At 35.0% G+C, this 65280-nt stretch overlaps 6 protein-coding genes and 1 non-coding gene across 16 annotated transcripts; 4 read left to right on the top strand and 3 right to left on the bottom strand.

Moving 5' to 3' along the window:
* The first annotated feature begins 18831 nt into the window (after window positions 1-18831).
* Window positions 18832-22019, top strand: LOC140863164 (cyclic nucleotide-gated ion channel 2). Its single transcript, XM_073266374.1, has 8 exons — window positions 18832-18986; window positions 19082-19706; window positions 19802-20017; window positions 20106-20422; window positions 20499-20610; window positions 20690-20926; window positions 21023-21109; window positions 21217-22019. The coding sequence occupies exons 1-8, from the start codon at window positions 18946-18948 to the stop codon at window positions 21697-21699; spliced, it is 2118 nt and encodes a 705-aa protein (XP_073122475.1). The 5' UTR covers window positions 18832-18945; the 3' UTR covers window positions 21700-22019.
* Window positions 22020-24170: 2151 nt separating this feature from the next.
* LOC140894735 (phosphatidylinositol 3,4,5-trisphosphate 3-phosphatase and protein-tyrosine-phosphatase PTEN1) lies at window positions 24171-26501 on the top strand. 3 transcript variants are annotated; one of them, XM_073303333.1, is made up of 8 exons: window positions 24171-24331; window positions 24456-24771; window positions 24857-25033; window positions 25284-25397; window positions 25590-25778; window positions 25873-26100; window positions 26186-26287; window positions 26366-26501. In XM_073303333.1, the coding sequence occupies exons 2-8, from the start codon at window positions 24484-24486 to the stop codon at window positions 26492-26494; spliced, it is 1227 nt and encodes a 408-aa protein (XP_073159434.1). In that variant the 5' UTR covers window positions 24171-24331; window positions 24456-24483; the 3' UTR covers window positions 26495-26501. The 3 variants fall into 3 exon arrangements, with proteins under 3 accessions (XP_073159434.1, XP_073159433.1, XP_073159435.1); XM_073303332.1 differs by having other exon boundaries at window positions 24171-24771; XM_073303334.1 differs by lacking the exon at window positions 26186-26287 and having other exon boundaries at window positions 24171-24771; window positions 26288-26496.
* On the bottom strand, window positions 25171-28984 carry LOC140894736 (uncharacterized). Of its 4 annotated transcripts, none has more exons than XR_012153920.1 (8): window positions 28707-28984; window positions 28160-28579; window positions 27768-27906; window positions 27579-27640; window positions 27299-27437; window positions 26939-27152; window positions 25860-25916; window positions 25171-25782 (listed from the first exon to the last, which is right to left on the bottom strand). XR_012153920.1 is itself a non-coding variant. In XM_073303335.1 (6 exons), exons 1-6 carry the CDS (start codon window positions 28807-28809, stop codon window positions 27015-27017), a joined length of 1041 nt encoding a protein of 346 aa, XP_073159436.1. In that variant the 5' UTR covers window positions 28810-28923; the 3' UTR covers window positions 26715-27014. The 4 variants fall into 4 exon arrangements, 1 of the variants encoding a protein (XP_073159436.1); XR_012153918.1 differs by having other exon boundaries at window positions 28160-28619; window positions 28707-28923; XR_012153919.1 differs by having other exon boundaries at window positions 25781-25916; window positions 28160-28619; window positions 28707-28923.
* A 350-nt stretch (window positions 28985-29334) lies between these two features.
* On the bottom strand, window positions 29335-32010 carry LOC140894734 (probable mitochondrial saccharopine dehydrogenase-like oxidoreductase At5g39410). The gene is made up of 2 exons (XM_073303331.1): window positions 31222-32010; window positions 29335-30167 (listed from the first exon to the last, which is right to left on the bottom strand). Exons 1-2 carry the CDS (start codon window positions 31882-31884, stop codon window positions 29475-29477), a joined length of 1356 nt encoding a protein of 451 aa, XP_073159432.1. The 5' UTR covers window positions 31885-32010; the 3' UTR covers window positions 29335-29474.
* Window positions 32011-33460: 1450 nt separating this feature from the next.
* TRNAQ-UUG (transfer RNA glutamine (anticodon UUG)) lies at window positions 33461-33532 on the top strand. The gene has a single exon. It is a non-coding gene; the product is annotated as a tRNA-Gln (tRNA).
* A 522-nt stretch (window positions 33533-34054) lies between these two features.
* LOC140863056 (uncharacterized) lies at window positions 34055-38063 on the bottom strand. 5 transcript variants are annotated; one of them, XM_073266178.1, is made up of 5 exons: window positions 37926-38052; window positions 37571-37641; window positions 36948-37177; window positions 36389-36842; window positions 34055-35912 (listed from the first exon to the last, which is right to left on the bottom strand). In XM_073266178.1, the coding sequence occupies exons 3-5, from the start codon at window positions 37173-37175 to the stop codon at window positions 34462-34464; spliced, it is 2133 nt and encodes a 710-aa protein (XP_073122279.1). In that variant the 5' UTR covers window positions 37176-37177; window positions 37571-37641; window positions 37926-38052; the 3' UTR covers window positions 34055-34461. The 5 variants fall into 5 exon arrangements, with proteins under 5 accessions (XP_073122279.1, XP_073122281.1, XP_073122283.1 ...); XM_073266180.1 differs by lacking the exon at window positions 37926-38052 and adding an exon at window positions 37702-37911 and having other exon boundaries at window positions 37571-37601; XM_073266182.1 differs by lacking the exons at window positions 37571-37641; window positions 37926-38052 and adding exons at window positions 37453-37509; window positions 37702-37911.
* A 24712-nt stretch (window positions 38064-62775) lies between these two features.
* Window positions 62776-64966, top strand: LOC140864929 (chorismate mutase 1, chloroplastic-like). The gene is made up of 6 exons (XM_073269348.1): window positions 62776-63107; window positions 63509-63728; window positions 63799-63885; window positions 63994-64137; window positions 64339-64431; window positions 64513-64966. Exons 1-6 carry the CDS (start codon window positions 62947-62949, stop codon window positions 64747-64749), a joined length of 942 nt encoding a protein of 313 aa, XP_073125449.1. The 5' UTR covers window positions 62776-62946; the 3' UTR covers window positions 64750-64966.
* Window positions 64967-65280: the final 314 nt, after the last annotated feature.

The raw sequence follows: 65280 nt of genomic DNA, 5'->3' as shown, positions 1-65280 counted from the left end.
AAATTCACCGGGCACTTTCCGGTCATCCAAATCAGATCTCCAACAGTGAAAATCAAGATCAGGATGTTCTCAAGTTTCTCTCCAAATTTCATAGCAATCCAACGGATGGATATGGAGATATGATTTATTTAACAAAGCTGCACAGTACTTACTTCTGCAAGGAATGAACTATGAAGACTCAACTTCAGAAAATAACTGGGAATGCTTCGGTTATTAAAATCCGATCTCCACCGATCACATGGATTTCCATGATGTTTTAAAGTCTCTATCCAAATTTCAAATCAATCCAATGGTTGGATATGGAGTTATGATTTTTTCAAATATGTTAAACAGTAGCTATTTCTGCAAGGAGCTAACTGCTGAAGTATCGTATTCAGAAGACTACTGGAATCGATGGAGGCATCCAAATCCAATCTCCACCAATCACGATCAATATCAGGATGTTACAAAGATAGTGTGTTAATTTCAGGCCAATCCAACGGATGGATTGTGAGATTCGAATTTTTGAAAAGTAATGCTCAGAACAAAAGCGAGAACGTGATTTTGCGACTTCCGAGATTTACTGGAAATTTTTGACTCGTTAGAATCAAATCTCCACCGTTCAGATTGAAGATCCAGATGTTTTAAAGCTTCAGTTTAAATTTCAGATCAATCCAACGGTTATATTGGAAGATATGATTTTTCCACAAAAGCTGCTCAGTGCTGGAAAAAGAAGGCAGCGGCGCCTACACTTTGTCTCTACTCCTTGGCTTCCCAATAAACGCTCCAAGCACACAAATTCAAATTCAAATCTTTGCCAACTATAAATAGAGGCTTGCCAAGACCATTTAGAATCATCCCAACTCATTTCTTCTCTCATTTGCAAGCAATAATTCTCTCTACCAAAGTGCTCAATCAATATTTGAGAGTTATTTGTGAAAATAGTTTGTGAGTTGGTTGTGCTATTGTTGTAAACACTTAGTGTGAAGCCAAGTGTATTGTGAGATTGTTGTAAACACTTGAGTGTGAAGCCAAGTGTTTTTGTTGAGGCTATCCTTGGAGCCCTTAAGGCCAAGAGTGTTGAGTTGTATCGGCGCGGTGATCGTGTCAAGTTGTAAGGCTATCCTTGGAGCCATCAAGGCCAAGACGTTCGAAGTGCTAGTGGATCCTTGGTTAATCGACTTAACCAAGAAGGGGAGACGTAGACGATTTATCGTCGAACTTCCATAAACATCTATTATCCCTTTTACTGCTTTATTTACATTACGTATTTATTTACCGCACTTATTTATTTGATTGCTTAAGTCTTCCACTTGCGTACTTGCATAATCACTTTAAATTGCTAAAGTTGCCAATAGAACCTAAATCCCCCCCCATTAGGTTCTAACAAGTGGTATCAAAGCCATTTGAAAATACTTTTCAAATCCTTTTTATGGCAAACCTAGCGAGTGATTATGCTCAAGGGCAATCTACTAATCGTCCTCCTCTTTTTAATGGCATAAACTACGGGTATTGGAAAAATCGTATGTCCCTATATATCCAATCCGTAGACTATGACCTATGGAAAGTGACGGTGAAAGGTCCCTATACACCTATGAAAATAGTTGATGGGGTTGAAATTCCTAAGGGAATGGATGACTTTTCAAAAGAGGACATGAAATTAATTTCGCAAAATGCTAAAGCTATGAATATCTTGCATTGTTCCTTAGATATGAACGAGTACAACCGGATATCGATGTGCTCATCTGCTAAAGAGATATGGGACAAGCTAGAGATATGTCACAAAGGCACCAACCAAGTGAAAGAAACAAAGATCGACTTACTCCAACTCAAATACGAAACATTTGAGATGGAATCCAACGAAGATGTTGACACCATGTTCCGAAGGCTTACTCAAATCATCAATGAGTTAGCACAATTGGGAGAACAATATCCTACCAAGCAAGTTTGGAGGAGAGCTCTTCGTGCCCTACCAAAAGAATGGGATGCAAAGAGAACCGCCATCATCGAATCCAACAAAGGGGACACTGCCGCCTATGATCTTTATCAACTACATGGGACCCTAAAAACCCATGAGTTAGAAGTGTCCACAAGAAAAGAATCAAAGAAAGAAGATGTCAAGCACAAAGGGATAGCCTTGACTACACAAGTCGAAAAAGATGACGATGATGACATGGCTCTCTTCGCAAGAAAATTCAAGAAATTCATGCGAGGAAACAAATTCAAAAAGGACAAGAAACCTGAGAAAGAAGTGACCTGCTACAACTGTCAACAACAAGGTCACTACTCCAATGAATGCCCACTCAAGAAGAAAGTGGACAAAAGAAAGAAGAAAGCCCTACTAGCTACCTGGAGTGATAGCGACGACGACGACGAGGAAGCAAACTTCTGCTTAATGGCTAAAAGTGATGACATCGTCTCTGACGACGATGACGAGGTACCTACTTACGATGAACTCTTACATGCTTATAAAGATATGTTTGATATGGTTAAGGTTCTTAGAAAAGAGAATAGAAATCTTAAAAAGGAATTAGAAACTAAGGAGCATGATAACCTTAGACTTAAGGATGACTTAGATCACTTAGAAAAATCTTTCGATAAATTCAATGTGAGTAGCAATAAATTGAACAACCTACTTAGCATGCAGAAATATAGCTTTGATAAGGGAGGAATAGGCTATGGTAAAAAGTCTATAGACTTTGCTAGTCTAATAGCTAAAGCTAAAATGAGATCAACCCCTACTTGTTCTTATTGTTGCAAATCTGGTCATGTTAGACATAAATGCAGATCATTGAAATATCAATATGTTCAAAAGAGCTATATGAAATGGAGGCCTAAGAGTACTTAACAACTCATTAGTCGGCATTATGAGATCAAAATCTAAGGGAGTTCAATATAGACCGGCTTAAAAATGCCTTGACTTGCGGCTGGTCTCCCTGTTGAACGTTGCTCTGTCCAAGGAAATAGGTTTTTAAAGTGGCCATATGCCCTACCTACTACTGGGAGCACTCTTGGAAAGTGGCGATGATGTTGCTATGAGAGACTGAACTCTTAGAAGTCTATTTTGTATCTCTCTTTTCTAACATTGTGGACCCAAAAGAACTAAAGGGTACCAAAATCAATTATTTTCAGGGAAACAAGAAAAATGCTCTCCCTAGCATATGGTATCTAGACAGTGGATGTTCTAGACATATGACGGGGAACAAGGATCTTCTTCAATCAATCAAACCAAAGGAGAAGGGGACTGTCACCTTTGGAGACAACAGCAAAGGAGTAATTGAAGGCATCGGCTCAATAGGTATATCTAATTCTTGTCTAATTGATGATGTACTCCTAGTGAAAGGACTTAAGCATAATCTACTAAGCATAAGTCAATTGTGCGATAGAGGTTATGAAGTCAAATTCACTCCCCAACACTGCACTGTATCATTTATTAGTAACAAATCCATAAATTTCAAAGGATATAGAAGTGAGAACGTTTACAAGGTCTCTTTAAATAATTTATCTTTATCAAATATAAAAAGCCTTGTATCCGTGAATGTTGATGACAACATTCTATGGCATAGACGATTGGGTCATGTTGGTCCTAGTACCATCGAAAAACTTTTAAAACTTGACTTAGTCGTTGGTATGCCAAAACTTGATTTGAAACTTGATTCTGTTTGTGATGCGTGTCAATTTGGCAAACATACAAGGGAATCTTTTAAAAGCAAAAATTTTGTATCCACTTCTATGCCCCTTGAACTTCTCCACCTAGATCTATGTGGTCCCTCGAGGAACGCTAGTTTAGGAGGAAAGCTTTATGCGTTTGTCATTGTAGATGATTTTTCACGTTACACGTGGACATTGTTTTTAGCTCACAAAAATGATGCCTTTGAGTATTTTAAAACTTTTGCTAAACGAGTTGAGAATGAGAAAAATCTTTCAATAAAACAGATCCGTAGTGACCACGGAACTGAATTTCAAAATGAGAATTTTTCAAACTTTTGTATAGAAAAAGGCATCGGTCACAATTTTTCTTGTCCTAGGACTCCTCAACAAAACGGGGTCGTTGAGAGGAAAAATAGGACACTAGTAGAGATTGCAAGGACCATGTTATGTGAGCATTCTCTACCAAAATATTTTTGGGCTGAAGCAATGAACACTGCCTGTTACATCATCAATCGCGTATCAATAAGGCCAATTCTCAAGAAAACTCCATACGAGTTATGGAGGGAGAGAAAGCCTAACATTTCATTCTTTCGGGCTTTTGGTTCTAAGTGCTTCATTCACAACAATGGTAAGGACAACCTTGGCAAATTTGATGCCAAATCCGATAAAGGTATTTTTCTTGGGTATTCTACTACAAGTAAGGCTTATAGAGTATTCAATAAGCGCACCTTACTTGTTGAAGAATCAATGCATGTTATATTTGATGAATCTTTGTTAAATATTTCTCGCACTAACAATGATGATATAGAAATACTTGAAGAAGAGATGGTTTCCTCAAGCTTAAATGATATAGATGCTACAGTTGAGGAAACACCACTTCCTAAGGAATGGACACATCACAAAGATCATCCTAAAGATCTGATAATTGGAAGTCCATCAAAGGGAGTATCTACTCGCTCTTCTCTCAATAATATTTGTAATCATCTTGCTTTTGTTTCTCATGTTGAGCCAAAATGTGTTGATGATGCTTTACTTGATGATTCCTGGATTATTGCTATGCAAGATGAGTTAAATGAATTTAAACGCAATAATGTTTGGGATCTTGTTTCTAGGCCGCATGATAGACCTGTGATAGGTACTAAATGGGTGTTTAGAAATAAACTTGATGAGCATGGCACCATCACTAGAAACAAGGCTAGGCTCGTAGCTAAAGGATATAGTCAAGAAGAAGGCATTGATTATGATGAGACTTATGCTCCTGTTGCCCGTCTTGAATCCATTCGTATGTTACTTGCTTTTGCATGCTCTAGAAATTTTAAATTATTTCAGATGGATGTTAAAAGTGCTTTCTTGAATGGTGATTTGAAAGAAGAGGTCTATATTGAACAACCTGATGGCTTTGTTGATAATTTGTTATCTGATCACGTATATAGACTCAACAAAGCTTTGTATGGATTGAAACAAGCTCCTCGAGCTTGGTATGAAAAACTCTCTTCTTTCCTTATTACCAATGGCTTTACTAGAGGAATTGTTGATATTACTTTGTTTACCAAACATGACAAAGATGATTTATTAATTGTGCAAATTTATGTTGATGACATAATTTTTGGTTCTACTAATGAAACTCTTTGTCAAGAATTCTCTAAGTTGATGCAGGAACACTTCGAGATGAGTATGATGGGGGAACTTAACTATTTCCTCGGATTACAAATCAAACAGTGCAAGGATGGGTTCTTTGTGAACCAAAGCAAATACATCAAGGAGATTTTAAAGAAGTTTGGAATGGAGAACACAAAATCATCATCCACACCGATGAGCACAGCAATCAGACTCGACAAGGATGAAAATGGTAAAACTGTAGATCAATCTTCCTTTCGTAGTATGATTGGCTCCTTATTATATGCTACTGCTAGTAGACCGGACATTATGTTTAGTGTTTGCTTGTGTGCACGATTTCAATCATGTCCAAAGGAATCACATTTGTTCGCCTTAAAACGCATTTTCAAATATCTTTCAAATACTCCAAATCTCGGCTTGTGGTATTCGAAAAATTCTTTCTTTGATTTAAAAGCTTATTGCGATGCCGACTTTGGTGGATATAAGGTGGACCGGAAAAGCACTAGTGGAACCTGTTTCTTTTTAGGAAACTGTTTGGTTTCTTGGTTTTCCAAAAAGCAAAACTGTGTTGCGTTATCAACGACCGAAGCCGAATATATGGCTGCCGGTAGTTGTTGTGCGCAAATTCTTTGGATGAAGCATCAATTGCTCGACTATGGCGTCTCTTTTTCAAAAATCCCTATTTTCTGTGACAACACTAGCGCCATATGTCTTACAAAGAATCCGATTCAACATTCGCGCACCAAACATATTGACATTCGTCATCATTTTATTCGTGACCACATCGAACGAAATGAAGTTGAACTTCAATATGTTGACACTAAAAATCAAATTGCCGATATTTTTACAAAACCACTAGATGAAAATACTTTTATTCGTTTGCGTGGTGAACTTGGCATGATTGAGTTGTAATCACTTGTGGACATAAATAAATTTAATGTCATATTAAGGGGGAGCTTAATATAAAATTTGAGCAACTTAATTTTGGATAATACAAATTAATTGTATTTATTCAAAGTTATAAAGCTCACATTTTATGAGAAATTTATGTGTTGCTTTTTAGAAATCATATTTAATTATCATGTTTTGTATTTATTTTTCCAGTCTTTTTGATTATCACAAAAAGGGGGAGAATTAGTTTGGTTAAATACTTTAACTAAGGGGGAGAGTTAGTTTGCTTAAATGCATAGAGAATAAAAAATTTGGTTATTTGATAAACAAACTCTTCTTAACTAATTGTTTAATTTAGGAGGAGTTTTATTCATGCAATTATATTGTGCAAATTTAAATTATTTATTTAATATTGTACATTTATTTCTCCTATTTAACCAAGTTTTGTGATCATCAAAAAGGGGGAGATTGTTACGCCTTAAACGCATACAAATCTCGTGTTATGAGATTAATGTTTTTAATGCATTAACAAATCTCATATTATTATGTTTTGATGATTACAAAACTCGGTTAATTGTTACTAACCATTTAAAGTGAGACTTTGCAGATTAGATCATATTAACAATCAAATTCTTGGAAGTTACTTTGAAGTTGTAAAAGAAATGGACAAGGACAAGCCAATATTATAAAGCAGAAACTTGCAAAATTCACCGGGCACTTTCCGGTCATCCAAATCAGATCTCCAACAGTGAAAATCAAGATCAGGATGTTCTCAAGTTTCTCTCCAAATTTCATAGCAATCCAACGGATGGATATGGAGATATGATTTATTTAACAAAGCTGCACAGTACTTACTTCTGCAAGGAATGAACTATGAAGACTCAACTTCAGAAAATAACTGGGAATGCTTCGGTTATTAAAATCCGATCTCCACCGATCACATGGATTTCCATGATGTTTTAAAGTCTCTATCCAAATTTCAAATCAATCCAATGGTTGGATATGGAGTTATGATTTTTTCAAATATGTTAAACAGTAGCTATTTCTGCAAGGAGCTAACTGCTGAAGTATCGTATTCAGAAGACTACTGGAATCGATGGAGGCATCCAAATCCAATCTCCACCAATCACGATCAATATCAGGATGTTACAAAGATAGTGTGTTAATTTCAGGCCAATCCAACGGATGGATTGTGAGATTCGAATTTTTGAAAAGTAATGCTCAGAACAAAAGCGAGAACGTGATTTTGCGACTTCCGAGATTTACTGGAAATTTTTGACTCGTTAGAATCAAATCTCCACCGTTCAGATTGAAGATCCAGATGTTTTAAAGCTTCAGTTTAAATTTCAGATCAATCCAACGGTTATATTGGAAGATATGATTTTTCCACAAAAGCTGCTCAGTGCTGGAAAAAGAAGGCAGCGGCGCCTACACTTTGTCTCTACTCCTTGGCTTCCCAATAAACGCTCCAAGCACACAAATTCAAATTCAAATCTTTGCCAACTATAAATAGAGGCTTGCCAAGACCATTTAGAATCATCCCAACTCATTTCTTCTCTCATTTGCAAGCAATATTCTCTCTACCAAAGTGCTCAATCAATATTTGAGAGTTATTTGTGAAAATAGTTTGTGAGTTGGTTGTGCTATTGTTGTAAACACTTAGTGTGAAGCCAAGTGTATTGTGAGATTGTTGTAAACACTTGAGTGTGAAGCCAAGTGTTTTTGTTGAGGCTATCCTTGGAGCCCTTAAGGCCAAGAGTGTTGAGTTGTATCGGCGCGGTGATCGTGTCAAGTTGTAAGGCTATCCTTGGAGCCATCAAGGCCAAGACGTTCGAAGTGCTAGTGGATCCTTGGTTAATCGACTTAACCAAGAAGGGGAGACGTAGACGATTTATCGTCGAACTTCCATAAACATCTATTATCCCTTTTACTGCTTTATTTACATTACGTATTTATTTACCGCACTTATTTATTTGATTGCTTAAGTCTTCCACTTGCGTACTTGCATAATCACTTTAAATTGCTAAAGTTGCCAATAGAACCTAAATCCCCCCCCATTAGGTTCTAACAGGTACAAATGGGTTTTTATTCGAAAGAGAAATGAGAAAAAAGAAATAGTGAGATATAAAGCTCGACTTGTTGCACAAGGTTTTTCTCAAAGACCTGGAATTGATTATGAAGAAACATATTCTCCTGTTATGGATGCAATTACGTTTCGATATTTGATTAGTTTGGCAGTGTCTGAAAATTTGGAAATGTGTCTTATGGATGTTGTTACAGCTTACTTATACGGATCACTTGATAGTGATATATACATGAAAATCCCTGAAGGATTTAAGATGCCTGAAGCACAAAGTTCAAAACCCAGAGAATTTTATTCTGTAAAATTGCAAAGATCATTATATGGGTTAAAGCAATCTGGCCGAATGTGGTATAATCGGCTAAGTGAGCACTTGATGAAAAAGGGATATGTAAATGATCCAATATGCCCTTGTGTTTTCATCAAGAAAACAACATCCGGATGTGTAATTATTGCTGTATATGTTGATGATTTAAACATCATTGGAACGAATAAAGAAATTCAAGAAGTTATGATGTACTTGAAGGAAGAATTTGAAACGAAAGACCTTGAAAAAACCAAGTATTGTCTTGGTTTACAAATTGAACAAAAAGAATGTGGAATTTTTGTTCACCAGTCTAATTATACAGAGAAGGTCCTTAAACGTTTCAATATGGATCAATCAAATCCTTTAAGTACTCTAATGGTTGTCAGATCATTGAATATAGAAAAGGATCCATTTCGTCCATGTGAAGATGATGAAGTTGTTCTTGGTCCTGAAGTACCATATCTAAGTGTCATTGGTGCCCTTATGTATCTTGCAAATTGCACTAGACCAGACATATCTTTTGCAGTAAATTTATTGGCAAGATTCAGTTCATGTCCAACGAAGAGGCACTGGAACGGAATTAAACATATATTCCGTTATTTACGAGGAACGACGGATTTGGGACTTTTGTATCCAAAAGATACAAATCAGAGAATAATTGGTTATGCTGATGCTGGATACTTATCTGATCCACATAAGGCACGTTCCCAAACCGGATATGTATTTACTCGTGGAGGCACTGCAATCTCTTGGCGATCACAGAAACAAACACTTGTTACAACTTCATCAAATCATGACGAGATTATTGCACTACATGAAGCAAGTCGTGAATGTGTCTGGCTTAAATCAATGACTCGGCATATCCAAACTTCTTGCGGATTATCAGTGGACAAGAATCCAATCACACTGTATGAAGATAATGCCGCATGTGTTGCCCAAATGAAAGAAGGATACATCAAAAGTGACAGAACTAAACATATTCCTCCTAAATTCTTTGCATACACTCAAGAGCTGGAGAAGAATAAAGATATTGATATCTGTTACATTCAATCAAGTGAGAACTCATCCGATCTCTTCACAAAGGCACTTCCCACGGCGATATTCAGAAAACACATTTATAATATTGGGATGTGCAATCTACGAAATATGTGAAGAATCATTCATGTTGACATCAGGGGGAGTTTACGTGGCTGCACTCTTTTTTCCTTACTATGGTTTTTGTCCCAATGGGTTTTTCCTAGTAAGGTTTTTAACGAGGCAGTATACAACACGTAATGGAGATAGTCATTCTATCATGATCATCATCACAAGGGGGAGTGTTGAAAATATATATAAATATATTATTATTTATTGTTGAATGTTGAAGGTTGAAAGTTGAAAATTGAGTTGTAAAATATTGAAAATTAGTGTGTGATGATGTAATTAATGATGTATTAATTTTTGACTAATCTCCAATTGAGATCTATAAATAGGTCTCTCCATTTGTGTAGAAAAACACAATTGTGAAGAGAGAAAAATTTTATAAAGTGTAGAATTTTGAGTTATTGAGTTTTTACTTTTTACCGTAAATTTTTACTTTTTCACAACACTATTTAGCGATTTTTTTTTTTGGTTACTTCACAATTTTTGCCCAAACAATAATGAAATCCGACAAAAACCGTCATTGCCTCGTGAAATTATACGTGACGTGTATGTTTGTTATTCCTCACAGTAAGCACTAATGGACAAACAAAAAAAAAAGACTCGTACGTAATTCATATCAATGCAGACGGGATTATGACCGCTACAATTTTAATGTTTATATATGCACACACGTTCATTTTTGCATAAGTGATGTAAACGAATCGAATATTGAAATGATCTAACACATTTGTGATTAGTTGAACTGTTGCTTGAACCTCAAACGAATATTGAAATGCTTTAACATATATATTTAAATACTAGTATAAACGCACACGCATTTCGTGTGTGATATAATACAGAAATATTATATATATTTTATAGAGTATACTTTTTAATTAATATGATTTGTTTTTCACTACTGTACGTAATGAATGGTTAAAAAAAGAACACGATGAAATAGTGGAGAAAGTTGGGTAGTGATTTTCAAATTTTGTCATTTATGTATTTCTAATTTTAGTGATTTAGTGAAAATAGTAAGGCTATTTTTCTGCAACTATTAAAATGACCAAAACGGTTATTATGTTATCATCTTGTATTATAATATTTTATAGATATAATTATATTATATCAAATAAGTAGTAAACTCGCGAGCAGCTTGTCCAACAACATAATTTTTGGTTTGGGCGTGTCTCGAAAAAAGTTCAAACGTGTTCGAGTTCGATAACTTCGAATACATATCAAATATTTATCCAGCGGCCAAATCAAAAAATCTCACGAGCCTGCTCAATTCGATCACAACCTTGTTCTCAATTATATAGATTAAATATGTAGTTAAGTTTGTATACTTTTTTTATTATATTTTCTTCTTTTTTATTAATACACGACTATGAACTAAATATTGAAAGGGGTTTAAATAATTTTTTAATGAATTAATTATGATGAAATATAATATTTGTATATAAATTTTGTTTTTCTAATGATTTTTTAAATGCGTGTAAAAAATCAAACAATTATATATATATATAACTAAAGAAGGTTTTTTTTTTTGGTTATTTATTTTATGTAGGGCAAGATCTTATATAACACTTATTTATTGGGGGGCAAAAAGGGTTAGTTTTTCATTGAAATGTGGGATAAGAGTCAACAGAGGGGTGATTTTATGTTACACCGGGTGAGATACACTTTTTTTGTGTTTTTTATTAAGATGTTCGCGTGAACATATTGATGAAAAAAAATTATGTGGACCCCGCCTGTACTTTTTGTCATTTAGCATAATATTTTTTGTTATTTAGGGAGATGTTCGTGCAAACATCTCAAAAAAATTAAAAAATGTTTCACCCAGTGTAGCGTAGAATCACCCTAACAAAAGTGACACTAATGTTGCCGCAAATAGTAAGTGATATATTATTATAGCAAAAGAAGACAAAAAAGGGTGTACGGAACCGAAAGAAGGATCACATTTTTTAGACCCCACGAAACCCACTTGGTTCCGTCGTTTTCTCCCAATTTGATTAACTAATCAATGTCGCTTACGTGGTTTTCTTTTTCTCCCAAAAATCTATCCAAATGCGTCGTTTCGAAACCAATATATGGTAGTGCTCCAACTTTTTAGTCCCAAGGATATAAATGGTATGTGGCCCGTCTTTTTAGACCAGATCACGCGCATCTTACATGTTTGATATTATTAGATTTTTTTATTTTTGAAATTATTAAAGAAAAAATATAATTATATGAAAATAATGTTTCGAGTTATACATATATGAAAATAGTTTTAAAATAAATATATATTAAAAATTAAAATTTTTATAATATTTTATTTTAGAAAATTTATGTGATTTGGATTTTTTTTAAAAAAATATTTAATATTTAATAGGTGGAGGATATGATGAAGATTTATTAAAATATTTAAGGATATTTTAGAGAGATGAAATGTTAAAAGAATTAGCCAAACAAAAATTAAGAGCTTAAAAGCTCTTTCAAACAACTTATAGGGTGCGTGTGGGTTGCAATGATGATAACTGAGAGATTGATAATTTGGTTGATATGGAATAAATAATTTAAATAATATTTGAATAGTTATGTGTTTGGTTGGAATAATTATTAACATATGTTAGTGTATATGTTATTTGGTTGATACGATAATTTGAAGGAATATGTGTATAATATATTTTAATGCCCAAAATGACCTTTAACCAAATGCACCTTTCCTTTAAAAAAATCCCCACATTATTAAATCTCATTTGGAAGAGGCAGTCGGTGGGAATCCAATAATTCATTTGTCCAAGCACTTCTCCCTCACCTCTCGTTTCTTCGACGTCCAGCCTCCATCCATTTGTAACATAGAAAAAATCACGAAGGTTGTGTTGTAACACAGAAAAAAATCACGACGCTCAATACTCAACAAAAAATTCAAAACCGATGCCGTGAACAAAGATTATCGATGCATGATGCATGTACCTACACAGCAAGGGTTCTTCTTCTTTCTGGAAATTTCAAAAAAAAAGAGAATAAAATGTCAGAAAATTAAATTTCTTCTACACATATGCTTGGATTTTAACTTCGCAACCCTAGTGAGCATTGAATTTACCTGTGAGTTAGAGTTAATCATGGAGAGAACCAAAACCCTAAACACAAATCTGAGTCAAAGTTGGGCACCTGAAGCTAGATATGTTGGGGGTATTGTTGGAATAAAGAGGATGATAGAAAGATGGATTACTAATACATGGGAGAGAGGTGAGTTTATTTAATTCACGTTAATACACCTCAATCTCATGTACGATAGATTAAGTCAGTTTATTTGACATACAACCAAACGAATGATAAAACAAATATTGCAGCCACTATCTAGCCTAAACTTGTGTACCAAACGGACCGATATAGTATAGTAACATTATTCGTTTGATGATATGCACCGATAGTGTGTGATTTGGCGTTGAGCACTAAAATAGTGTCGTGTTTTCGTTTCTAGTTCAATGTTGTTTCTTATATTATATTGGAGATGAACCGAATACGTCGAGAGTAAAATTTTTAATGCAATCAGGGTCGGTGAGAAGGGCTAACATGCGTATGTGCCATCACTTGATGGTTTTATAAATATTAAGTTATTGAAAAAGAAATTGATGATTAATGAATTACATAGGTTGGAGAACGATTTTGTACTTGGGGCATGAGTCGCTTTATTTTGGTTCAAAGATAACCTAAAAAATGAAAATAGTGCAAAGTGTAACTTATGGTTGGTGGAGATCACATTCACTATCATACCATAATTGGTAAACTTGAAGAAGATTGATATATATTTTTATACAAATCAAACCATTTCTTTAACATATTTTAGCATATATTCAAAATATTTTTTGACGAGGAAGATTTTTTTTATAATATAAAAAATTCTTGTTTCATCAAGAGTTTTGAGTTACATAATTGTTTTTTTGTGATTACCAACCGAGAATCTTCAAATATCACAAGGAATTAATGCGTATAGACAAGCCACATGTATGTATCACTATCAGTAGGGTTCCATTCCAATGTCCTAATCACTCGTCGCAACAATATTCTTGATTGAGGATAAAATTTTGAGGGGCAATCACACAATTTATCCCATCATATATGATCAATTGGCAACATATTGGGCGGCTCTTCCATTTCTCATAAAATTAACAAGAGATATACGGTTATTATTATTAATAATAATAAATAAAATAAAATAAAATAAGTATCCATATAAATAATAAAATTATAATTTTATGGAGGATATTTTTACAAGGATGGGTTACGAATGAGAAAATCACATTTTTAGCCCAGTATTTATGATCTTTTTGCAATTTTAGTCTTTTACATAGTCAGTTTGTAATCTTAATTACTCTTGTGTGTTTATTGTTTGATAATTTATGTCCGATTTTTGCGGAAAAACACAAACTCACTGCAATTCGATGATTTGAGGACCGAGATTGGTTTTATGGCCAAAAAAATTGGGGATATTTCTATATAGGTAAATTTATTTCCAACTATTTATTTTTATAAAATATTAAATGTTTAATTATTGTTCGTTCATAAATGCCACGAAAATGAGATTGGGGAGACAACAATAATTCAAATCAATCCTTTCACAACCTTGCAGAATGTATGAGTCGGGTTTTTGATGAACTAAAGATTTAGGCACAAAAACAATGTCCTTTTTTTGTAAAAGTTCTTTGATTTTTGATATTTGTGTTTTATGACAGTAATTATTCAAAATTTTGATATTTCATATAATAAATAGGTGAAAATATAATTTGGACCTATAAAGAAGATCCAGAATATATATATATATATATACTAGTATTTCGCTGCACGCGTTGTCTGCTCGTACATTTTGTTTTTTTAAAAAAAACAATAAATAATAAATTGTAAAATTAAAAAATAATAAAACAATAAATAATAAATTGTAAAATTAAAAAATAATAATAATATAACATTTTTCTAAACAAATATTCACAAAAAAAAAATATCTTATAAAGTGAATCTCATATCTGTAAATAAAATAATATCAAAGGGCATAAAGTGAGCTTTTAATGGCTAGAAAAGAGGAAACTTTATAAAATAACTATTTTGCCCAATAATTTTTGGTTTTATTGAAAATTAAGTTAGGAGATAATGGTAATTTCAAATCAAGCTTCACCAATTAATTGAAAGTTTGTTAATTAGAAGGTCTCTACTTTATATATACTAGCAATATTGGCACACGCGTTGCGTGTGTAACGATGGTAAACGTATTCGTACTTAATTTAAATGTAAAGTGTGAACATCATATTAAAAACGTAATGTGCGAACAAACTGAAAAATGAAGCAGTTATTTCGATATCGGCATTGTGATTAAATCTGTGAAAACTTCGAAATTCAACAATAAATTTCACGTTCAAAGTAAATAGCCGAAAAAGTGGGATAAAAAGTATGAATTTCATGACGAAGAAGTAAAGGAAAAGGGGAAAAAGCATGTACCTTGATAGATTTGATAAAGTTGGACAAAATATGATAGTATATCAAATCTCCTTGCTGCTATGAAATCTGAGTGGCCGTGAGTTGCGAGGGTTGAACGAGTGGAATGTGGGAGAAAGTAGTTTTAGATAGGAGAGTATAAGATGGCCGGTTGTTGTGTTAGTGGGTAGTTTTAGTGTTAGTGCTTTTTTCCCATGTTTTAATTTTGGGTTTTTTAATTATTTTTTTGTTGTAAATTTTTTTATTTTGTCCATACCAAGAGACCATGATATGGTGTTGTTACATAATAAATAGTAATGGATTTGCAACAAAAAAAATCCAATTTTTAATTCATCGAATCCCGATGATTATTTTGATGTTCAGTAAAAATATGATCGAAATTGCCAAAAAACTAAACATACACAACTAATATTGCTAACTGATTATATAACAAACTAAAATTACAAAATAAAAAACATAACGAACAAAAAATGCAATTGTTTTAGGGATGAAATTTAGGGCAATTCAAAGTTCAGGGCTGGTACTGGACTAGGTTGCCGCACTGGTCCCGCCCAGATGTGCATTAAATTTTAACCAACAAAATAAAGGCTAACGGATTCAGACTCTATTGATTTGAATTGAGACAACGTTGAGTGAACTGTTGGGACAAGGACACTGCTCTAACAGAACAAGGGATATTCGCACGATTTAACGCTTTTCGTGTCAGTAGCTAACAATGCAGTACATATATCACTACGTGAAATCTCGAATTTGCTAATAATTTTTTGTGAATTTTTTTTAAGCTAATAATCAGTGATTCAAAATTTATAGCATACACATCCTTTCCAGTTAAAAATTGACAAAAATACTCTTACTTAAATAAATAATTAAATTAATTTTGTTTTATAATTCTATATTTAATTGAGTAAAATAATCAAATTTTATTTAAATAACCATGAAAATTATATAGAATTATTTTATCATAATATTTGTCATACACGAAATATATTTTAATATTAAATTGTATTATAACATTAAGGACATTTTAGTTATTTTTTAGCAGAAGGGGGTGTACGCTACATATTTAGAATTATAAGAGACTTCTAGCTCAAAAAATTTCATAAAGGGTTATCAGCAAACACGCAATTTCACATGAGTGATATATGCAATTTCCTCATTTAAATATTCTAAAATCATAAGGAAATCTAACCGCGATGCTTTGATTTCGCTTTCAACAATATAAGGTCGTTTACTGTTTTTTCGACCAATGCATCTCTAATATTTTACATCATAATTAATTACTTGTAATCACCATAATCTTATAACACGTAATATTGATTGATTCGGATATCCAATTAGACCAAACTTCTACGAAAACTGTTGATTATGTTAGTGATTAAGAGCATTATTTTTTTCTTCTTCATTATTATTAGTTGGAAAATAAGCAATGCTTTTGATTTTTCTTTATTGTACATTTATTAGTAATCTATTGTAAAAAGGAATAAGCTGTAATTTCAAAGTTTCATTACTTATAGCTAATCGTCCATCAAGATATCATACTTGAATATTTGATTACTTATACTATGAATTAGATACATGTAGGGAAGCAAACGACCATATCGAGCCGAATAATGGTAAAATTTTAAGGCTCGAATTCGACTCGATAAGAGTATATTCGAGTTCGAGCTCGATAATTTTAAATATTTTGGCTCGAGCTCGGCTCGAAATGAAGTTTGAGTTTGAATTCGGCTCGAAACATTCGAACCTATTCGTGAACTATTGCTCGGATATTATGGTTCGAAAAGCTCGAAATGTTCGAAAATCTTCGAAATGTATATATATTTATTATATAATTATATTATATTAATTAAACATTAAGGCTCGTGACTATTCGCGAACTATCGAACAGAATAATTTTTGCTCGAGCTCGACTCAAAAAAAAGTTCGAACATGTTCGAATTCGACTCGAGTTCGATAAGCTCGAATACGAATCAAATATTTATCGAACAGACTCGTAAAGGTCACGAACCGGCTCGGTTCGTTTGCATTCCTAAATACAGTGAGATATCAGTTGATGACATAAGATGGTCAAGCTATGAACTACGAAATACATGCATGTTTACGACCTCAAATAAGTTTTAAAATCAGATCTCGACTGCTACTAAGTAAAATAGATACTCGATATCAAATTATATGATTGTCACAAATAGGAGTGCAATCGAGTCGAGTATCATACTACTTGAGCTCGAGCTCGACTCATATTTGACTACTCGAACTCGAGTTCGAGCTCGATCGAGTAATTAATTTCGTACTCGAGCTCGACTATAGTTCGAGTTACTCGAGCTCGAGCTCGAGCTCGAAAAATAAATCAATAAATATATATAAATAAATAATATATGAATAAATAAATAAATAAAATATTATATTTATATATTTATATTATATATATAGAGTTCTTTTATGTTGCCCAACACTATATGCCACTTCATGCCCACCATGTACAAGTCAACTCATCTATTGTATCGGTCAACTCATCTATTGTACATGGTGGGCATGAAGTGGACATATAGTGTTGAACATCATAAAAGAACTCATATATGTATATATATATATATTTATATTATATATAGCTCGATGTATGTTCGAACTACTCGAGCTCGAGTCGAGTTTTGACCGAACTATTCGCGAGCTACTCACGAGTAGCTCGGCTTGTTTGCACCCCTAGTAACAAGAATCTATCTTTGATAAGTTCAAGAGACATTATGATAAGGATTTATGATATAGAAAACTCACATAAGCTCAAGAGCCATGTTTTTTAAGGCACATATACCGTTCTATATATATATATATACATATATATATATGAGTTTCGATCACATAAGCAACTACCATGACAACTACGTGAGCAACAGCTGGCGTGACAATCACTCATTGGATGTACAAGATGTCACGCCAGCTGTTGCTCACGTAGTTGCCCATGTGATCGAAACTCTATATATATATATATATATAAAATATAATAATGGAATACAATGAAATATAAAACTCTCTACTCTCTAGCTTATCTTCACCTAATGGACTCAAATACAATCCCAAAACCTCGTATTTTTTAGCTCATTTAATTTAATATTAATTAGAAAATTATAGGACAAACTACAATTTTGATATTGTATATTTATCATTTTGCGATTTCAATTCTCTATGTTTTCATATTTCAGATTTAGTCATGTATGTTATGATTTTTGACAATTTTAGTTTTTTTTTCTTCGAAAATGCTTACGTGATACTATACACGTAAGCTCCACATCAGCACTTCATTGGTGTCACATCAGCGCAACGTCGGAAAAATGATTAAAATTGCAAAAAAAAAAAAACAAAGATATCGAATTAAAACTGAAATATGAAAATATAGAGAACTGAAATCACAAAATGACAAATATGCGTTATCCAAAAAAATAATTTTCCAAAAATTATATAATAAAATAAAATAAAGCGATATAACCAGATGAAATAAAAAAAAAATTACAAAAGCATTGAAAAATACACTGGACTTAAAAAACAATTGCTAAAGAATGATTTGAGAACGACAGTTGATGAAGATTCACATACATATGTTGTAATGAATTATTTTATTATTACTGCCATATTGCATGTGATTCTTTATTATTTTGTGAGTTCACGGAGGTGAAAAGGGCCAAAAAAAAAGGGACGGAGGGGTCAGCCGTACGATAAAGCTGTATATATTCCACGTCAGTCCTCGGACTATCCTAACATTCTCATTTCTCCATCTTTCTGCAACACCCAAGAATCTTCTTAGATCTCCCATGGTGTCGGTCCCCGGAACATGGCTTCTCACACTCCAGACCCCCGTTTCTTCCTCTCAAGGTTTGATCTTTTCTTCTTCTTTTTCTTCTTTTTTTTTTTTTAATTAGAGATCTAGTTATCCATTTTTGGTTTGTTTTGATTCATTGTATATGCAGGTGGTTTGGAATATTCCGGCGAGATTCGGTCCAACCTGGCAGCAGCGACGAAGGTGATGACAATCAAGTCTCTGGTGGCGCAGGTGAATGTTACGCATGCAGTACCCAACTGGGAGCCCCGGTTTTCCACTCCACCAGCTGCGACAGGGCGGACAAGCCGGAGTGGGAGGCGTCGGCCGGCTCTTCCTTAATCCCGATCAGAAACCGGCCGAGCAAAGCCAGAAACACCCGGCCCGACTCCGGCCGACTCAGAGCATTCGGAAGAGTGTTGGACCCCAGGGGCAAAGGCGTGCAGCGATGGAACCGAGCGATTCTGTTGGCTCGTGGGGTGTCGCTGGCGGTGGAACCTCTGTTCTTCTACGCTCTGTCCATCGGACGCGGCGATTCTCCGTGTCTGTACATGGACGGCGGTATGGCCGTTATCGTGACGTTGCTGCGTACCTGCGTCGATGGGGTCCACCTTTTCCACTTGTGGCTGCAGTTCCGGCTGGCTTACATCTCCAGGGAGTCGCTGGTCGTCGGCTGCGGGAAGCTCGTTTGGGACGCACGCGCCATCGCCGCTCACTACGTGCAGTCCTTCCGGGGTTTCTGGTTTGATGTTTTTGTGATTCTTCCCATTCCTCAGGTGACACATTCACTTCAATTACCAAACCAAATTATTAATTTATCTATTTACGTCACAAAATTTTATGTTGATGATGTTCATGGTGCTTATCGCAGGCTGTATTTTGGTTGGTGGTGCCAAGATTAATCAGAGAGGAGAAAATAAAGCTTATAATGACAATTCTCTTGCTGATCTTCTTGTTCCAGTTCCTCCCCAAGGTATATCACAGCATATATCTGATGAGAAGAATGCAAAAGGTGACAGGCTACATCTTCGGCACGATTTGGTGGGGTTTCGGCCTTAATCTTTTAGCATATTTCATCGCATCTCATGTGAGTACTGCTATACATATACTCATAAATGCTCAATTTCTTGAAACATATGCATCTCTTGTTGTGGTTTAATTCAATCTATTTACAGGTCGCGGGTGGATGTTGGTATGTTCTTGCAATACAGCGTGTAGCATCTTGCCTGCAACGTCACTGCCCCCGACCCAATTCGTGCAATCTACGTCTGTCGTGCTCTGAGGAGATTTGTTACCAGTTTCTACTGCCTTCGGGTGCTGTGGCGAATCCGTGCGGGAATAACACCACCGTGGCGGTCAGAAAGCCCTTGTGCTTGGATGTAAATGGACCTTATCGTTACGGGATATATGGATGGGCTCTTCCTGTAGTATCCAGCAACTCTGTTACAGTCAAGATTCTTTATCCCATTTTCTGGGGGTTGATGACTCTTAGGTATATAAAAATAGCTCGAAAATTAGTTCGTTCTGCTGTCCGTTGCACTCGTGACATGTTGGTATTTGTTTTGCAGCACTTTTGGGAACGACTTGGAACCAACGAGCAACTGGTTGGAAGTAATGTTTAGTATATGCACTGTGCTGAGTGGATTGATGTTATTCACTCTGTTGATAGGAAATATTCAGGTGATTGTTTTATCAATCATGAATTTGGCAATGATGGATATTTAACTAAATCATCGTACCGTGTTGGGATTGTATTTAGGTGTTTCTGCACGCGGTTATGGCGAAGAAGAGAAAGATGCAACTGAGATGCCGAGACATGGAATGGTGGATGAGAAGAAGACAATTGCCCGCGCTACTCAGGCAAAGAGTTCGACGCTATGAACGACGGAGATGGACGGCTTTAGACGGTGACGATGAGATGGATTTGATTTCCTACTTGCCAGATGGGCTTAGGAGGGACATTAAACGATTTCTCTGCCTTGATCTGGTTAAAAAGGTACTGTAAAGGGTTCTACTTTTTTTTTTTTATGTATTTGGTAATATAAGATGTTAAGTTCATAGATAAAGAAGCTCGAGTTTTGGCCATCTTTAGGTGCCTTTGTTTGAGAGCTTGGACGATCTCATTTTGGACAACATATGCGACCGTGTTAAGCCACTTGTTTTCTCCAAAGGCGAAAAGGTATGAAGAGACTACTTTATGTACCATGTCGATTGAGGGGGATTTTTTCGATACTATTTATGTGGTGCAAAGTCTCATTTCACGATATTATGAACAATTATTAATAGATAAAAAGAGAGGGTGACCCTGTGCAAAGGATGGTGTTCATCGTGCGTGGCCGTGTAAAAAGCAGCCAAAATCTCAGCAGAGGGATGGTGGCTACAAGCCTGCTAGAGCCCGGTGGATTCTTTGGGGACGAGCTTTTGCATTGGTGCCTTCGCCGCCCTTTTATAGACAGACTTCCTGCTTCTTCTTCAACATTCACCTGCATTGAATCGGCCGAAGCATTTGCTCTGGACTCCAAAGATCTTCGCTACATCACGGACCATTTTCGTTACAAATTCGCCAATGAGAGGCTCAGGCGAACCGCGAGGTACTATTCCTCTAATTGGAGGACATGGGCTGCTGTTAATATCCAGTTGGCCTGGAAGCGTCACATGCAGAGGACCAACCATTTCGCGCTTAGTCCAGCCAGCGGCGATGGTGACAGGCGGCTTCGGCGGTACGCTGCCTTCTTTATGTCGATTCGACCGCATGATCATCTGGAATGAGAGCAACTTGTTCAAGGCTCAGGGGCTAGCTTTCTGTATTATTTCATCTTGTCTGCATTGATTAATTGATTCAGAAGTTTATTCTAAGGGGATGTGTTGTAATTATATGTTGTGAAATGTGATGGCATCAATCCTCCCCATTAATTTGTGTGTGTAAGGATGTGCTGCTTATGGAAGCAGTTGTGTGCACTTCATTTTTGGATGGAGTTTTCAATTATCAAATCTCATATAATTTGGTTTGTGCCTTTGTCACAAAACATAGATCACTTTTTTAAGATCACATTTGGATAGAAGGATTTGAAATTCATGAATTTCGATTATATTTTATGGTTAAAAAATGAAACAATAGATCATCAAATCTTATATACATCATAGTAGGGTGATCACATTTTTTCAAAAACCGCCCGAACCGACCATCCCACACCGCCCCGCACCGTCGTATTTCATTTTTTGAAATAACCGCGGTTTTAAAAAAAAATAAAACCGCCCCGCCGCTATGGTTCGGTTATAATTTTTGGCCCAAACCGCCTCGCACCGCACCGCCGTGGATAGTGGTATTTAACTAGGGTTATATTTATAGAACATTGTATATACATTATACACAATAGATTCGGTTTTATGCCGCCTCCATTATCTTCTCTCCCAACTCTTCTTCAAAAAAATTTCCCCTCTTTCTCTCTTCATAATCTATATTTACTACTTCTCTATACAAATATTAATCATCAACTTGCCTAAACATATTATAGTTGATTAACTTTATTTTGTCGCTTGATTGTTATTTTATTTAGATTTATTTTGTTTATTATAGTTTTCATTCATTATTCTAATAATTTGAATAACTTTATTTTTTTTTCATTTTACCTATCATTAAAAAACCGCGAACCGACCGCAACCGCCTAAAACCGCCGAAAACCGCGAAAACGATTTTACATATAAAACCGCAACAAAAAAATTATATTAAAACCGAACCGCAATTGGCAATTCGGTTTGAATTTCTTATGAAAAAACGCCAAACCGCACCGTGATCACCCTTATTTACACATATAAATTAGAATGTAATTCAAAATTTCAAATGATTTTCATTATTAGTTAGACTTGAAATTCACCCTAATTAACATGAAATACTATATAGTCATGAAAAAAATGGATTTGAAACTCATGGTGTATTTTTCTAAATAACAAAAACACATTTAAAATCCATATATCTGAAATATTTCAATTCACGCACAACCAAATGAATTTGCTATCACGATTTATTATTACTTAACAAATAGATCACTTCTAGATCACTTCTATTTTTAAAAAAAATAAAGAAAAAAAAAATAGATCACTTCTGCCGTCAATTTGACAAGCAAATCTTTCGAGAAAACCGTAATAATTAGAACCGTAAAACAGGTCAATCTAAAAAACCCAACACATCAATTTGTCATAGTTGAATGGGCTGATCCGATGGAACTGACCCATTTTAACAGCTCTGTAATCCGAGTCTTAAATTGTCTCCAGCGTCCCAGACTCGTATTTTGGATGCTTAATATTTTTTGTCTATGTTGATATTTGTTTATTCATTAGTTTAGAAATATTAAATTATATTTAAATTTTTTAAACATATTTCACTTGAAAAAAAAAAATCGATAATCCAAATCAAACTGAATCGACAGAATTTAGATTTGAACAGAGACACATAAAAAAATGAATGAATTAAACTTATTTTTTAAACTGATTCGGTTTGAGTCGAACCAAACAAAAATTTAGGTTTAGTTAAAAACCAACCAAGACCTAAATGTTCGTTTGATTTGGATTATTGATTTAATTTTGATTTTTCCCCCGAATGAAAGGTATTGTTTATTTTTAAATATAATTTAAGAGTCCAATCTATTCATAGTAACTTGTTAGAGTCCTGGTTAGACCATGAAATCTAATAAAAGTGTTTTAACTTGACTAGAAAACGTTCATCTAACCAATATATAATAAATAAACTAGAAGGGACCTTGTGTTGCACAACGATTTATTAGCCTCTAGCTTCAATAACTTGACAAGATTATTTTTCATCTCAAGATAGTGCAATATATTTGAGGTAATTTTCTAAAACTCTCGATGCATGTTTTAGTTTATTTTTTCAATATATGCAATCATCCAAAACATATTTGAATGTGAAATAAAAAAATTAAAATTCCACTCCGCCCATGGATTTGATAGAAACGATTCCCAGCACTATTTCCAATCATCGATCAGTATGTAATGACTTGACCAAATAATTATATGTTTAATATAATCTCGAGATAAAGAAAAGGTTAAAAGGGTTCCCATGATTAATAAATAAACGTGCACGCACACACACACATACCCGTTGATGCGGCAACATTTTCTCCCAAGTTTAAGGTAGCCTGGATTGTGGATTAAAAATTTTAAAAAAAAAAAAAAAAACCTGAAACACCAAATATAGCACAAAATCTTTGCTCCTCTTACCTCATCTGGTCATGAGCCCATTCATCTCCTTATTGTGGCCCCCTTGAGAAACAGCCTCTGATTTTCAAGAGGGCCCTCCATTTATGCATTTTCTTGATTCTTGGACCAAATTTTGGTGGCGTTTGATTCACTGTGGTCGATTCAAGAATCCATCTTGAATCAAACCGTAAGACATCTTTTTTGTGCTGCTTCGATTTGTTTGGCATTGTTGGAGCGTTTGTTTGTGTTTTCGGGATTTTCTTCTTGATCGTCTATGTTGCGACCTCAGACTAGTCCCGCGATCTGTGTAGGCCTCTCGCTCGATCAAGGAGCGGACAGATGGGGCTGAAGTTTTCAAGACAAGAGGAGCAGCAAAGGGTTGAAATTGTGAATCAGAAACATGTCCAGAATCGACTGGTGGATTGTCTGTGGAGAAATTACATACGAAATTTGGTGTCGAAGAAAAGGAGGAGAATGCTAGTTGCCGGCTATGATCTTGATATGACCTACATAACTGACAGATTATTAGCGATGTCGTTCCCCGCAGAACGTATGCGAGCCGTGTATCGTAATCCTCTGTGGCAAGTAAAGTCTGCGCTGGAAATGAGACATTCTGGTCATTATAAGGTATGCATTATATATATTCAGAATCAGTTCTAAAAAAATGTCGGAACGATATCATTTACGTTAGTCTGATGTTTGATATATTAAGGTGTATAACTTGTGCATAGAAGAAAATTACGACGCATCCCATTTTGAAGGCCGTGTGGAGAGATACCCGTTTGATGATAACCATGTTCCTCCGATTTCAATGATCAAGGCCTTCTGTGAAGATGTACATTCTTGGCTGTCTAGGGATCCAAAGAACATTGCAGTTGTGCACTGCATGGTAAGCAGAAATCTCTACTTCTTTTCAGTCATATTAACACGACATGATTCCATATATCAACTACATAGGACGGTGTGAAATACCTACTAAATCTGTAATATTTCCTCATCTAAAACACTAGTTTTTCGGATGTAGTGTTGGGTTGGGAATTCAACAGTTCAGTCATTTCGAAATGAAACAGAAACGAAACAATTATAGACGAAACTTGGTGAGAGTTTTCTTTATGGGTTTTCGATTAATTTATGTGCAGGCAGGAAAGGGACGAACTGGGCTAATGGTATCTTGTTATCTGGTTTACACTGGCATGTCAGCAGAGAAAGCTATGGAAGTATATGCAGAGAGACGTACCACAAATAATGAAGGAGTAAGTTTTCTTGGTATATTGAAGTGGTCGAGTTCTTTATGAAATCTTAGAAGGAACCAAAAGAAAGCGAGCTTGGCAATTATATTATGGAATAATTCATATTGTTCGAAAAAAGATATGGTTACAATTAAGCACTAGTGACACAGTAAATCCTACTTCATTGGATATTTTTTGATTCTTTACGCATTGCAGGTCTCAATACCAAGCCAACGTAGGTATGTTGGATACTGGGAAAAGTTACTTTCTCTTCCCAGAGGAGTTGACTTTGGTCAACTTCATGTCAATTTACCTAAACCGGGTGGAAGAGAGTTACAGCGTATTCGATTATATGACACAAAGAACATTGATCAGATCTTTGTGGTGGTCTCTGAGTTGCAAGAGGTACCTGCACTCCAAAGAACATTACCATTTTGGCTGGATCTAAGCTCTTATCATGTTTTCTTGTGTTTTCATTTATTCAACCTTTGACATGCAGACTCCTGGGCAGCGGTATTGCCCTCCAGCGGAAATCTCCAAGAGCTGTTGCAGAAAAATTAGAAAAAGTTACGAAAGACCAAATATCTCTCGATATTATTACTCATTTGTCGAGAATGAAGGACAGAAAGAAGCAATAAAGCCTCGACTGGTAGCTCAAATGGACACCGAAAGGTCCATAATTTACCAAAAGAATTGTCTTGGTTATGATTATGAGAAACAAGTACAAGTAAGATTTCCTGATATTTTTTTAAATGGTCAACTGTTTTGGCACTTGAATGCCACAAAACTGATTCATTTTGAGATTCGAGCAGATTAGAGGAGATATTCGAATAATTTTCTATGAAAAACTAATTGGAGGGCGTCTCTTCTACGCTTGCTTCAACACAGCTTTCATTACTAGCAGTTTGTTGCAGGTACCTTCTTCACCGGCACTTCTTAGATTCCCAACAGACTCTAATATTGACTGAAGGTTTGTGATGTTTCTGTATCAGTTCACTCTTAGAGATTTAGACAAAGTTGGAAAAAAAGGCAAATCAATCTGTGGTTCTTCATTCTGCTTGGAGCTCTTTTTCGGTCCATCAAACGCCAACAGCTTGCTTGTGCCTTCATCAAGTGCCTGACTTAGATTATATTCAATATACCAGATAATTGGATTGCAACAGATTTTTTTCCCAGTGCCCTCCCTGTTTAGAGGTTTCTAATAATCAGAATAGTCATCAGAATTTATTGGAATTATCACAGTCCATTCCTGTAAATTACCAGTCTTTTTGTCAATTTTTTTTAGACAGAATGACTTTTGGAATGGCTAGAAATGTTGGAAAGATATACCTGGGAACCATATCCAAGAATTCAAGACACAATTTTATTATCCACAATTTACACACTGAAACTTTAATTAAAATTCAATACAGTTTCTTAGTACTCTTTCACACTTTTTTTATTAAAGTTAAACAACTCTGACAACTAAATAAGTGTAATGCGTTGCATTAATGGAATGATTACAAAACAACCACCACAGTGTAAGTATTAGCTATGGGGATCAATAGTAGAAATTTATGAGGTACCTGTTTGAAGCCTGTAGTCATAATTATTTGACACTTCTACAATACGACATCAGTGCAAGGAGCCGATAAAAGGCCATTAGAGTTTTGACATTGTCGTGGTTAACTTCCTTGCGGCAAATTCATTAGCAATACTCAAAGCACTATTACTGTGGCGCAGATAAAACTCGGCTAGTAGGATCTGTCGCTCTTCTTCTGTTAGATCCCCATGGCAACCCTACACCATAAGTTTAAAAACAAAATGAAAGATAAATAAAAGACGTTCGAGATATTACAGGATAAAAATGTTCATCAGACAGCTCAATATTTTTTATGGTAATAATTTTAGCCAAGCAAATGGATTGCAGGAGAAAGTGACATTACCATCCGTAAAGTCCTGTCGCGTACAGCCTGGTGCATAACAAGTCCAGCAGCTACAGAAACATTGAATGAATCTACCATGCCTCTCATTGGAATACTGCAGTGCACATCTGATAGCTCCAGAGCATCGGCGCTTATACCCCTGAAATTAAACCAGAAAAATGGTGTGACGTTCAATTAAAAAAACAAGAGTTTATGAGGTGAAGCACTTTATTCTCATTATAAATAAAAAAACTAATTACACATATAAATGCCACAAAGCTGGAGGGTAGAAAAGAAATACTTGAGTTCATTTCCAACGACTATTGCGGTGGGACATGACCAGTCAATGTCGTAGACAGATACCTGGAGAAAGTTCCAACTGTTATACTATGTTACTGAAAATTTAAATAATTTCTTTCCATCAAAAGCAAGATCAAAATTGTGACAGAAGACAAATTGACATTTATCACTTAAATGTACTCATTTATACCGTATCGATCCCCAAGTAAGTTGTGGCGATTCTATAACCGCGTGATTTTAGAACTCCAAAACACTCTTTGACAGAACCCCAAAGTTCAATGTCCAACCATTTTTCAGCTCCCATGCTAACATGTCGGTTGTCTCTATATCTACATCATAGACAAGATAGTTTTATAAGGGGAAGCAGCGACCGCGAATCAAGGACAACTTTTTATTACACAAATCTGAAGTTAATGGTAAATTATTGAATGAAAGTTCTCATGTTACGGGGTGGATTCACATGACTTAAGTTCATTAACTCCGAAAAAAATATATGCAAAATCCAAGCATCCGAAGGACGACTAAGCAAACCACTGGCTTTTAATAATTAAAGAGAATTTTTTGCTTCAAGCAGTGGTGCACCTTCTTGAGTTGCCACAGGACACAACATGGACAGACTGAAAACCAAGGGCATCCGCAGATCGAAAGGCAGCCGATACATTGCCAAAATCAGTTAATCCTTCAACCACCAAACACACAGAATAGGTGCGGTTATTCACCGCATTCCTAAACTTCTCCTTTCTGACGTCCATTATATAAGGATCCATAGCTTCCAACACTTCAGTACTGCTTAAAAATCCATCCCCTGCTTTGAATCTATTCAAATACGGAAACCAGCGACTCTCATGCTCACGATCATTTTCAAACCGCCGTTCCAGCTTCATCAATCTTAAAACATCGTCCTTGTTTTTCGAAAGCAACTCCTCCACATTATCCTTATTCGAAAATTGAGGCAGTTCCGGGGTCTCTAATGAACAAGCGCCACTCACACAACCAAAGCTTCTGGAAAGTGAAGAGGACTTGTGAGTTTTGAACCTAAGCCCTACATTAACGGGAAAAAAAAATCAAAACTTGGTTCAAATAGCACAAATTCAAAACCTTAAAAACACACACATTCATAGGATGTTACCGGTATGAAGTCGAAGATGGTGAAGGGTGATTGAATTGGGTATAAATGTTCTGAATTCCACGAATGAAGCCGTAGAACGGATTAGGGTTTTGCAGCTGCTCATTTGTCTCGAGAAACATACACAGGCCGGAGTCAAAGTGGGAGTGAAGAAGAGGCGTTTTTTTTTAACAAAAATAATAAATAATAATTATTATTATTAATTTATTTTTTTTTTTTTACAAGCAAGCTGTAAATCAAGCGAAAAAAAATCCATTCCCCCGACAAAAGGATAAAAGATCAAGAAAAACAATAGCAACTAAAGAATGGGCGACTCGATTAGCTGATCGTCAAATTAAATTATATTATAATTTATACATTATACAAGATATAAATAAATAAACGAATAAATTCATCAAATATCAAACAATTTTTCCTCAAAAAAAAATCAAATAATTCTTCTAAGTAAAGAAAAATCTAAATGAGAATTATAGAGGCCATGGTTACTCAGATCCTTTTTAGAAACAAAAATTATTTCTCTTCCCTTCAAATTTCTAGATTATCCAAAATCTTCCTTGTAATTCAGAATTTAGGTGGTTATGAAACTTATGATGCACCTCATGTTTTTTACTTGCCATAAAAAATAAATACAAATAGCGTTAAGCCATGGCCAAGATATTTCATTCAAAGAAATGCAAATACAAAACATTTTGATTTATATCTCAAAACAAAAAAAACATTTTGATTTATTAGGAAGAAAGTGTTCGAGATTATCACATGTTGAATGGCAACTCAGGCAGAGAGGGCTTTCTTGGAAATGAAATCGAAAGATATTCCATTCTCTTGGAGCCGTTCTTGGAGACCCGTGGGACCAAATACGATGCCCGGAGTGAAGACTCCTCCCTTGGGCAGATTTTCTCGGTCATTGAGTAGAATAAGCGCGCACTGAATCAGTATTATTGGAGTTGTTAGATACCCGATTTCAGGTCCCGACACTCTAGTTATCACCTCAGTATCTACTTTCTTGCTCCCTTGTGACACCAGACTACTGTCACTGTATCCGTGCCCGACAAACCACATCTTAAAGGTAGCACACGCCACTTGATCCTCAGAAGGCCCCTTTTTTTTGAACCATCCACAGCTGAAAAACGAGGGGAATTTCAATAGAAGCCATCTCCCTGGTGAGGTTTTGCTCAACAGCCCCATGAATATCCCGAGCATGATCACGGGAAACAAACCAAGGAGTGATTTTGTTCCTAGTTTTACACCAAAATGGGCTGGCTTCACTGATGACCAGAAGGCCTCTCTCTTTTTTTGGTGCTCTGGAGTCTCATTCACACCAGATAAACCATGGGGATTTTCGGTCAGGGTGCTCAGGGTTCTTCGAACTACGATGGAATCTGCTGATGGTAGCTTCAAGGCCCAGAGGCCAACGTGCGTTTGATGCTCGATGATAGAACCTTTTGCAGGCCCAGGTCCTGGAATCTGAACCATACATACAAATTTGAACATGTTTTCTGAAATCTAACAGATTGAAAGAAGACATGAGGCTTATTCCATGCTCAAATGCTAATAAAGTTTGTTAATCAGACATCAATGTCACCAAAACAATGTTTTCTAATGCCAAAACTCCCCTAGTTTTCTCCTTTTTTCTGTAAGATGTGATTCGTTTAAAGAATTATGATTTCGAAAATTCATGGAAGATGATGGCATCGTGCTTTCTGGAAATGCACCACAGCATCACTTTAGAATTTAGATTGGTACAAGAGACCAAATGCAGATGCACTTTGAGAATGATATTTTTGTTTTCTGTTTCAGCCCAGTGTGAATAACCGCAACAAATAGTTTAGGTCGCTGAAACTTCAGATGTTCTTGAACAATCCACAATTTCTGGGCGTGTGTTTATGGCACAGTTCACAAACACACAAAAACACAAAAACAAAATAAAAGAAAGAAAATGACGGGGTTTAATAACTAACAGTAGCATTGACATCATAAGCCATCAGTTTTTACCAAATGTCTAAAATAGCATAGATTTGTTGGCAAGGAAGAAGAATAATCCCACCTATGCCCATTGGAGTAGAAGCTCGAAAGAAAGAGAACCAAGTTTTGAACGACAGCCACAACCAAACTTTACAATCATCAAACATAGCTGTACCGGTTTAAGCTAATGGCATTGGATGACAAATGCAATCAGAAAGAGTCACTAAGAAGACTAGGACTCATAAAGATGCTCTACGTCTGGCAACAGTTCATCTTCTCGAAAAATTATAGATATTGCAGCCAGAAAGTTTAACCAAGCAAGAGCTATGGCCAGCCAAATGAAAAAAGATTTCAACTTTCTTGATTAATATTTAGATAAATGATAGTTTCGATTCATAAAATGAAAAAGATTCCAACTTTCTTGATCAATATTTATACAAACACTACTTTCAATTATTAACTTCAGTACTCTGGCCAAATGCAAGTAAGCTAATGAGAGTAAATCGAAAGCAGCAAAAAAAATACTGGATTCTATAACAAGAAAGAAAGATCATACCGCGGGCCGGGCTCTTTTAGGCCTGGACCTTCTCAACTCCATAAGCTTATCAGCATAAGCCACTCCAAGAACCGCAGATTCGTATGTCCCGAAATTCCCGACAATCTTCTTGTCCGACTCCAAGCTCAAATACGCATCAACGGAGTTCGGGCACGATGGATCGGCCCACTGTTTCGAATGAAACATCAGCCCGATCTCCGCCGGAATGGAATCAAACCCACAAGCAGAGATAATCAAAGACCCCTTCTCCACCGCCTTCTCGTGGTACAAAGCCTCCATTCTCTCCATAAAATCGGGCTCCCCAGAGATGTCCAAGTAATCGCAGCCCGATTCCACACAGGCCTTGACTACGGGATGCCCGTACAACCGAAACGGGCCAACGCAATTCAAAATGACCTTCGCCTGGGCCGCGACCCTTGCGAGGGAATTCGGGTCGGAAGTATCGGCGGTGAGAAGAGGGATTTTCGGCGGGAGATGCGGCGAGGCTGCCCAAGTGAGGGCTTCGGATAGCCTTGATGGGCTGCGCCCGGCCAAAGCGAGGGACTTGAGGGGTGAGTTGGGAACATCAAGGAATTTGAGAGCTTCTCGGATTACGTATTTTCCGGTGAAGCCGGAGGCGCCGAGGATCACGACATCAAAGATTTTGGAATTACTTTCCGCCATTTTTAAAAATAAATTTTGCAGAGATTTCAGTGGAAAGAACGAGGCGGATTCATCTAGAAGTCATTCAGTGTTAGAAATGCGTGAAGAAACTGAAATGGGCTCAGATAAAGATTCGATTTTGCATGTTCATCGGCTTTGTCGATTAAAGGGAAAATTTTAAGAATTTAGAAAAATTCTCGTCACTCGGTTTGTTTTTAGTAAATTAAATTTCCGATCGACCCAATTCAAAATCGACTCATTTAGGCTCCGTTTGATACCGTTATGAATAATCTATGTATAAAATTATTCTATTTAATCGCACGTTCTTCTCATCGTATAATTTATCTATCTATTAATTATAATTTTACATCAATCAAATCATTAATTATTTATCTTATATCAATCAAATCATTGAATTGAAATTACTATATTACCCCTTATAAATAATATTATTTATATATTTTTTTATTATTAAAAGGATATTATGGTAATTTACCATTTTTATATAAAATTTAATCAATCAAATCAAATAAACTATAATACAGTTTTGTTATGGTGCCCACTTTCCGTACCCATCACCATGCCCACCTATGAGGTGACACTCATCCATTGGATGAACCATTTGAATATGATTCATCTCATCCATTGGATGATTGTCACCTCATAGGTGAGCATGGAGGTGAGCATAGGAGATGGGCAGCATAACATAACTCAACTATAATATATCAATCAAATCAAATATTCACTATCATTTCTTATTTATTTTTTATTACATTACATTTGATGTTATGGGATATATCCCGAGATATCGTCTAATATCTCGGGATATATTTATTTTTCGCATGAACTTTAGATCGGGATATGTGATAACAAGCATATTATTGGTGGTAAGTGATGTCCTGCAATTATTATTGGATATGGGCCTCGCATATATTCACTATCTACAATCGGGCTTGGACTTGTCAGTATTATGTGATCATGGGCCGCATCCAATCAAATCATGGGCCTTGCCCTTTGAGTTATGGGCTTACACTAGGGACTACACGTCTGACATGAACACACGTTCTCAACCACTTGAATGACAGGGAAGTTTTATATATATCGTTTTGCTTCTAGTTTTATAGGACAACGTGGGAAGGGAATTTCTGCACTTTCTTCCCCATGATTTTCCCATGTTTTCCTCTATCTTTTCTCCCATGTTTCTTTGTCTGACTTAGGCATCGAAGGGGTCATGCCGGGAGAAATCCTGGCGCCCTCTAACCAGTTTATTCATGATTTTCAGGCAAGGATAATCGGAGGATTCACAAAGATGACGAAGGAATTTTTGGGATGTCATCAACATTACTTATTCATATATTATTTATCTCGTCACCCGTACCAAACTGAGCTTTAGTATATAGATTTGTAGCATGTCTAATGTAAATTTCTGCGGACTGGTTCAGTGTAGGCCGGCCGTAGCAATAAAAATTCATCGTCTAAAAATCATAGCGTTTGTTGCTCAATAATAGCTATGAAAATAGCTTGGACACGATTACACACAAAGCTGAATAGATATCAAATGTATTTTAAAATAAACCGAAATTTTCTTCTAAATAATGGTCACGTGGTGTAGTGGTTAGCACTCTGGACTTTGAATCCAGCGACCTGGGTTCGACTCCCGGCGAGACCTCTTTTTTCACTTTTTAAGAAAAATTTTTATTTTGTGCGTTTTTAATTTCTCTAATAATTATAAGGTAAAATTGGGTTACAAGAAAGTTTAATTTAATTTTCTTTGTTTTCTCAATGAAACAAACAAGATCAAATTTTTTGAGTATTTTACTAATCACACATAAAATTAATGCTAAATTTTATGATTTTTTTTTTTTTATCCTTTTCATCAATTGATTACTCAGGATTTAGTAAAATTGTTATAGTCTATGTAATATGTATTTTTTAAATTTAATATTCGACAGCAAATTTGAATTAGTGTTAAAGACTTGAAGACAATTTGCATAAAAAGATTTGTGCAACCAACTATTAATAAAATTTTATGGTGGCTTCTTATTATTTTGGGCTAGTTTGTGTCAATTTATGGAATATGGAATGCTTTTTAATTACATTATTGTTTAGATGTAATATCTTTATCCATATAATTATAAAACTCCTATGAAATTCATCTCCTACTCTATCTACCTATGAAAAGATATTATTTCAAAGTGAAAATTAGAATACCGGCACAACATAAATGAACCGAAAATGGTCACACCATAGCTGTGTTTTGATTTGAATGGCTAGTTTGTCTACTAATTGTATTTGCTCGTGAAAAGCACCAAAGAAACTATAAATTATTGACTATTTACATCATACTAGCAATCGTTCCGAAGAATTTCGTCGCCTATTCAGCATTTTAAAGGCAATGAAAGATGAGCATTAGAACATCTCTGCCTCGGCAAACGCCTCGTCCTTTTCCCCCATCCGAGTATGTTTCTACCTTCAAGTCCTAGTTTTTGGCTAGTGGGTTGTTGAGTTATGGTCGAGTAAACTGATTTTGAAACTGGAGAATTAGCTAAGACCCGAAAACGCTTCCTTCCCCTACCATTTCTGGGGCAGTTTCGACCTTCAACTCTGAATAGTAGCACTTCGAAAGCCTTGAGATCCTCGGTCACTTCTTGTCTTGATAATGTGACCAGACCAGGTCCCTCGACTTGGCATCCCTTTTCGAGATCTTTTAGTTTCTTCGTCGCTTGGATTATGCGATTCCATTGGCTTATAGCTATAGTCTTCCTCCTTTGTGTCTTCTAACTTTAAAGTCATGAATTCGAAGTAGTCCATGCCATAAGGAAGCAACCCGTCTGCATCACACACACCGTTCTGAACCAAGGAAACTGCTCTGATTGTATCGTCGCAATTTGACAAGATCTTTTCTGCAAACCATTTGAGACAATCGCTAGATGTGGCCTCCAAAGGCTCACATGCAACTTCATTTGAATTCTTTTTGCCAGACATCGAGAAGGAAATTATGGTCTGAGCTGCTATTCTGTCACATTCTTCGTTGGAAGGTTCAGATTTTCTTGGTGGCGGCACTTCCATTTCTGTCGAGTCAGCTTCTGTAGGCGACACCTCTGCTTCTGATTCAATCACTGTTGGAGCCTCCAAGTCTATCTCAGTTGTAGCAATTTTTACTATAGCTGTGGGGATAGATGGTGCTGGTGGAGCATCCTCCTCTTCAGAAGATAAGTTCAGGTCAATGTGATGCCTCAAACCAGAAATGTAGTTGTTAAATCCTTTCTGCAAAACAAAATCCTTGATTTCGAGCTCTTCTTTTCGACCACCACCATCTATGCAAGAACAGTTAACCTTGGAGACACTGCCTCCAGAATTTGGATTCTTGACCATGTCGAGTGCATTACAGATTGGAAAACCGAGAATCGTTCTAGGAATGCCATCATCAGCAATTAGAACAGCCATTGGCTCTGAGGTTTCCTGTTTTGCTTTCAAATTTGGCAAGGAACCACCTGTTGTTTCGGTTTTCTTGAAAAATTCAATGGAATGATTCTGCAACGAATCAAGATTCATGAAGTAAGAATTATTCGCCCCTTTCTTTGGTTCTCCCCTTTGTTGTGGAGTTTTTAGAAACCAGGGTAGCTCTCCCTTCGGATTTTCCTTGTTGCTTTGATAATCTGTAAACATAAGATTTTGTTGAGGACCAACCATTTCGAACTTCTGGGAGTTTTCTGAATATCCTTTTGAACTTTCTATAGGCTTCGCATTTGTGTCCTCCTCGTTCTTGAAACATTTTCCTGGAGCACCATATCCAACATCTTTACAGTTGACCAAATCATTCTTCTTGATTATACCTGAAATGTTAGATGCTGGACCCAATGGATCATCATTTTCTCCAGAAATTTCAACGCCGAAAAGCGTCTGTTTCCTTCGAGATGCTGATTTACATGTACTCAAATGATTATCTGAAAATCCATTTCTTGGCTGAGCCGTCCCCTTAGAACATGTATGTGACTCGCCAAAACGAAAGTCTCCAGTAAAAGAATGCTTTTCAAATCTCTTTTCCTCTGTAAATATATGGATAAATAAATGAGTGTTGTTTAACATCAAGTCCAACTTGCTATGTCTTATACCCAAGCAACCTTTTCCACCAAGAATTAACCAAATATAAAGAAAATTGAATAACAGAAGCCAAGGTCATGTTTTCTCCTTTCAAGTTTTGAACTTAAAATGGCAATACCGAAAACATCACAAAAATAAACTGGATCATTCAACAAGATTGTGCAGGCCAAAAGATTAAAATCGCAACAACATCATAGTACTAATATAACATCACCACGAGCCATGCAATAGAATCTTGAAACCCAAGAAATGTGCCAAGGGATGTCTTATTACTGGCTTACCTGTACAGCAATCATAAAAATGTTCTTTTCCCCACATTTCATTCCTCGAATTTATACTACTAAGTACTTAAATAAATTCCACCTTTTTCCAACCTGGGGATTTTCATAGAAATTTATTGATGCAAGATGAAAGTTTGAACCTGAATTAACAGAAACATCAGCTCTTCCAAGGCACGAGAAAGTACTGTGAATCCCATCCGCTAAGCTGGTTAAATTTAAGTCAGTCTGATAACATGGCCTCGGAGAATCAACTTTACGTTCTGGTCTCCAAGCACCAGTAAAAGCAGAATTAGCAAACAAGGTCTGATGATTTCGGTTTCGAATGTTGGTTTCCACCACAGGAAATTCGTAAAAACTTTTTTGCACCTCATTTTCTACATTGCTTCTGAGTACATTAGCTGGAATTTCAAAAGAATCCGTTCTTTTCTCAAAACTGATGCTCTTAGGCAGTGGAATATCACTGCTTGTCAAAATTTTCGATTCTTGAATCAGGGAAATAAAGGGTATACTATGTTCGACTTTGTTTAATTTTGCCGTTTTCATTTCATTCATCAGCTCTCTCTGCCTGATGCAAAGACGGTGGAGTTCTCGAACCTGACGAGTTATAAACACACACATTTGACAAAATCAGGTTCACTAAACCTAAAGCACATATCACTTGCCATTCGTAACAAATTCAGAGTAACAATGAAATCATACCTGATTTCTAAATACCGTTTCATGCTTGAGAATTGTCTTTCTTATTTCCTCCTTGCCATATCCAAAAATACCATCTTTTGTCGTCTGGGACGAGCCGTGATTCTGGCCACTTTTCGCAAATTTGCCTTGGTGATGCAAGGATCTCGCAACGGTATTGGCATTACCATCCCGGCCAGTGGCGGAACAGTACTCGGGCAAAACTCCATTTACCAGTATTTCAGTTCTCATTTCTGGAATAAAAAACATGAAGGTAAATTTGGAAACCACGAATCAAACCAAATAATCATAGAACCTATATTAGGCAGGTAAATTTGGAAACCACGAATCAAACTAAAAATAAGTTCCATCCTCTTATAATCATAAACCCTTTACAAACATAAAGGAACGAAGAAAGCTGCATACAAATCTGCATTTGACCTCAAAAGGCGAGAAAGAATCTACAATTAGCTGAAAATTTGATCTCAAAGAAACTTCGTGAATCAAAGCAACACTTCAAAATTCAAACCATACAAAAGCAAAAGTCCAAGGCTAAAAAATCAACCAAGAAAAGGGATTCAAGCCCCTGAAAGAAAAAGAAAACCCAGAGGCTGAAATGTACGCATGAGAGGTTTAGAGTGGAATACCTCAAACCCAAATTCTACTCATCCATTGAGTCTAATACAGTCCCACAAATTCAATTCAAACGTTAGAATCTCTGCACAATAATGACAAGAATTCAAGACCCGGAGAACAAATCAAATATCGTTCTATATACCTTCACCTAAGAACCTTCAAAGAAAAGCGAAGAAACAATCCCACAATTAATGAGGAGATATAAGTATGTTGGGCCATTTTCATGATCAATCAAATGGAAGAGGGATCCAAGATAAAGATCTTTTACTTCTCTCTCCGTGTACAAATTCAAGAAATGAAAGAAAATAGAATGCTTTTACAGAAGAACATAATGACTCTGAATTTGTCAACACGAGGTCTCCTCACCTTGTTCTATATGCTTTTCTTCCAATTCTTCCTTTGGAATCAATCATTTCCTTTCCCATTTAGCTTATTGATAGTACAGTTCCGAAACATGTTTGTAGTGAAAAGAAATAAATTATTATTGTATTCATAAAAGATATTCTTGATTCTGAGGAAGTAAAAGGCATATGTGTAATCTGATTGACATTTATTAAACTCTTTAGATTCTCTCGTATAATAATAATAATAATAATAAAAAGAATATAAATACATATAATATATATATGGACATGGTACTTGCCTTGAATTCAAGATCAAATGTTTACATTTTATAAAATGAAAAGATCAAATTTTTACACTCATAATTTTGGAAAAATTGGAACTTTTTTGCATTTTTGAGGTGGGATTTCGATGTTGCACCCAAAACTTATTTTTTTTTTCCTTTGTTTTTATTTGTTTTGTCGTAATATTTCCAAGAAATAGACGAAATTATAACTCATTTAACATAAAGTTCCAAATTTAAAATGAGATTTCATGTTCGATATCTCATTATAAAATTATACTAAGCAGAAAAGTATAAAAATCCTATCTTGTGATAACAAATGCAATTGTCGCCAGTTTCCTAAACGCATGCAACGGAGCTTAATGCACCTGCCGCGTGGCCCACGCGCAATGATAGCGCCTAAGATGTACAGTCTGCTGCATTAAAGTACAATAAAGCGTACAAACAAATAATCTATGCTCATAAGTGTGACTCACGCGTGGTTGTGGCGCGTGTGAAATAATGTACCTTAGATTCACTCCTAAAGATAAGAGTGGCTGTTACATTACATTGGAGACTTACAACTAGGGACGGGGAAAAAATATCGAAATATTGAAATATTAAAAAATTGTATCGAAAAAATTATCGAAATTATCAAAAAAATCGGTATATCGAAAATATCGTGCCGAAATTTTTGGTATCGGTATCGATATCAATATGATACATTTTTTTTTCGGTAAACCGGTATATCAAAATACCGAAAAATAATTTTTTTAAAAAAATATATATATGAATTTTTTTTGAATTCGGTATCAGTACACGATATAGATTTTCGTCATACCGAAAATTCGATATATTCGATATACAGTACGGTATCGATATTGAAAACTTTCATACCTATTTTTTCGGTACGATATACGATATCCGATTTTCGATACGGTATACGTACCGACCCACCCCTACTTACAACCACCTCAGTGGGTGGACAAGGTAATAATTAATGCATTCAAATCCCATTATGTGACTTTTATGATTAATTAATTCTTGAAAATTGAAATTTATTTCTAGATTTCATGTTTTTATTGGTTAAATAAATTAAATTAAAATTTCCAGGGTAACTGTCTGTATTTTATATAGAATCAAAATGTCAATGACATTGGATTATATTATAATTATAATATAATAAATGAACATGTCGTGACACAATACAATGCAAGTGATCTATGATTCTATAGAAAAAATCGAGAATAAGAAGTATTTAAAAAAAAACAAATTAAAATGAAAGTTATCTATGTGTGAAGTCGAGGAGATAAAATAGAAGATTGGTCGGAAAGATAAATATTGAATATGAAGTTTGACGATAAAAAGAATAGTTTTTTAAAAAAAAAAATGGTAAGAGCTTGTAATATTATTAAATTGAAGATAAATTAGTCATTACAGAAGTTATTAATCAAAACAAGCGGTTTGGTTTCTTTTTCTGAATCCATACACAGTCCAATAAAAATTAAGGTATTCGATGAGATCTACACCGAACAAAAACTAATGTAAAAATTCATATGTATCAAACACGTTATGTATTAATTGAACTATTCAATACCAACAGGTGTCATATTGATTTTACGAGTACAAAGATTGATTTAAACGTGATGTAAAACACATAGATAGATCTAGTATATACTCAACCTATAAATTGCTACATCTTTTGACCATACAAGTACTCTAGCATTGATATCTTTTTTGTGTTAAATTAAAATATGTAATCAATGATGTTGGGGTCGGTAGAGTTGGATGGGAGCCATAAATTGTAAGAAATCGATTGGCTTCTTGTATATGTCAATTTGTTGATGCATAAATGCTCCCAAAGGTTTTCTTGGACAAACATTGCTTGAACATTCCATAAGCTTAAACAATGTGAGGATACGGTGACCTTGGAATTATAGGGGGTTTTGCTTCTTTTTCTTTATTTTGCCAAACACCCATATAATTATGGAAGTTCCTTTTGAGGACTTGTTGTCGACTTTATCTATTTTATTCACCCAAATTTCTTGCCACCTTCACCAATGCTCGAAGAGCATTGCATGATTAATTACAAGAACAAGAAAGAGAGGTTATGGGATTTTCGACTGAGACATGTATGAAAATCTATGGATATTTTAAGATTTTTTTGATGATGATGGAAATAGACTTTATATATATTATATATAAAAGGAAATCGAACCTCAAGTCAACAATTATATCAAATTTTCACATAATCGACAGAAAAGGGAGGAAAAAATACAAACTAATATCACTACCAAAAATGGTCATTTATAGTGCGGCAATCATTATTGTTTTTTTAAAGAATACGGCATTTGTTCTTAATTAATGGTCATCTAACATATAACAACGTCAAGAATACTCGCAATTGATATCTGTCGTTTGCGTATTGGTCGCAAATCTTTGAGTTTAATACAACAACGTGCAAACGAAGCATTTTTTTTTTTTTTTACATGTTCATAATTTTAGTTGAAGGTTAGAGAATTAAACCGAGACAAGTTAGCACAAGAGATTTTTCGGTAGCTTCCTAATAAATAGATAGATTGATTGATCATTATTGGGAAATTAATAACATATCGTGGGATAGATAAAATTCATGTAACATCAATGAACAATATTTAGCAAACCTTATTTGGGTCCATAAGCCCAAGAATTTCCCACTCAACCCATTAACAATTGGGTTACAAGCCGCCACAAGTCCATTGCTTCGAGCTTATGGACCTATGGTTCAGGATTCCACTGGATAGTGGATAAGGCCGTGATATGTGTACTTGTCTTGTCTCCAAAAAATTACTGTCAGATGAATTTGGCTGAGCATTTTGTGCCGAAAAATATTAGATTGTATTTGTATGGATAGATTTGATTTGGGAAAGAAATTTTAAATCGACGATGGATTTGAGTAGGGGTGTGCAACGGCTGATCTGGTTCAATTTTACATAATTATGGTTTGGTTTTTCGGTCTACGATTTTTTTAAATGTCTAATCCGATAACCAAATCATTTAATTACGGTCTGGTTCGGTTTTATAGTACTACGGTCTGGTATATATTATTGGTTTTGCGATTTTAGAAACAAATTTAATTGATTAATTATGTATCATTCTCCGAGTTATAAATTGGTAATTTAAATTCAGTTTTATATAATTTTTAGTTAATTTTATGAGTTTACAATTATAAAATTTGATAAAAAATTGTTTTTATCGTTTTTCCAATTATGTCGGTTATACATTAAATTATTTTAAATTTTATACAAATATCTTGTAATAAAATTTTTATTAAATTTATAATTAGTTATACAAATTTAATGCATAAAAATATATACAAATAAATATACAATAATTTATATTTGAATTATTAAAATTATATTCACCTACCAATAGTTTAAATATAAATAAAATAATTATTTTATTAAAGTACGGTTTAAACGGTCGATTTGATTTCAAAGTACATAAAACCGTAACCAAATCATAATAATTTCGGTTTTAAGTTATAAAACCAAAATTATAAATTTGGATTGTGGTTCGGTTTGGTTTACGGTTTCTTCGGTTTAAATTTTCGATTTTGACCATATTATGCATACCCCTAGATTTGAAAGTCAAATTACACCGATTTTTGGTGTGTTTGAATCTATAATAATTACTGTTAAAATTATTTAAACTGATATAAAATGAAATTGAAATTCACTTGAATATTGTTATATGATATTTTTTTATAAAAAAAAATTATGAAATACGTCAGTTCTAATCATAAGTTTAAAGTCAACACGATTTTCTGGACATGTCCAAGTAATTTCAGATATGACATTGGTACTATTTCGACATGATGTACTAAAATAACCTAGAATTTATCGGCTATAGCCTACAAGATTTGAAATTTTGTACTGGGCGTTTGGATTTTTCTCTAGTTAGCGTTCTAAGATAAATTAACAATAGAAATAACACTACTGTGAGACGGTCTCATCCATGAGACGTATCAATTTTATCTATATTTATAATAATAAATAATATTTTTGACATAAAATGTAATAATTTTTAATGGATAAACCGTATAAGAGATTCGTCTAAAAAAAATGACCCTTGAGACCGTTTCATAAGATTTTTTTATCTAATACTGGGCATATGTGATCCAATTCGAGAATTGTTTAATGTATAGTTTAACTATTGAGTTGATTTTAAAGTTATGTTTAATAGTGTTTCATTTGAAATTTTAATTATCTTGACACAAAAATTCACATGATCTCTTATTTGAGTAAATTATAAAAAAATATTATTTCATATGTTTATTTCATTTAAGCTATATTTATTTTTCATATATCTCAAATATGCAGTTTAGTTTTCATATTTAATGTTATCTTTCCTTTTTATATACCAATTTACCCCTACTAATATTGTAACACCCGGTATTTTTAAATACGTAAATCTGCATGCATAATTAGGATATTTAATTATTTAAATTTGTGATTTATGGGTTAAATAATTATGTGAATTATTTGTGCATGATTTAATTTAATTTTTAAGCATTTAACCCATAATTAGTGATTTTTAGGATTTTTAGTATTTTAATTATTTTATCGCGTAGACGGGACCGTGGACGGACGAGATGACAATTTTCTATCCAATTTATTTCATGAGCCTTTTAAAAGCCCAAAAAAATATTATTTTGAGTTTTATTTCCTCAAAAATTTTATTATTTAATTTTATATAATTTTAGGAGTCCGTTTTTATTCAAAATAAGCCAAAATAATGACTTTTTATTATCTTTAAAATTTCCCTAAATTAATATTTCGGGATTTTTATATTTTTTTAAAATTTTGTTATCAGATTTCTTTTCTTAATTAGATTTTTAAGTTATATATTTTATATATTAAAATCCTTATTAATATATTTAATTTCCTAAAAACCTATTTTATTAAAAACTTAACCTAATCTACCCCAAACCCATCGACCCTAAGCCCCAGCCGACACCCCACTCTCCTCCATCACTCTCCATCGTTTCCAGCAGCCTCCAACTACTCCATAGCTCGGTTTTTGAAGGTCCAAGTCGGTTGTCGTCGTCCCGTCGTCCCGAAATCATCCCACACTCAATTTTTCTCTTCGTTTTCGGTGAAAGGCATGATTTTCTTCCATTTTTTCGTACCTATCAGATATTATGTTGTGTGGATTGTGTATGCATCGAAAACTTTCAAGTTTTTCAGAAAAATGGTTCGGTTGTTTCGATTTTATGCGCAAGGTTCCTTGTTTTCCTTTTTCATGTTCACGTTTTCGGTCCACCATGGCTGGTATGGCTGCTGGTCAGAGTCCTAGGTAGTGTGAGGAGGGTCTGGACCGAATGGCTCAAGTGGCTCGAGCCAAACGGCCCCAGGAAGTCTGCTGGTGCGGTTCGGCCTCCCTTGGTGCACAGTCTAGGGTTTCGGGAAATGGGCTTCGGGTTCGGTGGTCCAGGCTGCATAGGGCTGGGGGCTGGTGCAGGTTAGGTCCGCCCAGACGTGGGCTACGTCTGGGCGGCGGCACTCCGGACAAGGGTGGCCGGAGCAGGCCGGTAGCAGCCACGGAGGGGCTGCTACTCTCGGCCGCAGCCGAGATGGGGTTAGGGCTACGGGTTCTAGGTTTTCCTATGGGCTTCCGGGTCGGGTCGGTGGTCCGGGTCAAGTTCATGGGTCATGGGTTAAGTTAGTTGGGTCCGGGTCCGAGTTAAGTTAATTGGGCTCGAGTATTTTTAATTTTAAGTTAATTATTAAATTTAAGTGTTTTATTGGGTTAATTAGCTTAATTATATTTTTGGGCTTCACTTAAGTTTATTAATGGGCTTAATTAATTTAATTATATTGATCCACTAATTTCTATGGGCTTTAGGGCCCATGAAAATTATTGGGCCAGTCTTTGGGCTTTTGGGCCCATTGGGCCAGTTTAAGTTGTTATTGGGCCTAGAATGTTTTATGGGCTTTAAATTATTTTAATTGGACTTAGAACAATTTTATTGGGCTTAAGTATGTTATTGGGCCAGATTTAAGAAATTGGGCTTGAGTGTTAGGACCAGCAGTCCAGTACAATCCATGAGAAATTTGCATGTGTCCTGATTATATATTTAATTATTTTTATGCATTGAAGTTATTTTAATATTTATATGTTAGTAAGAAATTAAATTAAATATATATGAAGGACACACATTTTATTTAAGTACATGCATTCATTAAATAATTTTATGCATAATTAAATGTTTAAGGTTGAGCAATAATAAAATATTTTATGTTGGAAGTTGAAGTAGTGTGACAATTTAAGGGGGATTCGTCCCCATATATGAACTATTGAAGGGCAGTTTACTGCCAATTTAAGAGGTGATTCGTCACCGCCACGTACGTTGTTTTCCACGCTGATCAGTATTTAATGTATGATTTAAGGTTACACTACGGATACAACCATGCGATGTTAGAAATTTAACTGCTCAACAATATTTATGTATTATGTTATTTAAGTTAATTTAAGTTATGTTTATGTCATGATATTTTTAAGCATGCTCATTCATGTATATGTTATGTATTAGTATCAAAGTGATTTAAATTATTTTAAACCCTTGTTATGTTAGCATGTTCGGCATCTAGGCTCACTACACTTATATGGTGCAGGTGAGTACGTAGAGGAGGATGTAGCTCCTACCGGCGGCGAGGACATATGAGCGGACATGCAGTGACCCCGTGACCGTGATAGATGTCTGAGTCACATTGCATGTTTTGAATATTTTTAGCATGTTACATTTTTAAGTATTTTTTTCAGTGGTTGTGTTTTGGAATATTTTATTTAAATATTTTCAGTGCATGCAAACTTTAATCATTTTATTTATGCAGTATTTTAATTCAATATTTGACTCAGATATTTATTTTATTAAAGAATACATATTTTATTTAGTAAGTAATAAAAAAAAAATTCCGCATATTTATTTATTAACTATAGAGTTAGGGTCGTTTCAGTTGGTATCAAAGCACGGTCCTTGGAGGGGTCATTACTGCTATGCGAGCTCAGAAATCCACGCTACCGGTCTGTAAGTTTTAAGTGTTTATAGCATGATTTAATTTTTTGGATTTAAGTTAGCATTACTTTTAAACAACTTAGTTATGCATGGCGATTTACGTAAAGAAATATGTGGTGGTGCAGAATGCCTCCCAGACCGATGAACGGACGTGGGGGATCTCCACCTACACCTCCACCTCCACCTCCGCTGAACCCTCTAGCAGCATTGGAGCAGGCCAATGCGAATATGATGGCAGGGATTACTGCTCTGTTAGAGCAGCAGGCTACTCGTCCTAGATTGTCCCATGAGGAGGACGTTGCTGAGAGGTTCCAGAAGAAGGGACCGAAGGAGTTCCTTGGTACCACCGATCCTTTGGTGGCTGAGGGGTGGATTCGCTCTCTGGAGTCCATCTTTGCTTATATGGGGATCACAGACGCCGACAGGGTGAACTGTGCGACTTACATGCTGAGAGGAGATGCAGCTCTATGGTGGGAGGGTGCTGCCAGGGGAGTTCACCTTCCTACACTGTCTTGGGCGGAGTTCAGGCGTGTCTTCTACGCCAAGTATTTCACGGAGGATGTGAGGAGTCGCATGATCCGGGAGTTTATGAGTCTCCGGCAGGGGGACATGTCTGTTGTGGAGTACGTGAGCCAGTTCGAGCGGGGCTGTCATTTTGTGCCTCTGATTGCAGACAGTCCACCGGAGAAGATGAGACAGTTTGTGGAGGGACTGAGAGCGGATATTAAGCACGACGTACGTATGATGGATGTCGCTACATATGAGGCGGCAGTTAGTAGAGCACTGAGGTCAGAGGAGGGTAGGAGAGAGATGCAGAGGGAGCAGCAAGGGAAGAGGCAGTTTCAGGCTGGGTATCAGCGACCATCTTCGCAGCCTCCTATGAAGAAGCAGTTTACAGGGCCGGCTAAGGGCCCGAATCCGCAGCAGAGGCCGCAGCAGCAGAGGGGCGGGGCCCCTAATGCCATAGGTTTTCCTACTTGCACGAAGTGTCAGAAGATGCATTCGGGACCGTGTTTGTTGGGAGCAGGGGTTTGCTATCACTGTAGGGAGCCAGGGCATCAGATAGCTAACTGCCCGAGAAAGAAGAACACTGCTGGTAGAGTGTTCGTCATGCAGGCCGAGGAGGTAGATCCAGACACCTCCTTGATCACCGGTATATCTTACCCCTAACATTTTAATAATTTTTCTTTGGTTAAAATTTCGTCTTTATTTTGGAATTGTTGTTATTTGGGTTATTTAACTGCATGTTAGAATAGGAAGCATGTTTTACTTGTGATTAGAATTAAGAATTAGTAGTGACTCGTTGGGGAAAATTTGGTAGTGGTATGAAATTGTTGGGAATTTTCTGCGTGCAGGGAGAATTCTAGTTGGAGGCAACTCCACGTTTGCGTTGCTAGATTCAGGAGCTACACATTCGTTTATCTCCATGGAGTTTATCAGGCGGGTAGGAATCACACCTGAGATTATTGACAGTGGGTATGATGTTACTATGCCGTCAGGGCAGATTATTTCTACCTCGAAGGTTATTTGAGGACTGGAGTTGGAGCTGCAGGGACACTCCATTCAAGCAGATGTGGTGGTTTTGCCATTGAGTGGTTTCGATTTGATTTTGGGTATGGACTGGTTGACAGTCAATGGAGCTTCGATTGATTTTTGTCAGAGATCAGTGTCAGTGAGACCTACAGTAGGCGACCCGTTCACTTTTCATGCATCTCAGAGCAGTGATATTTCTCAGGTGATATCTCTTATTCAGGCGAGGAAGTTGTTGAGACGGGGTTGCCAGGGGTTTCTAGCGAGTATAGTCATGACTTCAGCGCCATCTAGCAGATCATTATCAGAGATAGAGGTGGTTCGTGATTTTCCGGATGTCTTTCCGGAGGATGTTGCAGGAATTCCACCAGTGAGAGATGTGGAGTTCAGCATCGACTTGGTACCAGACACCGTGCCTATCTCTAAGGCACCGTACAGACTTGCTCCTACTGAGATGAAAGAGTTGAAGGAGCAGATTCAGGAGTTGTTAGAGAAAGGATTTGTTCTTCCTAGCTTTTCTCCATGGGGGGCTCTGGTGTTATTTGTGAAGAAGAAGGATGGCAGTATGAGACTGTGCATCGATTACCGAGAGCTCAACAGGGTCACAGTGAAGAACAAGTATCCACTACCGAGGATAGAGGATTTATTTGACCAGTTGCAGGGAGCTTCAGTGTTCTCCAAGATTGACCTGCGATCTGGTTATCATCAGTTGCGTGTTAGAGATGCAGATGTGTCCAAGACTGCTTTCAGGATACGATATGGGCATTACGAGTTCTTGGTGATGCCATTTGGGATGACCAATGCTCCAGCGGTTTTCATGGAACTCATGAACCGAGTCTTTCAGCCGTATCTAGATCAGTTCATCATAGTCTTCATTGATGATATCTTGATCTATTCTAGGAGCATCGAGGAGCATAGACAGCATCTTCAGACAGCCTTGCAGACTTTGAGGGAGCATCGTTTGTATGCCAAGTTCAGCAAGTGCGAGTTTTGGCTTGAGCAGGTGGAATTTCTTGGCCACATTATTTCGAGAGATGGGATTGCAGTTGATCAGTCGAAGGTTGAGGCGGTGCAGAATTGGGATATTCCGAAGAATGCTTCGGAGATTCGCAGTTTCTTGGGTTTGGCAGGATATTATAGGAAGTTCATCAAGGATTTTTCCTCTATTGCAGTACCCTTGACTTCCTTAACCAAGAAGAATGCGAAGTTTATCTGGAGTTCAGACTGTCAGAGGAGCTTCGATCAGCTGAAGGAAGCACTCACTACAGCACCGGTGTTAGCAGTGACAGTACCACACGAGGAGTTAGTGGTGTACACCGATGCGTCTAAGCTGGGTTTAGGCACAGTACTTATGCAGTGTGGCAAGGTTATTGCGTATGCGTCGAGGCAGCTGAAGGTTCATGAGCAGAATTACCCGACGCATGACTTGGAGTTAGCAGCAGTGGTTTTCGCTTTGAAAATCTGGAGGCACTATCTGTATGGCGAGAAGTGCAAGATTTTCACAAACCACAAGAGTCTCAAGTACTTCTTCACACAGAAGGAGTTGAACATGAGACAGCGCCGATGGTTGGAGTTGGTGAAAGATTATGACTGTGACATTAGCTACCATCCGGGTAAAGCTAATGTAGTAGCAGATGCTTTGAGTCGGAAGTCGTCAGTGGTCTCATATTTGACCGTATAGTTACCACTGCAGAGCGAGATTCAGAGATTTGACTTGGAGTGTTATCCGAGTGGTCATGCATCGAGCTTGTCAGTGTTGACGGTGCAGCCAGTTCTGCGAGATCGGATTAGGGATGGACAGTCTACTGATGAGGAGTTGCAGCGATGGAGACAGAGAGATGAGGCTAGGGGTAACCTCTTGTATACAGTAGTGGATGGTATCGTTCAGTACCGTGATAGGATGTGGGTACCGAACGTCGATCAGTTGAGAGCTGAGATTTTAGCAGAGGCTCACACATCTCCGTACTCCATTCACCCTGGAAGTACGAAGATGTACAAAGATTTGCAGCTATTGTATTGGTGGCCCGGGATGAAGAGTGACATCGGGAGAGTGGTGTCAGAGTGCTTGACTTGTCAGCAAGTCAAGGCAGAGCATCAGCGTCCAGCAGGACTTCTTAGACCTCTTCCTATTCCGGAATGGAAATGGAAGAATATTACGATGGACTTTGTGGTTGGCTTACCGAGGAGTGCCAGAGGTTGCACAGCGATTTGGGTGATTGTGGATAGACTCACCAAGTCAGCTCATTTCTTGCCGGTGAGGACTACCTACTCATTGACACAGTATGCAGAGCTTTACATCAAGGAGATTGTTAGACTGCATGGCATACCAGTGTCGATTGTGTCAGACAGAGATCCGAGATTCACATCTGCGTTTTGGAAGAGTCTGCACACAGCATTGGGGACTAGGCTTTTGTTCAGCACAGCATTCCATCCCCAGACAGATGGTCAGTCTGAGAGAGTGATCCAGGTTCTCGAGGATCTCCTGAGGTCTTGTGTCATTGATTTTCGGGGCTCTTGGGAGACTAGACTGCCATTAGTGGAGTTTACCTATAACAACAGTTTTCAGTCGTCTATAGGTATGGCTCCTTATGCAGCATTGTATGGGAGGAGATGCAGATCTCCTGTGCATTGGTATGAGGTTGGTGAGCGGATTTTACTGGGTCCTGAGATTGTGCAGCAGACAGCTGACATTGTGACTCATATTCGAGATCGGATGAGGACTGCTCAGAGTCGTCAGAATAGTTATGCAGATGCCAGACGACGAGATTTGGAGTTCGCTGTAGGTGATCACGTATTCCTGAAGGTGTCACCTATGAAGGGAGTAGTGCATTTTGGCCGGAGAGGCAAGCTTAATCCGAGGTATATAGGGCCATTCGAGATCTTGGAGAGAGTTGGCACGTTGGCCTACCGTTTAGCTCTACCACCAGGGCTAGCGGCAGTGCACAACGTTTTCCATGTATCCATGCTTCGGAGATATGTCTCTAACCCATCGCATGTGTTGGATTTCGAGCCCTTGCAGTTGCCACCAGATCTAGTTATGAGAAGAGGCCAGTGCGGATCTTGGCTAGGGAGGAGCGGAGGCTTAGGACGCGGGTCATACCGATGGTCAGAGTCCAGTGGCTAAATCACTTAGAGGAGGAAGCTACTTGGGAGACCGAGGCAGACATGAGGACTCGCTATCCGGAGTTGTTCGGGTAAGTACCTTAATTTCGAGGACGAAATTCAATTTAAGGGGGGGAGAATTGTAACATCCGGTATTTTTAAATACGTAAATCTGCATGCATAATTAGGGTATTTAATTATTTAAATTTGTGATTTATGGGTTAAATAATTATGTGAATTATTTGTGCATGATTTAATTTAATTTTTAAGCATTTAACCCATAATTAGTGATTTTTAGGATTTTTAGTATTTTAATTATTTTATCTCGTAGACGGGACCGTGGACGGACGAGATGACAATTTTCTATCCAATTTATTTCATGAGCCTTTTAAAAGCCCAAAAAAATATTATTTTGAGTTTTATTTCCTCAAAAATTTTAGTATTTAATTTTATATAATTTTAGGAGTTCGTTTTTATTCAAAATAAGCCAAAATAATGACTTTTTATTATCTTTAAAATTTCCCTAAATTAATATTTCGGGATTTTTATATTTTTTTTTAAATTTTGTTATCAGATTTCTTTTCTTAATTAGATTTTTAAGTTATATATTTTATATATTAAAATCCTTATTAATATATTTAATTTCCTAAAAACCTATTTTATTAAAAACTTAACCTAATCTACCCCAAACCCATCGACCCTAAGCCCCAGCCGACACCCCACTCTCCTCCATCACTCTCCATCGTTTCCAGCAGCCTCCAACTACTCCATAGCTCGGTTTTTGAAGGTCCAAGTCGGTTGTCGTCGTCCCGTCGTCCTGGAATCGTCCCACACTCAATTTTTCTCTTCGTTTTCGGTGAAAGGCATGATTTTCTTCCATTTTTTCGTACCTATCAGATATTATGTTGTGTGGATTGTGTATGCATCGAAAACTTTCAAGTTTTTCAGAAAAATGGTTCGGTTGTTTCGGTTTTATGCGCAAGGTTCCTTGTTTTCCTTTTTCATGTTCACGTTTTCGATCCACCATGGCTGGTATGGCTGCTAGTCAGAGTCCTAGGTAGTGTGAGGAGGGTCTGGACCGAATGGCTCGAGTGGCTCGAGCCAAACGGCCCCAGGAAGTCTGTTGGTGCGGTTCGGCCTCCCTTGGTGCACAGTCTAGGGTTTCGGGAAATGGGCTTCGGGTTCGGTGGTCCAGGCTGCATGGGGCTGGGGGCTGGTGCAGGTTAGGTCCGCCCACACGTGGGCTACGTCTGGGCGGCGGCGCTCCGGCCAAGGGTGGCCAGAGCAGGCCGGCAGCAGCCACGGAGGGGCTGCTGCTCTCGGCCGCAGCCGAGATGGGGTTAGGGCTACGGGTTCTAGGTTTTCCTATGGGCTTCCGGGTCGGGTCGGTGGTCCGAGTCAAGTTCATGGGTCATGGGTTAAGTTAGTTGGGTCCGGATCCGGGTTAAGTTAATTGGGCTCGGGTATTTTTAATTAAGTTAATTATTAAATTTAAGTGTTTTATTGGGTTAATTAGCTTAATTATATTTTTGGGATTCACTTAAGTTTATTAATGGGCTTAATTAATTTAATTATGTTGATCCACTAATTTCTATGGGCTTTAGGGCCCATGGAAATTATTGGGCCAGTCTTTGGGCTTTTGGGCCCATTGGGCCAGTTTAAGTTGTTATTGGGCCTAGAATGTTTTATGGGCTTTAAATTATTTTAATTGGGCTTAGAACAATTTTATTGGGCTTAAGTATGTTATTTGGGCCAGATTTAAGAAATTGGGCTTGAGTGTTAGGACCAGCAGTCCAGTACAATCCATGAAAAATTTGCATGTGTCCTGATTATATATTTAATTATTTTTATGCATTGAAGTTATTTTAATATTTATATGTTAGTAAGAAATTAAATTAAATATATATGAAGGACACACATTTTATTTAAGTACATGCATTCATTAAATAATTTTATGCATAATTAAATGTTTAAGGTTGAGCAATAATAAAATATTTTATGTTGGAAGTTGAAGTAGTGTGACAATTTAAGGGGGATTCGTCCCCATATATGAACTATTGAAGGGCAGTTTACTGCCAATTTAAGAGGTGATTCGTCACCGCCACGTACGTTGTTTTCCACGCTGATCAGTATTTAATGTATGATTTAAGGTTACACTACGGATACAACCATGCGATGTTAGAAATTTAACTGCTCAACAATATTTATGTATTATGTTATTTAAGTTAATTTAAGTTATGTTTATGTCATGATATTTTTAAGCATGCTCATTCATGTATATGTTATGTATTAGTATCAAAGTGATTTAAATTATTTTAAACCCTTGTTATGTTAGCATGTTGGGCCTCTAGGCTCACTACACTTATATGGTGCAGGTGAGTACGTAGAGGAGGATGTAGCTCCTACCGGCGGCGAGGACATATGAGCGGACATGCAGTGACCCCGTGACCGTGATAGATGTCTGAGTCACATTGCATGTTTTGAATATTTTTAGCATGTTACATTTTTAAGTATTTTTTTCAGTGGTTGTGTTTTGGAATATTTTATTTAAATATTTTCAGTGCATGCAAACTTTAATCATTTTATTTATGCAGTATTTTAATTCAATATTTGACTCAGATATTTATTTTATTAAAGAATACATATTATTTAGTAAGTAATAAAAAAAAAAATTTCCGCATATTTATTTATTAACTATAGAGTTAGGGTCGTTTCAAATATCATTAACTATTTGTACTATTATTTTATTTTATTAAATTTTTTATTAAATAAAAGTAAAATAGGATATTCTTTTTCAAAATTTATTTTCTCAAATATTTTTTTAATATGTGTGAAAACACACACTAGCTTATTGATATGAGACCAGAGAAATACTTTTTATACAAAAATATTTTTTTTGAGGCATCTGATCATCTCACAAGTTATTTTTTTAAAAAAAATTTTGACTCGGTGTCGTGTCACATGCCAGTGATGCGCGTGTGAGTGTGTTTTTTCTTTGAAAAAAAAAAACATTATGATATTTGTGTTTGCTGGTTAGTTCGATGTTACCCCAGGGCACTATTCTAGGGTAGCGTGACGGATCATGATTGGTCAAAATGAGTGAGCCTCACATGGAACCCATTGATTTTGACCAATCATGAGGTTACACGTCACCCGCAAGGTAGTACCCTGCGGGTGACATGAACAAAACCGTGTTTGCTAGACAATCAAAATGTTTTATCAAAAAAAAAAAAAAAACCAAAACGTGTAAAATTAAATATATGTTTAAAAAAAATCTGTACACCTCGTTAAGATTCTTATTGTCGAGTAAACAATTTAGTGCTTTGCCACGCGGAGTGGGGACTAATTTTAAGGGCCGCGAATATTTAATGGAGCATATTTATTTATCTATTGTCCAAAATAACAAAACTAAACCCAATACACTACGTACCATCCGTAAACATCAATTTCTACTCAATATTCCCCCGAATAATAATACTTGATTGGAACTGAATCAACTGATGCCAACTGCCAAGGCCAAAAATAAAAAATAAATACAAAAAATTAATAATAATAATAATAATAATAATAATAAACAACACCACTCCGACTCCGATATTCCGAGTGTAAATAACAAGATACATAATTTTACGCCACTCTCAATTATATATCCGTTTATGGAATAAACGGTTAGGGGTCCCCGCCTACCCCCCACAAAAGGCGGTTTGGGGAAAAAAATAAAAAAAAAATAATTAAGGGAGAGGAGTGAATAATAATTAATTTTAGGTGAGGCTTTTTTTAATATGACAATAATATCCTTAATTTTTTTTTGTTTTCTAATTTTTATTTACCTTTTTTTTTTACAAATTTTTTTTTTTATAATTTAATTACAAATATTTAAAAAATAAAAATAAATTAAAAAATAAAATTATGATTCTACGACCATGCAACGCGTGCTCCGAGACGCTAGTATATATATATATATATATATATATATATATATATATATATGAGGAATAATATACTAAATATGGAAATATACCTATATATTTTGAACATGCAAACAAAGAAAGTTGACAAATATAATTGTTATTGGAATTGGACGGTGATGGACGGAATCAATATATATCAACAAAAATATTAGGATATATCTTCAATCTAAGATAAAAATTTTTAATTGAATTTAGAATTATAAATACTCTATCAAAAACCAGAAAATATACTAAAAAATAGCTTCAAAATTCTAAATTAATCCGCCATACGTGTGTAAATGATCCTCACCAAACCATCACACACCGAACACACAAATTAAAAGCCCACGTGTCTTACCACTAAAGCAAATCAATGATATATAAATTAAGGGTTAATTGACAATCACTCTCTAAATCACTTTATAACTTATTTATAAATCCCTACATAAATAAAACTTACTTTCAACTCCCAGGAGAGAGAAATTTTTGTTTCTAAATACCAATTTTACCCTTATCCCTTAAAAAAAATGAGAGAATGGATAATAAAAACAAAACTAATCCAAATAGTATATATATAAAATTCAAATTAAAATCAAAGAACATAAACCATATCATATGCATGCTTATGTTGATACAGGAACAAGTATGTGTTTAGGAAGCAAGCATATACTTTCAAATCATTATTGGAAGAAATATGATAAAGGATTAAAAGTTCGAATAGGAGATGGATCAATAATCATGCTTAATACAGTAGCAGAAAAATTAAAAATAGAAATAGAAGAAACAAAATTTGTAATACCCATTATATATCAAATAGAATCAGGAATGGACATTATAATAGGAAATAACTTTTTAAGAGAATATCTTCCCTTTATACAATTTGAAGATCACATAACTTTAAACAAAAGATCATCAATGATTTACATTCCCAAAATACGAACAGCATTTCGCGTAGGAAATGAAGGATTTACAAAAAAATTTCATAAATGAAATACAAATCCAATAGAACTAAAAATAGAAAATATTTTAACGATTAATCCTGAAAAAAAAATCATGAGGAAATTTCATGATATATGTTCTGAAAATCCTCAGGACAAAATTAAGAAAAGAAAACAATTCATTGCTTCAATAAAACTCAAAGACCCTAATATCACAATCCGTGAAACACCAAGAAGATGTAACATGGATGATGTAAAAATATTTGAAAAAGAAGTTCAAGAATTATTAAAACTTAAGATAATCATCCCTAGTAAAAGTCCACACTCTTCACCAGCCTTTTATGTCAGTAAGAAGATACTGATAAGAAAAGAATGGTAATTGATTATCGAAAGATGAATAAAGAAACAATTATGGATGGATATTATATCCCAAATAAGAATGATTTACTATCTTATATAGGAGAAATGAAATATTTTTCCAGTTTAGATTGTAAATCAGGATTCTGGCAAATTCAACTAGAACCACAAACACAATTACTCACAGCATTCAGTTGTCCAAAAGGACAGTATCAATGGACTGTATTACCTTTCGGACTTAAACAAGCACCAGGTATCTTTCAAAGATATATGGATGAATCTTTTAAATCATATATAGATTTTTGTTGTGTTTATATAGATGACATATTAATTTATTCAAAAACACTGGATCAACATTATAAAGATCTCATGACAGTTTTAGATATTTGTCATAAAGATGGAATTATACTTTCTGAAAAGAAAGCACAATTATTCAAAACAAAAATAAATTATTTAGGATTACAAATAGAAGATGGAAAACATTGTTTACAACCGCATATACTTAAGAAAATTCATGATTTTCTTAGTGAAATCAAGGATAAAGATCAATTAAGAAGATTTTTAGGATTATTAACTTATTCTGGAAATTACATTAAGAAACTTGCAGAAATCAGAAAACCTCTCCAGGTAAAACTTAAACAGGACTATAAGTGGAAATGGTCGAAAGAAGATACTAATTACATAGACACTATTAAAAAGAAAATAATTAGTAATCTTCCTGAATTATATTTTCCTTCAAATAAAGATATAATAATAATTGAAACAGACGCTTCAAATGAATACTGGAGAGCATGTTTAAAAGCTTATACTGGAAAACGAAATTTAGAAGAACTTACTAAAATAGCTACTAGAAATAATGAAGAATTATGCAACTATACATCAGGAACTTTTCAAGGTGCACAATTAAATTATCATTCAAATGAAAAAAAATTATTAGCTTTAATATTCACAATTAGAACTTATGAAATTTATCTTATTTCTAAACCGTTTTTAGTAAGAACAGATAATATGAATTTAACATATTTTAAAACAAGGAAAATATCAAGAAATGCAGAGAGAAATGCAGCAAAGCTAATTAGATGGCAATTAGAATTGAACCATTATCAGTTCGAGATCCAACATGTCAAAAGAACGGATAATTCATTACCCGACGCATTAACCAGAGAATTTCATCCAAACTATACTATCCGTAGTAACGGAATAACAAAGGAGATCCTAAGTGATCCAAAAAATGACTGTGAGTCATCCGAACATGCCTCAGAAAGCATGGGGAATATAAATTGATGAAATGAGATTTATATTCAGAAACATGAATTATTTTATGACTTTCAGTCATCCGAACATGCCTCAGAAAGCATGGGGAATATAAATTAATGAAATGAGATTTATATTCAGAAACATAAATTACTCTTTGAGTAAAATAATCAATTTAAGATTGATTCAATTCTTGCAAAAGAATTTATAAATGCAATGATACGCATAATAAAACTATCCAAATTACTCACGAAAAGAGTTATTTTACTAACCATTATATATATAAATATGTTTTCTTGTGCAGAGTATAATCAAGATGGAGCAACTAAGTCAATTAAAGGAACAATTGATTGAATTGTAGGAAAAAATTCAAATTCTTCAACTAAAAGAAAGGAATTTGAGTAGAAAAATTCAAAGGACATAAGAAAAGATGATAACTTCATCATCATCATCCTCATCCTCACCAAGAACACCAATCAAAATGGCAACTCCATTTGACAAAATAATGGAGATAAAAGAGAAACAGTCAGTGGTCACAGCCAACACTGACAAAGAAAAAGAAAAGAAAAAAGAACCGGTGGACACATCCAGCACCGAGAAAAATAAAAAAGAAGAAAGGACGTTTAAAAGTGCCCTTGAAAAGAAAGAAAGAAAGATGGTCAATCTGCGACCACAAAAACCAATTTTTGAAAAAACAAATTTTTCAGAAAAACTCAAGACTGAATTCTTTGAAACACTAAACTATTTGAGAATAGCCAAACTATCTGCAGAATCTTGGCTACAAACTTGTGACACACAGAGCATATCAAGAGCAAAAACACTGCAAGATGCTCCAGTGCATGAAGTCGCAAGATTCTTTTCAAATGGATTTTTAAGTGGATTGGAAGTCAGTCCCAATAATCAAGAAATAGAACTATTTCCATATCAGTTGAGAAATAGTATCATCCAGTTCAAGAAAGCAGTCTTTAAGGACAATCCAGTATTAACATTGAGTATTCACTCAACCCTTCCAGATTGGGATGATAACAAATTCTATCAATCAATGGTATATATTCAATGTCGAAAACAAAAAGACAAGTTCTTATTCGAAGGATCAAATGAAGAGAAATCAGTAATGGATATCTCAACACTTTCTGAGATAAGAATAAAGACATTGATTGATATGATCTCAAAGACAGGAAAGATTGATGGAAACTCAAAGGTTAAAATAAATTTTGCAACCAGTAAAATTTTATTAACCACTGGACACAAGGAGACAATCCAAAAGAAAGAACAAGCCATGTTAGCTCAATTCGAAGCTCCAATCTATGAAGAAAGAGTTGACATGACCCGAGAAACCCAACAAATGTTATGTCAAAGACTAAGAACAATGATTTCCACTCACAAATGTGGACATTTCCAACCCATTCAGACAGAAGAAACAGATGTCAAAGAGGACAAACCAGTTGTCAAAGAAGACAAACCAATAAAGAAATGGTCCGAATGCACCAGTGATTCAGAGAGTGACACAATGTAAAAACAAATGAAATTGTGGACCACACCACATGTTAAAGGCATCCACTCAGATGTAAAATGAGCTGTTTCCATTATGTAGTGTTGGGTGGTCCCCCTCTTTTATTTTATTTATGTATGCGTTTCTCCACGCCTATAAAAGGAGATGTTTTGTGCTGTAAAAGAGGAAGTGAAGTTTGAGTATCTCTCTCTTCTTAAAAGTTTCTTACAATCTGGTTCATACAAGACGTATGAAAACTATCAGAAACTAAGAAACATAAAATCGGAAACAAAATAAGCCTTATGGCTAATAACTAAACAAGCAGGGCGTAAGGAGGATGAGGTTGGAAAACCAATCATTGAATATTCATGGTTAAGAGTAAACCTGGAGATCCATAGAGCAAGTACCAGTTGATCAAGTGATCGTTAAGAGAAAGCAAGGATTTGACCTCTGCTCAAAATCAAGATTCATTCAAACAAGGTAACCTTCCTAAACCTCCTGCAGCCCTTAATTCAAAGAAATAGTCAAAATACATTAATCATGTCATCATCCTTTATAAGAAATGGAAGATTAATAATAAAAAACTGGTTCGAAATAGAAGATGATCATGAATATGATACATTTCGTGAATATCGTTTAAATACTTCTGATTTAACCATATTTGAATCAATTTATCAACTAAAATTTGTATTAATAACCCATGAATTGAACCAAACTAATATGAAAACATTTATCTGTTATAAATGAATCAGATCTGTAAATCCATGAATCAGATCTGTAAATCCATGAATCAGAAAATTCATAAGAATTTGAAGAATTTCGCAACTTGGTATCAGAGACTAAATAAAGCAGATTATTAATGCCTGGATTAACTTTAGATATTGAGATTAAAAATTTATTTGATAAAATAATCTTACTAAAAGATTTACGTCAAATAGATCAATTATGAAATAAAATAAAAGATCTCCAAACCTTTTATTTCAAAAATCATAAAAAAGAACATTTTTCAAGCAACTGGAAAATGATAATTCAAATTTCTGAAAACGATGAAATTGAAGACATAACAATATGTTATGAATAAGAACAAACTTTGTTATCGAAATCCGATCAACAAAAATAAAATAATAAAAGTAACAATTTTTACTAAATGGAAAATGTATGAAAATACAAAAATAAATATCTTTAACTTATATTCTCAAAATATAAATTTTGATATAGAAAATTGTGAAAACAATTTGAAACATCTTAAATATTGTCAATTTTCAATTGATAGTTTCGAAGATTTTCAGAATTTATTAGAACAGATAGATTCAACAAAAAAGGCTTTTAATAGCCTTAAGAAAATTAAGAAGTTCTATCATCTGTTAAAATGACAGAAGTAACAATTCCAAATCAAAACAACCTGATCGATGAATCTGAAGAATCTGAAGAAAACCAAGAGTATAATTTGAATATTATATTCAATCAAAGTAAGTTTGCTGAAATACAGAAAACAGGATTTTCTAATTCAAAAACAAATCTAATAGACCAACCAGGAATACTAAGTAAGATTTTAAATTTTATTAATCCCAGAAAAAATTTAATTTATTATTCGATTCGTACAAAAGAACGATCTTGTAAAATAAATAACGAATCAAGGTCTAATACTCTGAAGTTATTAACAACTCAAGACATTAATACCATCATGGCAAAAGCCAGTGAAAAAGAACGATCTGAACTGAAATATGTTCATATCGGAGGAATTGAAATAATAATATCAGCTCACTACCGAGAAGGAATAGATACACCAATTGAAATAATAGTTCGTGACAAAAGAATACGTAATTTCGAGGATTCTATCCTTGGAAAAATTGAAGGAAATTTATGTTACAAAAAGATGAAATTTTGTATTTATCTACAATACAATATATCTCTTTTTGATAAAAACATAAATGACGTTTTAACATTAGATTATTACTTTTATAGAAATAATCTTATGTTAACAGGAAACCATACGATCAATATAAATTATGTTGTCGGTTTAGCAATAAGTAATAATTCTCAAATAGGAATAATTTCAACAAAACCAACTATTTCTGTTGAAAGAATGTTTGAAAATATTACAAGAATTGAACACCCTCGAAAAGCATTTATTGAAGAAATAAATCCCTATAAAAGATGGAGTTCAGATGACCTCCAAATCACAAAACAGTCTGTACCAAGAAGATCATTATTATTTGCTAGAAATGATGAAGATATTCTTGATAAGATTGGAAACATGAATCAAAATATTCTTAAAATTAAACAAGCTATTGTTAATGAGTCAACCTCATCGCAATGACGTCCTTAATAAAATTAGAAAAAGATCTAGGAGATTTAAAAAATAATATTAATAAGATCAATCTATCAATACAAGAATTAGAGAAGAATTTCAAAGAATATATTGATTTAGCAACGACTAGATTAATAATTGAACAAGAAAGACATAGTAATGAAATATTAAACTATCTTAAGGAAGTTCTTCCAATAGATAAAGGAAAAAAAAAAATGGAAGAAGAACCACCATTCAAAATTGAATCATGGTATAGAAATCCCCTTAGTTATGGCAAAAATAAGTATGGAGATGTTCAGTGAAATCGACTCATCTGATTTTGAACAAATAGGAGTAAATACAGAAGAATTATATCATTCACATCAGGACTCAGAACAATACAGAGATATGGATATTTCAAAATCAGAATCTGAAGATGATTCTAGACCACGATTAAATCTACGAACGAATGTAGAAGGTAGTGGTGGAAGAGATGATGAAAAATTTAAATATAACAGAGACCAATACTCTGGATCTTATAAAGATGTTAGAGATATTCTTAGAGAATCAAAAACATCAGGATTTGTGAAACAAAATATCTTAGATTTAGGTTGTTCAACAGCCAAAGAAAGAAAATCAAAAATAGATCATTGGGCAAATGAACTATCAGTACAAATTTAATTAACATCATTATTAGACAAAAATGAGAATATTCAAGTTTTAACTCATGGGATGATAAAAATGACACTGGTAGGAGCAGTAAGAACTTGTGCTGAAAACCTAGTAATTACTAATCTACCACAAGGAATGACATGACATCGATATTTCGAACTATTTGTTGATGCCTTGTACCAAGAATTTTTAGGAGTTTCTAATAATGATGCTAATTTGGTAGCTAAGAATATAGAACAAAATAGAGCAATCTTTATATTAGATAATATTAAATTATGCAATTTATGTTACTTAGAAGAATTTATTTGTGATTATGAAACAAACTATTATCAATTAATAGATGCTGATAAAAAAAAACATTATAAACTAAGTATCTTTAATAAGATACCTAATATACCTATACACAGTAAAGATGAATTCTTAACTAGTCCTTATGCTAAAACTTTAGGAGGAGCTATTAAATTCATCAAAGACATAATAATAAAGAAATGTCATGAAGTAACACTAAATAAAAGAATCTCTAAATCCTACAAATAAAACAATAAACTTTGTTGTGACAAAATAAAATTCACAGTAAAAGAATACGGTTACAAAACAAACATGTCACACAAATATTTAAAACGACAGAAACAGAATAAATTTAATAAACCTTATAAATCTTTTAATAAGAAATTTATTCCTTATAAGAAAAAGAAATTTAAAAAGAATTTCTTCAGAAAACCTTATAAAAGAAAATTTTATAAAAAGTTTGATAACAAAAAACCACCTTGCCCAAAGGGTAAAGGAAAGAATTGCACATGTTGGTTGTGCAACGAAGAAGGACATTATGCGAATGAATGTCCAAAACGAAACGAAAAGAAAAATAAAATTAAACTTCTTGAAGAAATATATACTATTGGATTCTATCCCGTAGAAACAATTGAATTTTCATCCGATGATGAAAATATTTATTATCTTGATGAATCAAGTGAATCAGATTTTGAATCCGATTCCACATTTGATAATTCAAAAAATAATAATGATTAAAATAACGACAAGGGCATTTTCGAAAAGACAAATATAGGGAGTAAATTGAAAGTTATGTTTGATTTAGGGAGTTATCTACAAGTTGCCCATAAATTAATGACTTGACAATTGCCACGCACCAATATTAGCATGTAAATACCGGATGTGTAAATTTAATTATAAAGTATAATTTTATTTCAAATAACTTCTTACATAAAAAAATCTATATTAAGTATTTTATTAGTTTTAAATATTAAAAAACACATATGTTATTAATTAGATAACATATGTGTTTAGATGAAAAAAAATATCAAATCAAACTAGATAGGGTAGAGTTATTGATATTTTAGTTTAGAAAGAACATAATGAACATACCAAATACATTAATGCGTTCTTTCTGATTAATATAGTTTTTTCTTCCCCAAAAGCCACATTGTTACGGAAATTAAATACAAGAGAGGGAGGCTAGTTGAGTATATTAATATAGTTGAGTATATTAAAACTACACGAATCCTATATAAAATCAAGTCAACATCCATATATATCGAAGTAAAGTGTCTATTTGAAACATTTAAATTAACACAAAAACTCACTAAAGACAATCCATGGTCAATTTTTTGATATAAGTACATTATTTTGGTTAATCTTGAAAAAAAATATTTTTTTAAACATGAAAAATATTAATTTTATTGTAATACAAGTAAGATCGACTTATCTCATGAACAAAAGATTTGTGAGACAGTCTCGTACGAGATCTAGTATAAATTAATTAGTATGAGTATCAATGTAAATTGGTATTTTTAATGTTATTTACGAGTTGAAAGAACTTTTGGTTATACTAAATTCTAATATGAGATCTAAAATTTAAATTATTTAGGGGCATGAAATCGAAATTTGGTTAGGCAAATCTCCACCTAACGAGGACTCTCAAATCATCACGTCTCACCTACCACACCCACACCCACACCCACACCCACCTCTGAAGCAACAATACGATACCTTTGGGGGTATCCAACAACTTCTTCCTTTTTCTTTGTTGATTTCTACGCAAAATCAACTCCTTTTCAGCATTATTTGTTTGCCTTTAAAATAATTATTTAGCACCCACCAAATAATTTCTTCGTTTTCCTTGAAAAATGGAGGCGAAGCTGTTGAGGACCGTCAATTCGAAGGTTTCATTGCCCAGTACTCTGTTTTCCCCTCGAACCTGGCGCAGAAATGGCAACTTTCGAGTACCCAATTCCAGGTTTCAGGAGCGTGGCATTCTGGCAATACAAGTTTCCGCGGCTCCCGTTGGGTACCAAACGAATTCCCTTTTCTTTTCTTTCCTTTTTTCTGCAGTTTCTCATTGTTGAATTGGTTTATTTATTTATTTGAAATTTGGCATTTTGGTGTAAGAAAAGCTTGTTATTTTCCCATTCCCTGGAGTTATGATAAATATCAATACTTGGTACTTTAGTGGGTTTAATATAGGCGTCAAAATAAGGCGTGGTTGGCATGACTCTGTATTTGTAGCATTGATCAGATGAAGTTAATTGAACACGTTTATTTGAACTTCATGCTTTGGAAAATTGGTGGTTACTTCATGTTTTGAAAGTTGAAGAATGTGATGATTATGCTACATTTTACTCTCTTGCGTGCATTCAAGTCCCCCCATTTAGTGGAACTTGTTTTTAGGCCAGTTTCATTTCCTTTCAGATTGGCACCAAAAACCAGGGTAGATGAGACTCAGAGCTATACACTCGACGGTATTAGAAACTCCTTAATTCAGCAGGAGGATAGCATCATATTCAGTCTGGTTGAGAGAGCTCAATTCTGTTACAACCCAGAGACATATGATCCCAATGGTTCCTTGGATGGGTTCCAAGGTTCTTTGGTTGAGTATATTGTCCGAGAAACTGAAAAACTTCACGCAAGGGTATATTGGATCTTTTTTGAACCTTTTTCCTGTTAATTTTCTTGCAGTTTCTGAACATAGTTTGGTGTAGGTTGGAAGATACAAGAGCCCTGATGAGCATCCTTTCTTCCCCGACGATCTACCAGAACCAATCTTACCCCCATTGGAGTATCCAAAGGTAAGCTAGAGAGGTCATGTCTTCTCTAAGAGTTGATTGACATAAAGTTCATCTTCTGAATTTGTGAACCAATTGGATGTCAAAATGATTTCCTTTTTGGCATTACAGGTTTTGCAACCAGCAGCTGATTCAATCAACATCAATATCCAAATATGGGACATGTACTTCAGAAATTTTCTCCCAAGATTAGTTAAAGAAGGTGATGATGGTAACTATGGATCGGCAGCGACTTGTGACATAATTTGCTTGCAGGTGTGCCATCTTTTTACTCTACATTTTAGACGTCAAACTTGAAACATGGCTGTTTGAACTAGTTAGCACATAAAGAGACTCGAGTATTGGCATCTTTTATTACATATTTACATTTTTCGGTCCATTATCTTAGGGGTTGTGCTTAATGGTCGAGGTTGCAGTGTTTCGTTCCTTTTGATTTAATATAAACACTATTTGCAGGCTCTATCAAAGAGAATTCATTACGGCAAGTTTGTAGCAGAAGCGAAATTTCGAGCCTCCCCAGATGCTTACAAGCCTGCCATTAGAGCACAAGTAAGTCTGATAATAAAATGAAATATAAAGAATATGCGTGCACCGATGAATCTCATGACATTGACTCAACATGTATTGTAGGATCAAGCGCTACTGATGGATTTGCTGACACATCCAGCAGTGGAAGAGGCTGTGAAAAGAAGGGTAGAAGAGAAAACCCGAAGGTTCGGACAAGAGTTGACTGTCGATGGATTCGAAGATGTGGCCAACCCTGTTTACAAGATAAATCCAAGTTTAGTTGCTGATCTATATGATAATTGGATTATGCCACTGACCAAGCAAGTGCAGGTCGAGTATTTACTGAGAAGGCTTGATTAGTTAGATATAAAAACTAAAGATGTTAATAGAATATATTTTTCCAGTCCCATCTATCTATCTGTTCAATATTGAGATTGCCCTTGATTTGTTAACAAGAAAATGTTGATCCTTATTGTGTCATGTGATGGTTAACGAGTTGTGTATACCATCCTCTTGATTTCATATCTGGTTGCCAAATTCTCTAAACTAAACTTTAAAGTTTAATTAAAATCCATAATGTACTCTATTTTTAGTTTTATGATTCTGAGCTTTGACAAGAAGTTTTTTCTCGACCTTTTGTTGACTTGAAAAATATACAGAAGTCGCAAGATATTATATTATCTTTGTATAGGAGATAGCTTAGTAACTAACTTTTAATTAATTGGTGAACTCTGATATGAAATTATGATTATATATTAATTTATTAACCAAAATCAAAATTATTAGAAAAATTAGTCATTTATATGGTCTTATCTGTATTTTTGGTCATTAAATATTATCTTATTTATCAAAATGACATTCACTATTTTTGTTTATATTTTAAAATTTTTA

This window comes from Henckelia pumila, chromosome 4, assembly GCF_033568475.1.
Source record: "Henckelia pumila isolate YLH828 chromosome 4, ASM3356847v2, whole genome shotgun sequence".
Lineage (NCBI taxonomy): Eukaryota > Viridiplantae > Streptophyta > Magnoliopsida > Lamiales > Gesneriaceae > Henckelia > Henckelia pumila.
The sequence above is the reverse complement of the archived record's forward strand: the minus strand, read 5'-3'. Positions and strand labels throughout refer to the sequence as shown.

Coding starts and splice junctions, on each gene's coding strand:
- LOC140863164 (XM_073266374.1), top strand. CDS start 18,946: ATGGCTTCTCACACTCCAGACCCCCGTTTCTTCCTCTCAAG. Junction 18,987..19,081: donor CCCCGTTTCTTCCTCTCAAG/GTTTGATCTTTT, acceptor TTGTATATGCAG/GTGGTTTGGAATATTCCGGC. Junction 20,423..20,498: donor TGGGGGTTGATGACTCTTAG/GTATATAAAAAT, acceptor TTTGTTTTGCAG/CACTTTTGGGAACGACTTGG.
- LOC140894735 (XM_073303333.1), top strand. CDS start 24,484: ATGGGGCTGAAGTTTTCAAGACAAGAGGAGCAGCAAAGGGTTGAAATT. Junction 25,398..25,589: donor GTACCACAAATAATGAAGGA/GTAAGTTTTCTT, acceptor TACGCATTGCAG/GTCTCAATACCAAGCCAACG. Junction 25,779..25,872: donor TGGTCTCTGAGTTGCAAGAG/GTACCTGCACTC, acceptor TTTGACATGCAG/ACTCCTGGGCAGCGGTATTG.
- LOC140894736 (XM_073303335.1), bottom strand. CDS start 28,809: ATGAGCAGCTGCAAAACCCTAATCCGTTCTACGGCTTCATTCGTGGAA. Junction 28,620..28,706: donor CCATCTTCGACTTCATACCG/GTAACATCCTAT, acceptor CCGTTAATGTAG/GGCTTAGGTTCAAAACTCAC. Junction 27,438..27,578: donor GTCGTTGGAAATGAACTCAA/GTATTTCTTTTC, acceptor GTTTAATTTCAG/GGGTATAAGCGCCGATGCTC.
- LOC140894734 (XM_073303331.1), bottom strand. CDS start 31,884: ATGGCGGAAAGTAATTCCAAAATCTTTGATGTCGTGATCCTCGGCGCC. Junction 30,168..31,221: donor CTAAAAGAGCCCGGCCCGCG/GTATGATCTTTC, acceptor TGTATGGTTCAG/ATTCCAGGACCTGGGCCTGC.
- LOC140863056 (XM_073266179.1), bottom strand. CDS start 37,175: ATGAGAACTGAAATACTGGTAAATGGAGTTTTGCCCGAGTACTGTTCC. Junction 36,843..36,947: donor AAACGGTATTTAGAAATCAG/GTATGATTTCAT, acceptor ATAACTCGTCAG/GTTCGAGAACTCCACCGTCT. Junction 35,913..36,388: donor TGATGTTTCTGTTAATTCAG/GTTCAAACTTTC, acceptor ATATATTTACAG/AGGAAAAGAGATTTGAAAAG.
- LOC140864929 (XM_073269348.1), top strand. CDS start 62,947: ATGGAGGCGAAGCTGTTGAGGACCGTCAATTCGAAGGTTTCATTGCCC. Junction 63,729..63,798: donor CTGAAAAACTTCACGCAAGG/GTATATTGGATC, acceptor AGTTTGGTGTAG/GTTGGAAGATACAAGAGCCC. Junction 63,886..63,993: donor CCCCATTGGAGTATCCAAAG/GTAAGCTAGAGA, acceptor TTGGCATTACAG/GTTTTGCAACCAGCAGCTGA.